Source organism: Monodelphis domestica, chromosome 2 (genome assembly GCF_027887165.1).
Source record: "Monodelphis domestica isolate mMonDom1 chromosome 2, mMonDom1.pri, whole genome shotgun sequence".
Taxonomy (NCBI): domain Eukaryota; kingdom Metazoa; phylum Chordata; class Mammalia; order Didelphimorphia; family Didelphidae; genus Monodelphis; species Monodelphis domestica.
Window position 1 is genome coordinate 54718182 of NC_077228.1, and position 72089 is coordinate 54790270.

The 72089-nt window shown below is 39.6% G+C and overlaps 3 protein-coding genes across 3 annotated transcripts in view; all 3 read left to right on the forward strand.

Annotated features, from left to right (window-relative positions):
* Positions 1 to 9942: 9942 nt before the first annotated feature.
* On the forward strand, positions 9943 to 24829 carry LOC100619042 (low affinity immunoglobulin gamma Fc region receptor II-b). The gene is made up of 7 exons (XM_007480654.2): positions 9943 to 10169; positions 13101 to 13121; positions 15018 to 15272; positions 16545 to 16799; positions 18293 to 18403; positions 22767 to 22798; positions 22957 to 24829. Exons 1-7 carry the CDS (start codon positions 10094 to 10096, stop codon positions 23047 to 23049), a joined length of 843 nt encoding a protein of 280 aa, XP_007480716.1. The 5' UTR covers positions 9943 to 10093; the 3' UTR covers positions 23050 to 24829.
* Positions 24830 to 27540: 2711 nt separating this feature from the next.
* On the forward strand, positions 27541 to 41562 carry FCRLA (Fc receptor like A). Its single transcript, XM_056814607.1, has 6 exons — positions 27541 to 27627; positions 34597 to 34617; positions 34819 to 35074; positions 35834 to 36097; positions 38024 to 38308; positions 39934 to 41562. Exons 1-6 carry the CDS (start codon positions 27541 to 27543, stop codon positions 40290 to 40292), a joined length of 1272 nt encoding a protein of 423 aa, XP_056670585.1. The 3' UTR covers positions 40293 to 41562.
* A 26957-nt stretch (positions 41563 to 68519) lies between these two features.
* FCRLB (Fc receptor like B) overlaps positions 68520 to 72089 on the forward strand; it is a 5065-nt gene continuing 1495 nt past the window's right edge. The window contains exons 1-3 of the mRNA XM_001369362.4: positions 68520 to 68769; positions 70765 to 71031; positions 71769 to 72053. Coding sequence (XP_001369399.2) covers positions 68520 to 68769; positions 70765 to 71031; positions 71769 to 72053 — 802 coding nt within the window. The remainder of the gene's footprint in view (positions 68770 to 70764; positions 71032 to 71768; positions 72054 to 72089) is intronic.

The window sequence follows — 72089 nt, forward strand, 5'->3', positions numbered from 1 at the left end:
TCCAGGCAGTTTCCCACAATGATTAAAAGTAAAGACCAGAGAGTAAAAGCTGGGAAGGCCAAGACCAAAGGCTTCACTTCTTTGGAAGACCATTATTGAATCCATTTTCTTCTCCTGCAGTAATCTAGAAACCAGTCTTCCCTTGCTGCCCTGCCTTTTTCTTTCTGCTCACATATTTGTGTATCCCCTTAGCCCTCAAGCTTTCCCTTGTGCCAATAAAAAGACTTCTAACTTTTGGCATTACTGTTTGACCTTACTGTAATTGTGCAATTCTCAGTCCCTAAAGAAGCTCCAGTGGACTGGGGAGCACTTCTCACTCAGGGTCAGAGAAGTAAAAAAAGAAAATCAAACTTAATTCCTTTCCACATGATGACCTTTCAGACACTTAAGTCAGATACTAAGTCCCCCCAAACTCCCAAACCTCTTTTAAAAGCTTTAAAAAAAATCCAATTGATCCTTTGGGGCACAGTTTTTGAGTTTCCTTATTACACTGATTGTTCTCCTCTGCATATGTTCTAGCTTGTCAATCTTGCCTAAAATGTAGCACACAGAATTGAACATAATACTTCAAATGTGATCTAATTAGAGCAGAATTTAGAATATCTTCCAAAATTTGGATATTATTCAATTACTTTTCTCCTTTCCTTTCCTCCATTCAAGGGTGTGGTGGCAAATGTTTAACAACCAGCACTCTATAAAAAAAAAATCACACTTCAAATTTTAAATTTTACTGTTGTTTTGACGAGTCCAACTTTTTGTGTGACCCCACTAGGAGTTTTCTTGGGAAAGATACTGGAGTGTTTTCCCATTTCCTTCTTTAAGTCATTTGACATATGAGGAAACTGAGGCAAACAAGGTTCAGTTAATTGCCTGGGTCACCCAGCTAGTAAATATCTGAAGCCAGATTTGGACTCAAGATAAGCCTGAGTCCAGGTCAAACATTCTATTCACTTTATTCTATGACTTTATTGCCCTATCATTTTATCCATCACTTTCTTAAATCTAGACAATCAATAAAACAATAAGGCAAGCCTTTTTTTATAGTATTTGTCAATTTCTGAGGTGTAAATACTTATGCTGAAAATTTAACAATCGACTCTCCTGAGACAGTATGAGCTGGTTCCAGCATACTCCCATCCCTGTCACAGAACATTGCTGGTTTACATAGAAATTGAAGTCCACTGAACTCCAGGCCTTTTTCATATGAATTGCTGTTTATACATGTCTCTCCTATCTTGCAGTTGTACAGTCGATCTTTCAAGTACAAAGTGTTTTTATTTACTTTCATCCTTATTAAAGGCATGAGGTTGTTAATCCCTTATCTCAAGTCTCATCCTCTTTAATCTCTGTGCAAGATTTACCCAAATTCCCCATTCCCATTACAGTTTTACAATACTTGTTTTCCTGTTGTTTTCCTTGACATTAATTATTTCATCTTCATTTAAAATTTTTCATTTATGTGGTCCCTGGATCACACTTGGAGAATCACTGTCCTAACCTAAGGCATGTTTAGCTTTTGTTCCTCTTCTTGCCATCACTCCTCCCAAGGGAGTGTGTCCTGATGGAAAGATGACTTCTTTATCATGACCCTTAAGGGAAGAGGCATTAAGGGGAGAAGGAAAGAAGTGTGGCTGAATTGCTTACATGGTGAAATTTCAGTGACATAAGGGAGATTCTCCCTGCCTAGAAACATCTGTCCAGAGAATGTAAGCCTAGGTGAGGCTTGCTACCCTAGGGAGCCTGGGATAACTGGAGAACTCCAAGAGCCCATTGGGAAATACATCAATAGGTGACACTCTGGTTCTTCAAAGGCTGTGTCTATGAAGTATAATTTCTGACCTACCACTTGGCATGGTCAGTTCTTTCTCTGTAAGCAGCTGGTGTTTTTCATTATGAATCCTTTGGGGTTGTGTATAGCTCAGAATAAATTATTCACAGTTGTTCATAATACAAAATTATTATTACTATGTAATTGTCCTGGTTCTACTTACTTTGCTATGTATCACTTCATATGGGTCTTTCCAGGATTTTAAAAAAAAATCCTCCTGCTCATCATTTCTTATAGCACAATAGTATTCCATTATAACCATATGCTACAACTTACTCGGCCATTCCCCAATTGATAGGCATCCCCTCACTTTTCACTTCTTTGTCACCATAAAAAGAGTTGCTATAAATATTTTTTGTACATGTAGATCTTTTTTTGGGGGGGTCTCTTTGGGATACAGACCTAGTAATGCTATTGCTAGATCAGAGTATATACTGTTTTACCATTCTTTGGGCATTGATTTAAATTGCTCTTTAGAATGGTTGAATTTTCCCATATCCCTTCTAACTTCTGTCATTTTTTTTCTATCATAATAACCAATCTGATAGGTATGGGATGATACCTCAGAGTTGTTTTAATTTGTATTTCTCTAATTAATAGAGTTAGACCTTGTGGGTTTTTAAATTAATATTCAATAACTAATTATTATATTTAAAAAGTTTTATTAATAATAACTAAAGTAAAAGGAAATACCTGAACTCAGCCGGTGGCAAGTAAGAGAGAGAGTGGGAGGAGTTACAGCCTACTTAAATAACATCATGCAAAATGATAGGATGCAGGAAAAGGGAAAAGGATTCTAGGTAATACAGAAAGGAACTTTGGGTAATGTAGTTTTAGGGGTTCAAGAATTTCTAACTATACAACCTTTTTTTTTCACATAATTACAGATAACTTTAATTACTTTGAGAACAGCCTGTTCATATCCTTCAAACCTTTTATCAGTTTGGGAATGACTTCTATTCTTATATGTTTGACTCATTTATCTATGCATTTGAGAAATGAGGGCTTCATTAGAGACATTTGCAAAACTAATTTTCCATTTAATTGCTGTGTTTTATGTTCCATCCTATTTTCTCTCTCTCTCTCTCTCTCTCTCTCTCTCTCTCTCACTCTCTCTCTCTCTCTCTCTCTCTCTCCTTTCATCCTGTCCATCCTCAAAAGTGTTTTGCTTCTGGCAACCACTTCCCCATTTTACCATCCCTTATATTCCATCCCCTTCCCTTTCTATTTTCCTATAAGGTAAGATAGATTTCTATACCCAATTGTGTATATTTCTGAGTAAGGTTCAAGCACCTTCTTTCCTCTCTTTACTCATTTTTCCATCCATAAAAGCTCTTTTATGTGAGATAGTTTACCCCATTCTACCTCTCCCTTCCCCTTTCTCACAATGTATTCCTCTTTCTCATCCCCTCATTTTGTTTTTTTCAGATATCATTTCATCTTATTCAACTCGCACCCTTACCTTCTGTTTGTATATATTCCTTCTAACTGTCCTAATAATGACAAAGTTCTTAGGAGTTACAAGTATCATCTTCTTATGTATGGATATAAACACTTTAATTTTATTGAATTTCTTAGGATTTCTCTTCCCTGTTTACCTTTTTATGCTTTTCTTGAGTTTTGTATTTGAGATTCAAAGTTTCTATTCAGCTCTAGTCTTTTCATCAAGTATGCTTGAAATCAGGGGCAACTGGGTGGCTCAGTGAATTGAGATCCAGGTCTAGGGATGGGATATACTGGGTTCAAATCTAGCTCCAGACACTCCTAGCTGTGTGACCCTGGGCAAGTCACTTTACCCCCATTGCCTAGCCCTTACCACTCTTTGGCCTTGGAACCAATACCCAATACTGATTCCAAGATGGAAGGTAAGAGTTTAAAAAAATGCTTGAAAATCCCTCTCTTTAATTGAATGCCCATCCCTGCCACACCCAACAGATTATACTCAGTTTTGTTGGGTAAGTGTTTCTTAGTTGTTGTCTTAGCATCTTGTCCTCTGAAATATATTCTAGGCCTTCTGATCCTTTAATGTAGAAGCTGCTAAATTTTATATTATCCTGACTCCATGATATTTGAATAATTTCTTTTTGGCTGCTTACAATATTTTCCCCTTGATCTGGGAGTTTTGAAATTTGCTTATGATAGTCCCAAGAGTTTTCATTTTGGGATTTATTTTAGGTGATCAGTGAATTCTTTCAATTTCTATTTTATCCTCTGGTTTTAAATTATCAGGACAGTTTTTCTTGATAATTTCTTGAAAGATGATGTTTAGACTCCTTTTTTCAATCATGGTTTTCAGGTAGTCCAATAATTCTTAGATTATCTCTCCTGTATCTATTTTCCATATCAATGATTTTCCCAATGAGATATTTGACATTTTCTTCAATTTTTTTCCCATTCTTCTGACCTTATTTGATTGTTTCTTGATGTCTTATGGAGGCATTAACTTTCACTTGTCCAATTCTAATTTTTAAAAAATATTTTCTTTAGTGAACTTTTGTACCTCTTTTCCCATTTGGCCATTTCTATTTTTTAAAGAGTTCTTTTCCTCGGTGAATATTTGTACAACTTTTACCATTTGGCAAATTCTGCTTTTTAATAAATTTCTTCTCTTCCATAAATTTTTGTGCTTCTTTTATCAATTGTCCTATTTTAATTTTTAAGAAATTATTTTATTTAGTATTCTTTATTCCTCCTTTACTAAGCTATTTTTAAAAGATTTTCTTGTATCATTGTCATTTCTTTTCCCCAATTTTTCTTCTACTTCTTTTATATGATTTAAAAGTCCTTTTTGAACTCTTCCAGTAATTCTTTTGCAGCTGCTTGATTTCAGGTCAGACTTAATTTCCAGTGTCAACAGACCACTATGTCTCCCTATGATAATTCATATTTTTCTTTGAAATTTTGGATACAGCAGTATTGATTTTGTTGTCTCTACTGAATTTATGTTTTTGTCTTTGCTGTCACCAAAATAACTTTCTATTTTGAGTTTCTTTTTTTGTTGTTTACTTATTTTACAGACTTTTTCTTGTCTTCTAATTTAAAAAAAAAAAAACTTTTATAGGTCAGCTCCATTCCTGTGGTAAATGGGGTACTATCCCAAGCATCAGTTACTTTATACAGCTCTCTTCAGAGTTAGCTCTGGGAATCTTTGAATTTTCCATTCTTTCAAGATGGTATGATCTAAGAAGAGGTGTGTTTAATACTCCCTTGGCTTGTGCTCTAGTCTGTGAGTAACCATGAGTACTCTTTATCCTCTTTGGAACTATGAACAAGGTCACTTGTTCCCCTGTGGCCACAAGCACTATTGTGTGCTAGTGCTCCTTCTCTCCTTGGGATTTCAATCTGGATCAGAGTAGGGGCAATGCAATGGAGTCCTGCACCCAGAGCCAGCAATATGATCCCTGGACTCTCCTTCTGACCAGTTAGCCACCCCCTTATGGTCTGTGGCTGAGAACTACAGACACCATCACTGCTATTTCAGCCACCCCAAGGCCTGCCTCATTTGCTATGGTGGTGCTTGCTTTGGAGTGTTGCTTGATTCACCCTGCCTTTTTGTGGGTTCTGTCACTCTAGTTCTTTTTTGAGGCATTATAACAAAGTTATTTGGAAGGTAATTTGGTAGAAAACAAATGAGTTTGGATACCTTCTCTACCATCTTAGCTCTGCCACTTAACTCTTCATTTAAAATAAGGAAAGGTGTGTTTAATACTCTCCCACAGCCTGCACTCTGGTCTTTGAATGACCACAAGTACTCTTTTCCACCCTGTAACTATGACCAGGGTATCCTGCTTGCCTGCAGTCATAAGCACTGATGTGTGCTAGTATTCTTCCTCACCCTGGAACTGGGACTCAAGGCTGTAGCCTGATTCTGTGTAGCAATACAATATAGTCCTGCACCCAGAGCCAGCAAAGACCCCTGTATTCTCCTTCTGACTAGTTGTCCAACCCCCTTATAGTCTATGACTTGAGAAGCCACTATTGATGTTTCAGCTGCCTTCTATAGGCTTGCTGAGGTGGGGCCTGCCTTGGCAAGTTGATCTGTGCTTACGTTATCTAGGGCTGAAAAATTATTTCATATTATCTTTTTGTGGGTTCTGCTGCTCTAGAATTCATTTGGAGGCATTATATCAGGGTTGTTTGGAGGGTAATTTGGTAGAGATCAGATGGGCTTGTGTTATCTTCTCTACCATCTTAGCTCTACCACGTAACTTCATTTAAAATAAGAACATTTATATAAATATATATAAGTACATATATTTATATATATACATATACATACATATATACACACATGTTTATATATATAAAACTTACTAGATGGCACATTACTGTTCAGTCCTATCTGACTCTTCATGGCTCCATTTGGGATTTTCTTAGCACGGACAAAGGAGTGGTTTGCCATTTCCTTCTCCAGCTCAATTTACAGAAGAGGAAATGAGGCAATTAAGTTATTTGCTTGGGGTCACACAGCTAGTATCTAAGAGCAGATTTGAACTCAGGAACATGAGTCTTCCCAACTTTTGAACCTCTTGGCAGCTCATTCTCCCAAGCTTTCAAAGCTCACAAGTCATAGCTCTCTCTAATATTTTTTTTTACCAGAAAAACCAAACCAAACCAAACAAAAACAAAAAAGATAGATACAATTGAGAGAGAAGCAACAGCAGGGACATGTGTTTATGACCTTTATGGTGGATGGCTGGGTAAGGAAAGACCCAAAGCTTTTCTCTCCATTCTGAGGCTTAAAATATTGTATATTTCTTACTCAAATACAATCAAGGAGAGATAATTTTGGTCCCTTGGTTTTTGGTATGTACCCTCAGTTCTGATTTAGAACTTAATCAGGTTTTTCTTCACTATGAAGTAAACCAACAAAAACCAGGCAGTGAACATTTTAACATGCTCTGAAGTGGAGAGCCAGACTCCTATTCCACATTATCAAGCACTTCCAGAAGCAGACTCAACACTTAGCCTCTACATGGAAGATTGAATCCTGTTATTCATGTTCCTAAGGACTCAATTCTCACTGGTCAATTCCCCATTATCTATAGAATCACAGTATGTTGGGCTTAGAAGGTATCTCAGTGGACTTGGTCAAACACAGAGCTAAAAAATATTCTCTTTCACAATACCTCTGACAGGTACTTCTCCAGCCTTTGACTGAAGACCATCAATGAAGATGAACTCAACACATTCTAAGGCATTTCATTTTACTGGTGGATAGCACAAATTTTTAGGAAATGTTTCTGGACTTCAAGCTTACATCTGCCTCTTTGTAATCTCTACCCATAGTCAATAAATTTTTAAAGGTCTACTATGTGCCAGGCACTGTGCTAAGCACTGGGGATACAGAAAAGGCAAAAGATAGGCTCTGCCCTCAAGAAGCTCAGTCTACTGGGGGAGGGAACAAATAAACAAATATATACAAACAAGCTGTTTGTATATATATATATACAGGACATCATATACAGGACAAGGGGTGTATGTGTATCCAAGGAAGATTAACACTTCTGATGTAAAAGCCTGCCAAGTCCTTTTCAGGGCTGTTCATTCACCTCTGGTGTCCATCTGGTACCCATTTCTCACCTGTGAATCCAAGAAGTTGTAGCATTCATAGTAGCCACATCCTGGATTGTCACACTTAGGAATAGGTTCCTTTTTCTCTCTGTCCTGGGTCTGTGACCCAAAACTGGGTAATAAATAATAAAGTTTCAGTTGACATTTGTTTCAGGATGGGTCTAGGTCCTCATCTTGCCTTTGGGCATAGTCCCTGGACCCTGGACTGCTTGATTCCAGGCCAGACTCCATCCTCAGCATCGACAAACTACTCTGGCTGTCTCCCTGGACAAATGACTAGCTGGCTTTTCTTGAATTTCCTGAGCAGGATTCAGTCTGATCTATCTTCTAGAACTGAAGGGATTTGAGTTGGGGTTAGGAAGGGGGCATTCTCTCTATTCTCTTGCTACTCCACCAACTTGGCTCCATTCTTATTCTTCCTCTCTTCCATAGGAACAGGGAATAAACTGGCCAGCACATTGTAATAGGGAAGTCTAAGATGAGGAAACTTACTAATACCGGTCAGTACCTTCTCTGCAATTTTCAGCCTGAGAAAGTTGTCTAGAGCACTGGGAGTTTACCTAACTTTCCCTGGGTCATAGCCATTCTACATCAGAAGCAAGACCTGAACCCAGGTTCTGAGGCCCCCTTTCCAGGGACTACACCAGAGGTTTCCAACAGAAGAGCTATGAACCACATGCATTTCACAACACTCCTGAGTGTAACTGAAAACAAATGCAATTGGGAAACTTTATAAAATAAAGATACAATAAAACAAAGATAATGTTATATTCTAAAACTGTCAATATGGGGCCAGCAGGAGTCCTTATCTATGGTAGTGGCCCCCTGTTTCTAGATGATTTTGACAGCACCACTACAATAAACCACACCACACACTCTGCCCAATATAGATAAAAAACCCAAGACTCTCAAACACTCCTTTTTTGTTTTCCCTAACTTTCTTTTCTCTTTTTAAACCCTTACCTTCTGTCTTGGAATATGGAATACACATATTATGTAGATTACAAGGCAGAAGAATGGTAAGGGCTAGGCAATGGTGGTTCAGTGACTTGCCCAGGGTCACACAGCTAGGAAGTGTCTGAGGCCATATTTGAACCCAAGTCCTCCTGCCTCTAAACATGGTTCTCAATCCACTGAGCCACCCAGCTGCCCCTTCCCTGACTCTCAATGCCAGCTTCAGCTTTTTCTGAGCATTAGTAGTCCTCATACTGTTTTTAGGACCATGCCCATCTCTCTACCCACCTATCTGTCCATTGTGCCCATTTCCTTTTGTATCCCCATCTCCTCTACAATGCCTGTTACAAGTGCCTATTGACTGACAGATTGATGGATCCTTGCCTCCAACTTCTGTATGTAGCTTTGAAGAGTCTAACATGTTGGTGAGTTGCCTAAATATCTACATTTCCTTTCCTTCAGACAATTCATATTTTTCCTCCTTGGTATTATTCCCCTTCTGTCTGCAGAGTTCCACTCCCTTTTTTAAAAATCCTATTTCCTTCAGATGGAAGTACAAAGGCCACTAACAGGCCCAAGAGCAATAATGATAAGCCTAGACTCTTCAGCTTTCTCTATTTTTTTCTTTTCTCTGACCTGTGCTGGGTTCAGCCCTCCTTAGCCATCCTGTTGGCTCCGACTCCCAGGAGACAATGCAGACCTACAATTGCCTTTGAAGCTATTAGAACTCAGATCCCAAAGCGCATCATCCTTCTCAGCCTCCCCAGGAGGGAGGACTGCCAGCATGCCCCACACCAGTCATCCCTTCTGAAGAATTTCCCCTCTCCCCCTGGCCTGACTTACCCTGTAGTATTTTGTGCTATTATCATGGATGCCCTATAATTATGGGCAACCTCAAGTGTCTATTTCAGATTCCACGACGTAAGGCAGAGAGAGAACCAGACAACTTCAGCTCTGATACTTCATAGTTCTGTGACCGTGAACAAGTCACTCAGCTTATCAGAGTCCCTGTTTCTTTACCTGCTAAATGGAATACTACAAGAACCGCACGTCACAGGGGGTAGCCTGAAAATTGCCTTGTAAATGTGACTTGATGGCATTGTGGAGCATTAGGGGACTCTGGGGAAGAATGCTTTTCATTCCAGTCCATTCTCCCTCCAAATTAGGGCTGGACACTGGAGTAAGCTCCTCTGAATTACCTCCAGTTGATATTTTACACAGAGCTTGGAGGATGACAAATAACTTAAAACATGCCATGACGCTGAATCCTCACAACACTCGATGGAATTAGGGAGAAGATTCGGATCCCAAATAATTCACACACATGTATGTGTATGCATGTATACATACAAGCTTCTACTCCCAGTTCAGCTTATGACCTGGATTCCACCAAGGCCAGGGTGGGGAGTTTGTTGGCCTTCCAGTAGATTACTCTGAATTTGGAGTTGTGTAAAGAGTTCGCTCCAGCTGTGTAGGCGCTTGGCCAGGAAAATGCATTCCACTGGCAAAGAGGGAGGGGGCAGAGAGAAAGGGGAATTTAGTGGGAGGAGGGTCAGGGAAAGGGGCAGGAGGGGAGGAGATTCTGAGGTAGAAGGCCAGTGCACACTTCCTCTTTTAGAAGGAGTGTTTACATGTCCTCTCGAGTGGACTCTGCTGGGGTTGGTGGGACTGGTGCGTGCTGCTCTTTTCTGAATCTCTGTGCTGCTTGGAGTTTACTCCTGGCATCCCCTGGCTGCCATGGGGGAATCATGGGCGCCCCAGCCTGTCACCACCTCCAGCTCTGTGCTGCTGTGGGCAGCACTGTTGTGTCTAGGTGAGTCTGAGTTTATTGGGGAAGAAAATAGGGGTGCAAAGGCAAAGGGCCCATTTCTAACTCGGACATCATTTGGGGGCCTGACTTGGGAGGAAAGTGTGAGTGGGGGAGTTGAACAGAAGAGATGGTGGCAGAGGGAAGGAGCTCAGCATAACTAGTTCCTTAAAATCAGGACATGGGGTGGTTGTTAAAGTTGCTGGACAATCAATTCCGTGCCAGTAGTGCTGTTTCTTACAGCTGCCCTAGGCAAAGGGGAGGGTAATTCTTCTTTCAGTGTCCTCTCCCCACCAGGCACCCAAATAGTTTTCTTTCTCTCTAATAGTTTGGTTTGTTCTTGAGAACCTGACCTTTTCTGTGGCATAAATACTAATAACAACTCAGGGTTAGACAGACATCTCCAGGATGTTTCTATTTTAATAGTCATGGTGGAATCAAATTGCTTCAGTCGAGAAATGGTCGAGTTTCCTCCCTCTGCTGCTCAAATCACACAAAGTTTGCTGTTGTTTTCTCCTTCCCTTATGTCTAAAAATGGCTTTCCCTGTGGAGGAAAGGAAAGTGCTTATCTAGAAAAGTGAGGAACAGGCAAAACCCTAATTTTAGTCATTCAGGATTAGCAGATTGTGAGTTTTGAATAATTAAGATTGTTTTTATTTCCTTAAGGTATATAGACACTTGAGATATAGACTGGAATTGAGGTGGTGAGTTTTATCAGCATGTCCCAAAAAATATTAGCAAAGTTTTAAGCTCTAAGCTGTAGCCCTGGATCAAATATTTAGAGCCTGAAGAAACATTAGTAGTTATTAAAATGCCTTCCTTTCTTCATTATTTTTTAGATTAAAAAAAAAAACCCAAACAACTAAATCTGGTGAAGCTAAATTGTTAGAACCATCGTATGAACCCAGGTCCTCTGACTCCAAAGTCAGTGCTGTGCCCACTAAACCACACCATGCTTCTGGTTTTGATGCAGATTTCTCCTTTCCTCTTTTCTCGGAGAGTCATCTCCAGATCAAATTTTAAGTTTAGATGAAATATACTGACTGAATGTGGATCTCCCACTCCACCAAGGCCAAAATGTATTCTAGAGGCTCCAAGATTCCCCAGAGTGGGCATGGCAGGCTCTCTTCTCCACTTCCCCAAAATGCCATGCAGCTCATGCTGGATTTTCTTGGGTTTTTCATAGCTCTAACAAGTCATCACCTTTTGATTCACCTTAATGACCTTGGGGCTGCACTATCCCTAGACACACTTCAATAACAGGAGCCAAGAAGAGAAATCTCTAGACTGGATATTAGGCAATGCTTGGTTGTGAAAATAGGGGAGAGAGAAGGGTAGAATAGAATTTTAGAGCCAAAAAAGACCCTGAGATACCATCTAGTCCATTTCATTATTTTATACAAGACACTTAGGCATAGGAAGGGTTCAATGATTAGCTCAAGGTCACATAGTTAAAAAACTGCAAGCCTGTGTTAATTAATAAAGGGACTTTCCTCATATACTCTTGCCATGTTTCTTGACTTTCTGAGCAATGCCTCTGTCCAAGACACTTGAATATCTGCAGTTCTGCAGTTTCTGGGGAGATGCTTTTTTCATAGCATCCTACTCTATCTTTTGTTCTGATTTTCCCACACCTTGTCTCTGTACAAAGGCTCTGAACATCTAAACATTGCTAGCCTCATTCCCCTGTTCAGTCATGGATCCAATTCTGATTTTCATGATAATAATTTTCATAATAATAATAGCTAGCATTTGAATAGCACTTTAAAACTTGTAAAATGCTCTACAAATATTATATCATTTGATCACCACAACAACTCTTACATTGTAGGTGCTATTGTTATCCCCATCTTATAGTTGGGGAAACTAAGTAGGCAGCAGTTATGAGATTTGCTGTTTAATTTGAAAAACAAACAAACATGGAAAGACCTACATGAAATTATGATGAAGAAAACAAGCAGAATCAAGAAAATATTATATACAACAGAAATATTATTTAAAGAATGACTTATGTATGTTCACCTCCAGAGAAAGAACTGATAAGTAAAAACAAGCAAGACAGTTTTACGTATACATATATCCTTTTATCAAATGATGTCTTCTCTAATACAGGGAAAGAAAAGAGGGAGATACCAGGGAAATTTAATGTAACAAACTAACAAATTAATTAATTTTAAAAGACAGAAACTTGACTAAGGTCACACAAGACAGCTAGTAAGAAGTCTAGTTCAGAACTCAGGTCTTTCTGCCTTCCTCGTCTATGCATCCTATTAGGTAGCTAATACTGACTACACCCAAATCTCAAGCAAGATATCCAGCCCCAGTGTTCCTTCATAGTTCCTAAGAAACATAGCCAAGTAGTATGGAAATATGTTTTCCTTGATTTCACATGTATGGCTGATATCATATTTTTTACCTTCGTCAATAAGTAGAAGGGCAGTAGAGGAGGAAAAAAATTGGAACTCAAACTTCAGAAAAATATTGTTAAATAAATTTTTAAAAGAAGTATAGCCAGAGACTCTCCTTTGTTTATCTTTCTCCCTGTGCATGGGCATTCTTACAATAAAATCTATTCTTGAGAAAGGATTTAATTCAATAAAGTCATTCACACTGTGTGGAAAGATGTTGACATTTTAAAAGGGAACAAATATTAAGCAACAAGAATATCTCTAATAGTGAAATTTCAGGTGCCACTGAGCAGACAATAGGCTATTTTCTTTATTTGTGGAAGAGATGGGACTTCTAGAGCCCCTGCAATGACTATTAGTCTAACCAGCTTTGAGGAACACTGGGTAAGGACTGCAAAACAGAATATCTGTTCTTGGGTCACTGGGCATCTATGTATCCCTAGTCTGGGTAGTAGTAGTTCTATGATGTGACTGCCCTGCCCCTAGATTCACTGTCCTGATCTGATGCCTGTTTTCTGGTTTCTTGCAGCTCCAGTCGTGAAAAGTAATGGTAAGTTTTCTATTCAGTTGTTTCCTGCCTCCTCTTTTTTTTTAAACCACCTTCTATCCCTCCCTCTAACCCCTAACATCCTTGACCCAGCATGTCCTAGAATATAGTAGCTAGTATCCTGACTAAAGCTGGAAGTTTGTACCTCACTTAAGACTTTGTTTTCATTTCCAGCTAGAGACTCAACCCTGTTCCTCTCCTTCTGCTCTCAATCCCTCCCCTGTTGTTTTGGTTGTGTGTGACTTTTTGGTCCAAGGGGTCTTCTTGGCAAAGATACCGAGGTGGTTTGCCATTTCCTTCTACAGTGTAAACCCATTTTACAGATGAGGAACTGGAGCAAATAGGGGATAAATGACTTGCCCAGGGTCACACTCTGGATTTGAACTCAGGTCTTCCTGTCTCCAAGCTTAGTGCACTATCCACTATACTACCTCGCTCCCCCAAGAGCCTGAACCCAGGAAATTTGGTTTTCTGACTCATGCAAAATCACAGAAGCATTTACCCTCCAAAAAGGATTAGTTTGCTCAGGTACGTCCCTTTGTTTCTCTGTGTTTTAGCAGTTCTTGTGTCTATCTCTGTTTCTTCCATATCCCTGAAGCCAGTGTATTTCACTACCAACTCCTTGGAAAGAAGGGTTTGCTCTACTACCCATTTGATCTTGTGATTTAATTTCAAGTCTCAGTTTTTTTTATTTGTCAAATAAGGAAGTAGAACTACAAAAAAAAAAAACCTCTAAGGTTTCTTTCAGCTCTACATCTTATGATTTAGGATCAGATGAGAGATTGTGTGTAAAATGCTTAGCACAGTACCTGGCACATAATAGGCACTTAATAAATGTTTGTTTTTCATTTCCACTCTCCATGGCATGTCTGTGTTTTGTGTGTGTGGTTGCTATGAGATTGCTACATATTTTAAGTGTTCTAGATCAGAGCTGGAAGGGGATTTAGATGTCATCTAGTCCAATTCCCTCATTTTACACGTGAGGAAACTGAGTTGCCCAAGGTTTTACAACTTATAAGTGGCTAAACCAGAATTTGAACCCAAGATTTTTGAAATCAAAGTCTGCATTCTTTCTCCTTCCCCAAGTGATATCTAAATGTGTGTGTGTGTGTGTGTGTGTGTGTGTGTGTGTGTGTGTGCATGCGCACTGTGTGGGCCAAGTCACATCAAATTGACAAATATTTATTAAATGTCTATGATGTCTCAAAAACTGAAAGGTAAAAAAATCCCTCCTCTCAAGGAGTTCACAGTCTGTGGGTTCTGTGTTCTATACAGTGTATGTTTATTATTGTGTTTATATACATTATCGGTGTATATATTAACCTCATATCTTGGGTCTCTGTATGAATGTCAGCTTTGACAAGGCTAGTAGCTTGTAGGTGCTAGGATGCCAGACCTTGGAATGGAGGCAATTGTGACCCCTCCTTCTTCCTGTAGGAAGTTATTTCCTCAGTAAATGGGTCCCTCTTCTTCCTACAGACAATACTGACTCTGGATATTTTTAAGGTTTCCCCTAGATTTTAGAGATTGAAGTTACAAATAATTCACAGATTTTTCCTTGATAAAGGTTCTCTTGGGGAAGAAGGTAGCTCTTGCTTTCTTGTTTTAATCAAGCAGATGGAGTTAGGGAATCCTTAGGGAGCTGTCCACCCTTCTGGAAAGGGTCCTGTGGCCTCATGACTCCATATAGCATAAATGTGTGAGAAAACTTCCACCAGCAGTTAATCCAGCTCTGACAAAAACGTCTTCACATCCCTTTAAACATGTACTGCTTGTGCTTCATTCCATTCTCTGTGCCTTTCACTGATATTGTCTTCCCCTCACACCTGGGATTTTGTACCTCTTCTTGGACTCTGGATACTTTTTTTTTCATTCCCCTCTCCTCTCTCCTCTCATCAGGTCCTCCAAAGGCATTATTGACACTGGAACCCCCATGGGTCAATGTGCTCCGAGAGGACAATGTGACTTTGAAATGTGAAGGGTTCCAGACCCCTGGACATGACTCCATTGAATGGTTCCACAATGGATCAGCTATCTCTTTCCATCAGGAATCCTATACCATTCCTGCTGTCAACTTGAAGGACAGTGGTGAATACCAATGCCGGACAGAACAAACTTCCCTCAGCAACCCTGTGCAACTACAAGTCACTAGTGGTGAGTGAAGAATTAGGAGACTGAGGAAAGGTGGAGTGGGAGGGAAAGAGTTGCAATTTTCTTGCAATATAGCCTATCCTATTTATGAGCAGAACTAATGTTAAGGGTACTGGGTGGAAGAGGTCCTGAGAAATCTCCTAGTTATTTTAATTTCCCTTTTCACTATTACCCTTGCTGAGGCATAAGTATAACAAATCTTGTTCTAAGTTTCCCTCACTAGCTCTGTCTATTTTCACCACTCATTCCTGTCAGGAAGTTTCCAGAACTCCCTCCCCAGGGACCAGGAGACTAAGGACCTATATTTAATCATTCAAGGAGTATTTATTAAAGGTTTACCATGTAATAAGCACTGAAAATATAAGTAGAGAGAATAAAGCAATCCTGAGACACAAATCTCTCACATTCTAAAGGGGGGGGGTTACAAGTACAGGTAAAAATATATGTGTACAGAATAAATACAAAGTTAATAAATACAAATCTATACAAAATATTTTGAGAAGAAGACTGCTAGTAGTTGAGAAGGCCAGAAAAGGTCTTATGCAGAAGATATTTCTGAGATCAGGAAGAGAGGGACTTTATGAGGGAGAAGTAAGGAGGGAGTACATTCTAGGCAAAGGGAGTTGGGGGAGTATAGAGATGCCCAGTAGAAAAGCATAGAATTAGGATCTAAAGGTAGTAGCCTTGGAGGAACAGAACAGGCTAGTTTGTCTGATGGTCCAATTCAAGGAAAGGGAGAGTGGTGTCTAGTGAGGCTGGATAGGTTTTAAAGGACTTTAAAAAACTAAATAAAGGAATTTGTGATTTATTCTAGAGGTAATGGTGGGGCATTGGAGTTGGTTGAGCAAAGGAAGTCCATGGTCAATTCCCTGTGTTGAATTAGCATCTCTGAAGGCTGAGAGTTATGGCTCCAGATTATAAATAATCTCCCATTATCTAGAATGTTTTAGTTTTTATGCCCCTGCCTAGTTCTTTAATCCTCTCAAGTTGTCTCCATGTTTGCCTTACATGCGTGTCCCCTCCATTTCTTCCCCCTTTTGACTAGAATCCATTTATTAGGGTCTGATACTTAGTGAACCCTTTGGATTTTATGTGGGTAGATTCTAGCAAGTGGCATTCTGCATGTCCTCACACCACGTCAGTAATCAAAATCACTGTTCAGAGTCAGTGCCTTCTTTTCTTTGTCCTAGGAGCTGGCAGCAAGTCTTTCATGGCCCATGGCTCTGGGAGAAACTGAAATGTTCTGAGCCAATGCTCTTTGTGTGTGTCTTTCAGATTGGTTGCTGCTCCAAGTGGAGAGCTTGGTATTCATGGAAGGTGATTCTACAATGCTGAGGTGCCACAGTTGGAAGAACAAACTTCTGCATAAAGTCACATACTATCATAATGACAAAGCCTTAAAGTATGCTTATGAATGTTTTGACTATATTGTCCCTCAAGTGAACTATACTCACAGTGGATCCTACTATTGTGCAGGGCAAATGGGACATGTTATCCATATATCTAAAAGTGTCATGATCACTGTCCAAGGTAAGAGAACTTGGTCAAAGCATTGAGGTGAAGAGATAGATATGTGGGACTGAAATTATGTGGTTTTATTAGGAGGACAAGGAAATTCTAGACAGAGATAACAGAAATAAGTGACACTGATATAGCATTTTTAAAATTTACAAAGAACTTTGCATGCAATGCTCATTTTAGCTCTGCAAAAAAAAAAAACAAACCCCTAGACAGTATTACCATTATTATTATTGTCATTTTAGAGGTTAGCAAATTGAGGCTCAGAGAGAAATGCCTTCTCCATGGTTACTCAGTGAGTAAGGGTTAAAGGCAGGACCTGAATGCAAGCCTTCTTTATTCCAAGCCCAGCACTCTATCTACTATGTTATGCCCCTTTCCCAATGTGACAGTTGAGCCAAAGAGCCAGGGAGAATCATGGCAGTCCCACTAATCAGGCCAAGTAAGTGTCTGTTTTAGAAGTCATAGCAGGAGATCCAGTTTCTCTGGGCTCACCTTGTTTGGAGACCACAGGTCCTAGGTGATCAGCTTTAAGAAGATATCTTGGATAACTCTTTTTTTTTTTTTAAACCCTTACCTTCTGTCTTGGAGTCAATACTGTGTATTGGCTCCAAGGCAGAAGAGTGGTAAGGGCTAGGCAATGGGGGTCAAGTGACTTGCCCAGGGTCACACAGCTGGGAAGTGTCTGAGGCCAGATTTGAACCTAGGACCTCCCATCTCTAGGCCTGGCTCTCAATCCACTGAGCCACCCAGCTGCCCCCTTGGATAACTCTTGAAGAGCTTACCCCAAAACATCAATGGGATCCCCTAACTAAGAGGAGAAAGTCCTACAGATACATAGCTTATAAAATACCCCTAGAACTTCCCAATTTGTCCTTGATCATCTCCTAGACCTTTTCCTTCAGGATACTTCCATATCCAGGTAGAAATTGTAAGTCTGTGCAATTGGCCTCTCCATATAAGAGAACACATTAGGAGTGTTCCTTTCTTTTGGTTCTTTGGGTTCAGGGAAACCTCTGCCTGGCAATGAGTTAAGGCCTCTGTCAATATGGGGAAAGGACTGGATCAAATCAACACTAAATACACAAACATCTATTTTCATGTCCTATACTATGCTAAACTCTGTGGATAGAAAGAAAGAAAAAATAATCCCTGCCCTTTAGGAGAATACAATCTAATGAGAGAGACAATATCCGAACAAGATATATGCAGAATCAATTGGAGATTTGTAATCTTAGAAGGAAGGCAATAGAATTGAGGGTGATTGAGAAAGGCTTCTTGCAGAAGGTGGGATTTGAACTGAGACATGAAGGAAATCAGGAAAGCCAGGAGGCTGAGACCAGGAGGGGTGCTTGGCAACTAAAGATAAGGGAGGAGTACAGGAGAAGAGGGGCCTGCCCTAGGGCAAGGCTGATTGGGCCAGGTAGCAATGGTGGAGGGTAAGGAGAGGGTAGAGGTAGAAAAGAAGTACTGTGTCTCCTGAGATCTGTTTCTCCCAAGATCAGGAGGAAAATCAAGTGTCATGAAAGGGCTTATAATAGCACTCATCCTGGTGGTTGTGATTGCTGTGATTGTTGCTGCTGCCCTGTATTACTACAAGCGACACAAGAGAACAGGTATGTGGTTCCCTTTGGTTTCTTATGTAATAGGCTCTTTTCTTAGCAAGATACTGACCCTGTCTTTCCCTAAGTGCTGTATCAATATCATCTTTTTCCTGAACTAGATAATACCCAGCTACACACACATACCTATAACTATGAGAGTCTTTGACACAACAGGAGTTTTGTCCACAGATATTATATTAGAGAACTTAGAGATGGTGTTTTATAAATCTAATAAATAAAAAATATCACAGTTTAATACTTGAAAAACCCAACTTGATGGAGAAAGAAATATTTGGTGAGAAAAATAGTAAAAACCTGAGAGGCAGGGATAAATATAGTCACTGAGAGACACAAAATCTTAAAATGAGGGACCTCTGAAACATACCTCCTTGCAATTCCACTTAGTTGTCAGAATTCTTGTCTCTTTAGAGAATTCATTTTATTTACTAATAACCACTTCCTTTTCCTTGGGCTGGACCTATTCCAACTGGATTCTTCAATGATATCCTTAGTAAGTTACAGAATGTGTAAGGGGTAGTAGAAATGATAAAGCAATGCTTGAAGTTTCCTAGAATTGTAGATTTAGGGCACAAAGGGATTTTCAAAGTCATCTAGAAGAGCCACCTAATTTTATAGCTGAAGAAATGGAGACCTAAAAAGGTTAAGTGACTTGTCTGATGGCACAAAAATAGAAAATGGCAGAGGCAGTATTAATCCTCCAACTCTTAATCTGGCCTCTTTTCACCACATTTGGCTGCCTTTCTCTTTCTCTCCATGCTTCCAACTAGGTTTCCCTGAATAATCTCAGTGCTAGATGGAGAGGCCTCAGTGATTTGGAGCCAAACTCTCAGAGAGGATGGAAGCACTGGTCTCTCCTTGCAGTAGGATGAGGAAAGTGGGGTGAGGGGGGATGGCTTAACTATTACTAGGTCTATGACAGAGAGATTTCCCCACTTGAGATGAGACTAGGTTCTTTCTCATTTCTATCACCTCACCTGAACCAAGGTCTGGAATACAGAAATCCCAGAGTCTTTCTGCCTGTTGACTACCTATAATATCAGAAAGTGTCTCATTTAGTATTGAGTGATGGTTTTAAGAAGGTCTGTTTCTTCTTTAATCACTCTTTTCCTCCTGTCCGTGGTCCTGAGGTCCATGACTCTCTCTCCTATTGTCCCACTAACTTTATATGTGCCCTAATTTTCCTAGACAATTCTCAAGCCATGAAACAGGGAGAGAATTTCCTGCAGGAACCAACTTAGGCACCAGAGCAGAACTACAAGGAAAGCAGAAGCTCAAATCTCTTGGTCAACTCTAGCTAATTCAAGAGCATAGGTAGGACAGCATTGGAGATGGGCATAAATAGTGATAATATATGGTAAAGTCTAAACAACCAAGAGTTCAGGACTATTTTTCTCACAAATGGGAATAAGGAATTTGTTGGGCTACTTTGGGACTCTCAGGAATACTATGAAATCAGTGAAGAGGTGGGGAAGGAAATAATAATATAATTTAATCTTCATAGTAGTCGTATAAACATTATTATCTTCATTTTACAGATGAAGTAATTGAGATTCAAAAGGTTCATATGATTTTCCCAAGATCATAATGTAGATGCCCAAGAATCATAGATGTAGAGATGGAAATGATTCAGAAATCATTTAGTTCAACCTTCTCATTTTACCTACATGAGGAAACTGAGGCCCATAGATGCTAAAGTGACTTGTTCAATGTCAGGCAAATGTCAGAGGTTGGCTTTTGCTCCAGATCCAGTCTTCTTTCTAACACACTGTACATGGATTCTAAGTGTTAGAGACTGGATTTAAATCCAGACCCTCTGGGGTCAAATCCAATGCTACTAGTAGAAGATGAATATGTTCAGCTAAGAAGGGTGACTAAAAGGAAAACAATCAGGGTCCAAGACTCAGAATGTACCATGCAAAAGTGAATCAAATCTATCTATAGAATAACATGTTGGAGTAAGATTGAGACACCAACCCTGCAGAGAGATTGTTGTAGTTAAGATAGAAGACAGAATGTAACAGAGAATGTGTGTGGGTGGGGGAGGGGAGGGGCTGAAGTAACATTGCTTCAAGATCTCCAGAAATAGGGATTATACTCATCCTCTTTGCCCCAGAGGATGGAACCTAGGAGCAATGAATTAGACTTGAGACATAGATTTAGACTTAATATGAGTAAAAAACTTCAATAATTACCATTATCCAAAAGTGGAATAGAAATCTTCAAGTCGAGGCTAGATATATTAAAGATGGAATCTTGTTCAGGTATATATATGCTGGAGTACATGGTTTTTATCATTCCTTACAACTTAGAAATTCTGACTCTTTGACCTATGATTTCATTAGAGTGATGAAGATTTCAACTCTTTCAGGTTACCTCTGTAAATAGCCTTCATAAGCTCATCTTAAGAATTGTTTAATCTTACTCGACCTCAAAAATTCTACTCTGTCAAATAAGAAAGTTGGACTATAACAATGATAGAGAACCTATGGCAACATGCCAAAAAGGGCATGCAGAGCCTTCTGTATGGGTAAGCCTGCAGTCTCCCACCGGAATTTGTTACTAGAAAGCCAGAGGGACTGTGGGGGAGCTCTTCCCCTCTCCCTCTCCATGAGGCTGAGAACATTCCTCACTTCACCCACCCCTCTGCCCAGCAACCCAATGGGAATACTTCCTCCTCTGTCTGGGGTAAATAGGGGCAAGGGGAGGGGGCCTCACATACTGCCTGAGGGTGCAGCACAGATAGCATTGTGCTAAATCTGTAGTGAAGGCAGTTCCCATAGTAGGGTGGAGAGGAGCTAGGTTTGAGGTGAGCAAGCATAACTCACAGTGGCACATAGCTGGAGGGGAGCAGAGGGCTCAGATTACTCTCCTCCCCCTCTCCACACAGGCCTTTCATCACTCATCCCTCTTTCCATCAACCCACTGGGAGCTCTTCTTTTCTCCCCTGTCTGGGGTAAGGCTGGTGGTGGTGAGGTAGGGGAGCAGGGGCAGGGGGAAGCACTTGGTCTGGGGGTGGGTAGGATGGGGGTGGGACCCAGAACTCTCTCTCTAAAGGATTCTCCATCATTGGACTATATGGTTCTTTCCAGCTCTGATATTTCAAGGTCACAGAATCCCATTCCTTAGAGGAATTTGGTAGAACTAGGGTTATTCATATTATTTTCCTGTAGTCATGGCTTAAAGAAGAATTCCTGGGCCCTCCAGTCCCACTTTACCCTAGACAAGACTTACTTCTTTAGCAATACTGTGACCACAGAGCCACTCAGGGTGACATAAATGCCTTGACAGGGTCTTGGAATATGATTTGGAAAAGTGTCAAGAGATTGGAGTGCTGGATTAAATGTTTTGTATTTAGCCTATGCTTTGAAGGACTCTCCTCTGCCCACTGGACTACATTGTCTGGGGACTAAGGTTGAGTCTGCGTCATGGCTGACACAACTATGAGTTGAAAAAACCTTGATCTTTTTGTCTTGCCTATGCTAGCCCAATGGGTTTCACATGACCACTGGCATTTATGAAAGAACATCTCATAGATGAATTGTTTTTCAGACAGATGCTTAGCTCAGTTGCATGGGATGATAAAGGGGCACATCATCAGCAAATTCCATGACCTTTGAGCTATGGATTTGTGTATGAGAGTTGGGAACATGGAGAAATGTGTCTGTAGGATGAAGGCACAGAACTGGAGTTCACTTTTGTCTCTTTCCAATCAACCTGATGAATGCCAGTTGTAGTTACAGAATATATATATATATATATATATATATTTACATCAGCAATGGGAAAGTTTACTGCCAAAAGCATAAAAGAGAAGAGTATGAGAGAATGTATTATGATCCATCCCTCAATCTATGAATATCAGAGCTTTAGCAAATGTCAAACTTCCTTAGCCAGCAAAGAAAAAGACCCCCGTCTCTGTTCCACAAGGGTTATTCCCTCCAGATGTTGGGATTTCAGCCTATCAGGTCTGGCATCACTCCTGAAGTAGTCTGATTTTCTCTCAGGATTGCTTTGTTGCTTCTCTCACTTGCATCAAACTCTAAGATAAATGGTTCCCCTTTTCAATGACAGTCTAACACAATCCTGGTTCTAATTCTGGGGCAGGGATTGGGGTGCTACAGACTCAGCCACCACTGTAGACGAGAGGTAGGGAGTCTGGTCACCTTGCTTTTGGCTTTCAGAAATGGCCTGAGAATGGGGCAAACTCTGATCCCCCTCCTTTTTTTTTAGATCTGGTTACTTTTTAGCTGTCTTAGCTATACAAGTAGCAGCAACAATAACAGTATCTCTAGCACTTGATAAATCCTTTAATATAGCAATGCTTGGACCTGACTACTTTTCTTTTCATCCACAGCCAGTGTTCCTGATGAGATAGGAAGTACTGTGGTGAGTGTGATGCCTCAGATCCCTCCTCATTTATCCTACCCAATCCTCCCTTTTCTTTACTAGAATATATTATGTATCTCATGTTCTATCCATTCTGCTCTACAACATCACCTACCCACCACCAACCCAATTCTTCCACATCTCTCTGTTTTTTCTAGGTGGAGAGTTCTGTCTCCTATTCACTTCTAAAGCACACAGATGCTCCTGAAGAGGAAGAATCAGGACGCGGAGGTTACCAAAACTACCAATAGTCACAACCACCTCTACCCTTCTCATAGTGGCCCTAACCTGCTTGCTCCCTTCAGCACCAAATTGAAGGACCTGGTGGACCAAAGGCTGGGGACCAGCTGCCTCCTGAGCCAACTTTGTCATTTGAGGAAAATGGTTTTGGAAATCTCTTTTGCAGATGTCTGCATGAGTCCTACACTGCTTTAAAAGAATCAAAGGCAATTTATTGTCAGTGGTTACACTGCCTGTCTATGCTGCCCAATCTGGATGATTTCATACCCAGAATGACTTTTGCACAATACCTTGGACAATCCAAAACATTTGTTTCCCTTTAGAGGAATTTCCAACTCCTCTTGAGACTGCTCCCTCACTAGGGCAGGCCTTAGTTCTGGTGGCAGTTTTCTCTTGTCCATAAGTGTTGGAGTTGGGGCAGGAGGTGCTTGAGCATGGCTCCCCTCAGGTGAGGATGATCTTAAAGTGATGAAATAGGGTGTTTCTCTACCACCTATCTCCTCAACAGTCCTCACTGCTTCGGGTTGAAATGGAATATCCTAGGACAGAAAACAGGAGATCCCAGGCAGCTCTCTTGTCACCTCTTCTTTTTTAAAAAATCTCATGTTTTATTGATCTCTCTTTGGTTTTTATGTCAATCATCTTCAGCTGTGTTTCCCCTTAAAGCACACCCTCCATCTAGGCAATGATTTTGGAAGCCTGAAGAGAAGGAAATGCCCCTAAAATTGCCAGTATAGAATCCTTGGTGCTAAAGGTTTGGGAGTTCAATGTGGATCTGGCCTATCTCTGAACAGGGGGCAAGCAAAGCATGCAGGACATGGAAGAAGTACCAGGGAAAGGAGGCAGGGAATGTCCCTTTTAATTACTTCTTTCTAGACAGGTATCATTTCCCTGGAATTTAGGCAACTCAGTGCTGCTGTTCTGGTTGAGGCCTACTTTCTTTGCCCAGGGTAGGGGGAGTGGGTAAGGGGAAAGAGATCAAAGGCCTCTTGGGATGAGAGGTGGCATGGTGCTATAGAAAAAGCATTGGTGCTTAAGTAGAAGAAATGAATATGAACAATGCCTCTTCTACTTACTAGTAATCTGACAGTGATCAAGTCAGTTCAGCTGACTGGACCTCAGGTTCCCCATATGCCAAATGAGAGGGTTACAAGAAGATTTCAATTAAATTCAATAATCCTTATTCAGTACTAATTTTGCATCAGAAAGCTATTGTCTCTGGCTTCCTAATCCAGGGACAGCGCTTCTTTTCCTCTTCAGCTCCTTTTCGCCAATCTCTCCAAGAAGTAAGTTTAAAGATATACATTCTGTATCATCAGGATGTATGTTTAATGAAAGTGATTTTTAGGAAGTCTTCTTGACCTCGTGTTCTTAATTAACTTGTTTTAGTGCCTTTACAGTCAAACTCTGAAATCATACTGTGATTTATTCCTTGGGTGAGTCACTTAACTGACATTTATAAAGTGCCTTAAGATTGGCAAAGAGTTTTGTATCCACAGTCTCATTTGATCCTACCTTTAATTATAATTCTCATTTTACAAATGAGAAAACAGGTATAGATTGCCAATTGACTTGCCCATGCTCATAATAAACTAACAAATGTCAGTGTCAGGATTCAAACCTAAGTCTTTCCTGACACCAAATCTTCCAGCAATTTCCAGTGCTGCCCCTCAGGACTTACTTCAGTTTACTCCTCTCTAAAAGGAGGGGAGTCAACTATATGATCTCTAACATCCCTTCCAGCTATAACATTCTGTGATCTATATATAATAAAGCATTGTTATCAATTTATTTGCCAGCTCAAGTCTCTTCTTTTCTATTCAGTCTTTCAACCCCAGTGAGGGTCTCAAGGGACTTCTTTCCTCAAGTACAGGAAAGAGATAGGCCTCCTGATACAAGAGGATATAGAGCAAGGCTTCTTAATATGGGGTCTGTGAATCTGGATCAAGGAAAAAAGTTACATCTTATTTTCAGTAAACTCTAATTGAAATTTAGCAAGTCCGTTAATTAATTTTTAAAAACCATGATGTTGAGAAGGGCCCTTTGGCTTAACCAGACTGCTGAAGGCATCCATCACACACAGAAGAGTAAAGAACACGTTGGAAGGAACAGAGAGACAACAACCAACTTTCTGCATTGAACTGCTCCCTGTTCTCTTACTCAGTGGAGGGCATCCTGGAGGATAAGACTTGAGGTTAGCTCAAGCTGTGTCTTGATTTTTGTATAAAGTGAACTATGATGAGAAAAGAAAAGGAGAGCCCACAGGACCAAATCCTTGGGTTTCTGTTCCTCACATGCTCAATCCCTCAGCATTCCCTGGGACTGAGGGGAAGAGAGAGAGCTTCTTCTGACTCCTTCCTCATCTTTCACACTATCACATACCCATCTTTCCTCTGAGAGATGTTGCAGAGAGCAAAATTTAAAGTGAGCTTTAAACGTTTAGTAGTGTATGCTGCTGCCTAGAGGGAGCAGGAAGTATTGCTGCCAGTGGCAGTGGGGAGCCATCTACCTGGATGGAATTTCAGAAAAGTTGAAAGGTGAGTAGGATTGATATCTCCAGCTAGGACATGAAAAGATCTATCTACCCACAGCACTGATTTGAGGGGTCTCAGATAGTACATGAAGATCATCTTGTTTTACCCTCTGTCTGGGCTTCCTTGCCTCATCCTACATCATATCTCTTCACCTGCCCCTCATACTCTGATCTGACAGATCTGAGGACTTGAGATGTCTAAATTGAGTTCAAGTAAGGTTAGGGATTCTAAGATGCAGTAAAAGGAAAGGAAGGCTACCAACAGGTAACAGAACTCAGTATAAGGGCAGTCAGCAGTGAAAAAGTGAAGCAAGCCAGCTTTACTGAGAGGAAATACTTATTCACAATTAGAGTCAGTTTGGACATATAGAAATAGGTCAAATTTTCTTGAAGTTCTGGGTGGAAGAAAAATGTAGTTTCCAGAAAGTCTGTTAGGTTTTTATAGGGTTCTTAGCTGGGTATGCAGGACCAGGCATTAGGTAAATGAATGAGAAGCCTGGACTTGGAGACTGATGAAGATCCAAGCTATAGGGGAATGACTCCGAGGAACTAACTCACAGCTGATTTTCAAATTCTAGGGAAAGGAGCTTTCAGGCAATACTGCAGTTTTTACTTTAGCTGTGATTTAGTGGGAAAGGGAGGCTATGGGATATCTTACATAAGACCTGGGTTTGGATTTCCACTTTCCTACTCATTAGAATACTGACTTTGGGCCAAACATTTAACTTCACTGGCCCTCAATTCCTATTCTGTAAAGTAGGAGGGAGAGGGATTGAACTAGATGGACTTGAAGGCTCTGTTTAGATCTATGAAGCACATTTCTGATCCAGACACTATCTCCTGTCTCCAGGCTGCAGCTTTCCTTCTCAGCATTCTGGCCCCTCTCCTAATAAGGATCTTTCATCCTTGACTTTTCCACATTCTTTAGTTTGAGAAGTTCTAGCAGACATTATGAGGGACCCTGCAGTCCCAATTCATGTCAGGCATGGGAGGAGCAGCACCTATTTTATGTAAACTAGACTGGTTTCCCTTTAAGATGTGGGGATTGTCTGGTGCTCTTATTGACTGAGTATAAAAGTTTTACCCTTTGGGCCTTGGTTCTATAGGTTTTAGGGGAATTCTCACTGTTCTGTAGGCTCTCACAGAACAGCGAGAATTCCCCGAAAACTATTTCAGAGTCAGAGAGTAGCACATTATCCAAATTGTATCCTTTTAAATATTCTCCTAAATTGTGGTTGGCTGGTTTTTATTGCACTTTATGATCCACAAGTGCCCCTAAACCAGAATTATTAGATTAGCCTGGGCCAGCTCTGACTCAGAAGGGCAGTTCCTATCTCCATCCCTCATCAGATCGAGGCCTGAAGCAGTATCACTAGTTGAAATTTGAAAGGCAAAAGGTAATAAAGGGCATTCTAGATCTAAATAGTAGCATGAATCCATTTGATAAGAAATGAGTCATGTCCCCCAACCAATTCTATTCAATAACTATTTAGTAAATATCTACTATGTGCAAGGCTAATTGAGAATACTAATATGAAATAAGAAACAGAATCTGCCCCTAAAGGAGCTGACAATTAAACCATGCCAGTTATGTACTCAAATATGTATGGGGAAAGGAGGAAGGCACTGTGCTAAGCATTTTATAAATATTATCTCATTTGAGCCTCATGACTCTGTGAAATAGATTCTGTTATTATTCCCATTTTATAGTTTAAGAATCTGAAGCAAACAGAAGCTAAGTGACTTCCCCAGGGTCACATAGCTAATAAACATCTGGGCCAGATTTGAAGTGCAGGCTTTCTGATTTCTATCTTTTTTATCACTTAGTAGTACAAGGCATATACCAGGGGAGTGCAAAGGAAATAGTCAGCATTATACTATGAGAGTTCAAAGAAGGGAAAGGTCCCTACTAGCTTCATGGAAGAGGTATCCCTTGAAATGGAGCTGGAAGGAAGATAAATTTCAACAGATGGAAATATTAGTGGTGGTGGTGGTTGTGGTAGAGGGTGGAGAATTTCATTTTATCCATGCAGGATATAAGAGAAAAGCTGTGAAGGTGGGATAGGGCAAAAAATGAATGGGGGATTCTAAGAAGTCCAATTTGGCTCAAACAACTAGAGTCCTAAGGAAAACACAATAAGATAAATCTGGAAAGTTAGGTTGGAAGGAGACTGTGGAGACCCTTTAATCCAAGACAAAGATTTTGCACTTTCTTTGGTAGATAACAGAGGGCAATAGAGACAATAGAAAAAATGTTTCTGAGCAGAAACAGACAATTTGAATTGCTGCACTGGTAAACTGTGGGAAGGATAGACTGGATTTATAAGCAGTGGAAGATTGTGAAGTGTAGTTAAGAATGATGAAGGCTGAAGAGAAGAACTGTATAAGATTTAAGAAGGGTCTTGACTGAGACAGTGTTGCTAGGGAAAGGAATGTCTTCAGAAACAAACTTCAAAGAACAAAAATAGTCATCTTCATATACAGAGGGAATATGGTAAAATGTAAACCACACTGGACTTGAGGTTAAAATACCTGGATCTGAGTTCTAGCTCTGGTTCTTACTAGGTATATGAACATGGTCAAGTCATTTAACTTCCATGACCCTTTTTTATGTTGTTTATAAAAGGGATTAATAATGACTACTCTACCTACCTCACTATGCTATGAAGATACAATACCAACAATCCACATCATATGGTGCTTTGTGGTTTATAAATCACAAAATAATAATTGACATTTATATATCACTTTATGGTTTACTAAGACCTTTGTATACCTAATCTCATTTGATCTTCTATAATGCTGTGAAGTAGGTAACCTGCTACTTGGATGAATTTGTGATTTCAGCTCTGAAAATTAGCAACCACTTCGGTGCCTAAGGAACTAAAGCACTGGGTACTCTTCCTCTCCACTAAGGGACTCATCTGCTCATCCATGTAGTACAGACTAGTTTTTAGTTGAAATGAAGAGCCTGGCTTCTAAAGAGATAGGGTAGACTGTTTTTCTCTTACTCTTCCACTCATTACACCCAGCATTCCTACCCCAGTGCTCTATGGACAATTATTTAAAGCTTTAGGTTTTTATTGTTTCTAGAGTCTGAAGTGGTGAGTGGATAGGCACTGAATAGAGAAAGGTGTGTTATGTAAATCAGGCACTGAACTTCCCCACACAAAAGCAGTGCTCATCATTAAAGGTCCCCCTCAAACGTGCATTACTTAAAAAAAAAAAACACCTTAAAACAGGATATAGTGAGTAAAACATCTGAACATGAAACAATTTCCAGAACTTCTGGCTAGGCATTTTTACATTTTCCCTCACTCTTCTCTATCTCCTTCAAGGTGGTTATCTTCTTGGCAAGTCATGCCAGGGACAGGGTCAACCTAGCACTTACCTATCACTTCCAACAGCACAAACCCATGTTGAAACCAGCCAGAGCCATTGATGGATCTAGTATTTCTAACCTTTAAACTCATGAGATTGTCTCTGAGATTGGGCATATCCAGCTTGGAGACAATGATCAGGCAGAGAAATACAAAGCAGAAAATGCCACCAGAAGGGCAATTTGGAACTATGCCCAAAGGGCGCTAAGAGACTGTCTGCCCTTTGGTCCAGACATAGCATTGCTGGGTTTGCACCCAAAGAGATAATAAGGAAAAAGACTTGTACAAGAATATTCATAGCTGTGCTCTTTGTGGTGGCCAAAAATTGGAAAACGAGGTGATGCCCTTTGATTGGGGAATGGCTGAACACATTGTGGTATCTGTTGGTGATGGAATACTATTGTGCCAAAAGGAATAATGAACTGGAGGAATTCCATGTGAAGTGGAGCAACCTCCAGGAATTGATGCAGAGTGAAAGGAGCAGAACCAGGAGAACATTGTACACACAGACTGATACACTGTGGTACAATCGAATGTAATGGACTTCTCCACTAGTGGCAATGCAGTGATTCTGAACAACTCGGAGGGATTTACAAGAAGGAAACTATCCACATCCAGAGGAAAAGAAAAACTGTGGGAGTAAAAACACCAAAGAAAAACAACTGCTTGGTTACATGGGTCGAGGGGGATAAGACTGGGGATGTAGACTCTAAATGAACATCCTTGTGCAAACATCAACAACATGGAAATAGGTTCTGATCAAGGACACATGTAAAACCCAGTGATTCTGCCGAGGAAGTCTACTCAAGAACCTTCTTCTAGATTTCTTGACATTGCATAGATACCAGTGAATCACGTCCATTGGTTGCTCCTCCCTCTTGACATGTGATTAGTGAGGGAGGGAGGGAGGGCAAGTATTTTCTCAATTTTATAGCTGAGGAAATTCAAACCTGAAGCTATGCAACTATTAACTATTAGGATTAGAACTCTTAAATTCTGTCTTGGGTTCCCTTTCCCAACAATGCTTGTTCTCCCTCTAATTTTTGCTGAAGCATTTTGTACATTGAAATGTGTCATGAGGTTTTCTTATTACTTACTTAACTTTGTTTCTGGCAAGCCTGAGTTGTTCTTCCTTTTCTGGACCTACTTTGAGTGTCTTAAACTTCATCTGCTACAAGGTCCATTGTCTCAAATGTTTCCTTTTATTGCTGTATTCTCTCCACGATAGCCAAATTCAGTTCCTCTTTTTCTTTAAAAAATTTTAGATTCACAGATGTTCAAGTTTCAAAGAAAGTGATGTAATTGATGCCTGTGATGGGCCTAATTTGGCTAGAGCAGAGTAATCACACACTATGATCACATACCAACTTCAGATAAGTGGGAGAATTCCAGAGGAGGGCAACTAGGATAGTAAAGAGTCTTGAGTCTATGCTGTATTTTAGAGAAGGTTTGGAGAAGGAGGCTCTTGAAAGCTATCTTCAAGTATCTGAAGGGTCATCATGCAAAAGATGGATTAGGAGGCATCTAGGTGACTCAGTGGATAGACAGCCATGTCTAGAAATAAATGGGAGATTGTGGGTTCAAATGTGGCTCTAGACACTTCCTACTTATGTGGCCCTGGGCAAGTCACTTAACTAGATTTGCCTATACCTTCCCATTCTTCTGCTTTGGGACCAGTTCTAAACTGGAAGGTAAGAATTTTAATAGATAGATAGATAGATGAATAAGTAAATTTAAAATGTATTACATTTGTACTATTTAGCCCCAGAATATAGAATAAGGAGCAATTGGTAGGAATTGCAAAGAGAAAATTTTAGGCATGATGTTGAGAAAAAAAAAAAAAACCTTTCTAATAATTAGAGCCATACAAAAGTAGAATGCATTTCCTTGAAAAGTGATGGGTTCCTCTTTCTTGGAGATCTTCAAGTAAAGGCTATATGGAGGACCAATTGTCAGTTAAGTTGCAATGAGGTATATGGTTTGGACAAGTTGTCTGTTGAGTTTCTCACAAATTCTTAAGTGCTATGATTTTATGACTATAATTAACCTCTTTACAATACAGTACTCACCTCAGAATTTCAGATTCCTTTTGGCATCATCTGCCCCCTCTTTAGGGCAAAATAGACTTCCCTTTACCCTGACAGAGAGTATTTCTAGCATTCTTCTTTAAAACCATTAAGGCAAAAGAGCATTAAGGACTAGGCAACTGGTATTAAGTGACTTGTCCAGGGTCACACTGCTAGGAAGTGTTTATGGTCAGATTTGAAACCCAGTCCTCTCAATTTCAGTCCTGGAGCTCTATCAATTGATTCACCTAGATGCCTTGATCTCTCTCATTTTTCATTGACCCCCAGTGGTAAATATAGACTTTCTGGGAGTGTAGTCTGGAGTATAAGGGGAGGAAATAGATACCACAGAGAGTCTTCTAATGGAAAGGATGATGGAGGTAGAGAGGCAGCTCAGATGTTAAAAGAGATGCCATAACTATCTATCTCCTTTGTCCTAGATTCTCCTCCTTGAGTTTCTGAAGATATCTGATCCTTTTTATCTCTAGTTTCTTCAGGATCACTGGATACCTCTGGCAGAAGACTGGCACTGTGTCCTCTGGACAAAAATTCTTTCAACTGCTTCTGTCAGGGAAGTGGATTTTGACTACCATGAACTATTTTTTTTCATATACTGTAAATCTCATGAGACAAATACACCTAGTAAAGTCTATCAGTGACCTCTTATAGATCAGTGGAGCTAACCAGGGCAGACTTCAAATTTATTTCTCCATTGTTTCATGCTACTTGGGAATTTTGCCACTGGTTGATAACAAATGAGGCAGGGTCTAGAACATCTGGGTCTTTGGTCTGGCTTTGCCAGTGGTATTCAGTGTGTGCCCTTGTACAAATAATTTTCCTTCTCTTGGTCTCACTTTCTCCATCTGCAAAAATAGAACAATTGTTTCACATCCTTTCTCTAAAAGCTTGAGGTTATCAGTTGGATAAGAGATAATCACAGCTGTGAATGGTCTCTTAGCAAAGTGGGCAGGGAAGAGAGGTGCTCTAGAGATTATGAATTATTTTTTAAAATCAAAAGTCTGGAGATGATCTGCCAAAATGGCTGACTGCAAACATGCAAACAAGTTAGAAATAACCCTGAGGCAAAGTGAAGAGGCAGTTATGTTGAGTTCCTCTTTTCTAATTTAAGAGGTTTCAAGTTGAACTCTATCAGTAAGTTGGAAGTAGCAAGAGATCCAAAGACACCTATCAGGATGCTATTGTGGGACTCTGTTACCTGGGCTCTTGTCATACCTTCCATGAGACTATGTGCAGCTCTGTTGCTCCTAGGTGAGGAATGTGTTTGAGGATTTATGTGTGCTTACTGTCTTGGTGCTGGGTATAGGCATGCTTTTAAATTTCTAAATGTATATCTGCCTATGATAAAGAAGGAGGCTGGGTATGGTAATGTACCCCTATAATCTCTGCTACTGGGGGGAGGCTGAGATTTGGTGGATCTCTTGGGTGTGGGAGCTCTGAAATGTAGTAGGGATAAAGTTAACTGGTTTTCTTGCTAAATCTGGAATTAACATGGAAAACTTGGTAAAGAGACGGGAGAGAGTTATCAAGCTGCCTGAGGAGGGGCCAAGTGGCCCATTTTAGAAATAGAATAAGTCAAAATTTTTACTCTTATTAGTATTGGGTTCAAGCCTATGAGGGATCATTTCACTTCCAGCCTAGGTAATATAGGAAGGAGAAATAGAAAGAAAGAAAGAAAGAAAGAAAGAAAGAAAGAAAGAAAGAAAGAAAGAAAGAAAGAAAGAAAGAAAGAAAGAAAGAAAGAAAGAAAGAAAGAAAGAAGGAAGGAAGGAAGGAAGGAAGGAAGGAAGGAAGGAAGGAAGGAAGGAAGGAAGGAAGGAAGGAAGGAAGGAAGGAAGGAAGGAAGGAAGGAAGGAAGGAAGGAAGGAAGGAAGGAAGGAAAGAAAGAAAGAAAGAAAGAAAGAAAGAAAGAAAGAAAGAAAGAAAGAAAGAAAGAAAGAAAGAAAGAAAGAAAGAAAGAAAGAAAGAAAGAAAGAAAGAAAGAAAGAAAGAAAGAAAGAAAGAAAGAAAGAAAGAAAGAAGTTGTCAGGAAAGTTAATGGACAAGGTGTGAAAAGCTACCCAGGATGTCCTGTGAGGGATACAGATAAAGGGCTTGGGGAAACAGATGACCATAAAGGACCTAGAATAAATTGAAATTATAGATGTTACTGAGGGAGGAGATAGAGGTAAGGTCCTTAAGGGTGAAGAAGAGTTTTGGTTATATGAGGCACTCTAAAGAAGCAGAGAAGAGAAATAATTAGGGACTCAAGCAATCAATCAATTAAGAAGCATTTATTAGGTCTGGGTAATGGATATACAAATAAAACAATGAAATAGTACTACCTTTAGGGAATTAATATTAAATTGAGAGAGACAACATATATCTAAGTAAGTATACACTGAATATATAAAAATAGGTTCAAGGTGATTTTATGAGGGAGGATACTAAGGCCTCAGAGGATTCAGAAAGTAACCAAAGTGGTGCTTCTAAGTGGAGTTTGAACTGACTCTTAGAGGAAACTAGGGATACTGAGAGGTGAGGATCAAGTGAATTTCAGACATGGAGGACAGACAGGGCAAAAGCACAAAGATAGGAGACAGAGTGTCATGTTTTTGAAGAATAGTAAGCAGGACACTTTGGCTGGACTACAGTATGTGTGAAAAGGCATAAAATGTTAAAAATGGAAAGAGAAGTTGAGACCAAGTTGTTGAGGGATTTAAATAACAAGTAGAAGTATGTGCTTTTCATTTTAGAAGTAAATAGGGAAGTCACCAGATCAGAGATAGATATGTAATTATTGGATTTGAGATAGATTGAAAATGAGCTGAGGAAGATGGGAATAAGATATGGGCTTCTGAATGGGCCATAGAAAGAGAGAATTGGCCAAAGAAAAAGGGTCTCTCTCAGAAAGAGTTCATGGAGTAAGAGTAGGGTATGGAGTAAGACAGTGGTCTTAAATTTTGAGACAAGGGTGAAAAGCGACTTTTGCGATGACCTGTAACGATGGATGACAGAGGGGTTAGGCTGAGGACAAGGGCTGTCATTGCCTTAGAAATTTTGATGTAGCAAAGGTCACCTAGGAAGAGATGCCTGTTAGATACTGGGCTGGAGAGAAGACAATGAGAGGTGGGGGACAGTACCAAATGGTGGTAGTCTTCTGTGAGGAAAGGTATTCAAGGATGTGGAGGCAAATAAAGTCTTTCTGGGAAATCACAGAGAAGGGAGAAAAATCACCAACAGAGTATATAGGAAACCTCATTCTGGCCACCAACTTGGGCCCTCATAGAATCAGAAACCCATAGTTTAATCTAACCTTAACTTAAAATGAACAAAATTTCCTTTTGCAACAACCCTGATGCAATGAAGAGGTTTGGAGTCAGAAGATCTGGGTTGGAATCTGCTTCTGCCTCTTCTAGCTTTGTGACCTTCAGCATGTTACAGCTTTTGTGGGCTTCAGTTTCCTCATTCATGTATGAGGGAGTTGGATTAGATGCCTTCTAAGGTAAAGCTCTAAATCTGATCCATCCAATTACTTCCCACCACTTTAGTGCCTGAACACCAATCTCTGCTTTTTTATAGGAACAACCTGCAGTGGAGCTGGTGAGTTCAACATTCTCTTCTACAACTTTCACCTTTTTCCACCTCACAGTATTTTCGAGAAACAGAGTTAGTGACTCAAATGAATAAACAAATGATTGAAGGAAAGTCTTGGGGTCTCCTAGCTCTGCCCTGGAATTAGCCAGTTCCTAAATGAGGGGTGAGGATATCAGTGAGGGCTAAGAGAGGAGCATTCCCCTAGAGACTCTATTGTCCCAAGATTCAAGCTATCTCCTAAGGCTACCCTGTGCTCCAGTGTTCCAGAGCCAGCCAAAGATCCTGCAGTATGAGGAGGGATCACCACCTGGGAGTGGCAGCAACCATGACAAAGAGACCTTCTGGACACCAAGCATCAGCTCTCATGTAAGCCAGGCCCCTGGGACAGAATCAGAGGGATACTCCTATGAGAACTTCAAGGGCTATGCTTTCAGCAACCCCTTACACCTGATTGTATCATATGGTAAGTGAGAGTCCCCGATTCAGTTTAGAGTTCCATCTCTACCTGTCCTCATGCCTTCAGCCAAGGCCCCAGCCCAACCCTTAGACCTCAGTTCCCACCCCAACCTTGTTCCAAGCCCCACCTGGGGACCCTCTCGTCCAGTTTCTCCTCATCTGCCTCTCCCATGTCCCACATCAAAGCTCACTAGGCTGGCTTTCTTTCTATCCCTCAGATTTCTAAGGTATCCTGTCCTGGCCATATATTATCCAACACCAATCTAAGGCTCTGGTTCTGGAAATGTTTTAGAGGATTCATGGAAAGGGGAAAACTTGACTATTAGGAAGGGAAATTGGATATTTCATATCAGTGGAGTATGATCCATGTAATGAAGATGAACTGGTAGAAGAGTGAGCTGAGTGCTAAACTGGGGAGAAATATGGTATGGGAGGGGGAACTTTGGGATGAGGGTTGCCAGGATCCTTTCTGTCACTGGGTAAGAGGGCTCTCTGTGCTGCCCATTCCTGTTAACCCCCGACTATAGCCCACTTAGTGAATATTCTCAGGAAAGTGTCTCTAACAAGAGGATGGGCCTCTCCATCTTCCTCTTCTCCAACTTCCTCTGTATCTCAGGAGGTTTTAGCATGGCAGGGAGTCAGTGCATCATCCGCCTCCCTAGGGGCTTGAGCTTCCAGAAATCTCAGAGAGAAAGTGAGGAGATCCAGAGTGTAGGAAGATGGGGTTGTGAAGCAATGGAGTGACTCCAGCTCTCTTGGACTGCAGACTGGCTGATACTGCAGGGCCCCACCCAGCCTGTGTTCGAGGGTGACTCTGTGATCCTTCACTGCCGGGCATGGGGGGATTGGCCTCTGCACCAGGTCACCTTCTATCGAGATGGCTCAGCCTTAGGTCCCCCAGGGCCTGACATGGTGTTCTTGATCGGTTCGGTTCACACAGTCGACAGTGGACACTATCACTGCACTGGCATCTTCAAGAGTCCTGGCCCTGGAGCCAAGAAGGCAGCTGCGGTGGTCCTTAGAGTACAAGGTATGAACTGGGCTGATGTTCAACGGAGGGGGTGGTGCCATAAATAAAAGTCTTGGTCGGGGGAGGGGGGGGGGCAATGCTCCAGGCTGAAGGTGGCTGGAGGATGGAGGGGTGAATGAAGCTACTTCAACGTCCAAGGGTAAGTCACTAGGATAAAGTAAGGTCAGACGAACTCGCTAGAATCTGAGACTGCTGTCCCTGGGCTGGAGGTGGGCAGGTCATTTAAACGTGAATTTATATTTTGTAATAAATAGGTACTGGTGTTTCTATTTATTACAACTGGCACCCTTAAGACTGACTGAATCCCACAATCCTTAGAAAGGTAGAGAAGTAGAAAAGATGTTCAAACAAGTTATTTGTGGTACTGTGGTGATGGCTGTCATTGCTTGTTTCTGGGTCTACAATCTTACACAATTTGTAGAGTAATTTGAGATAAACTCATGACTTTCTCATACATTTCTTTTGAATTCTCTTCTAAATATGTCTATCCTCATTTAAATAAGCAAATTTTACATCACGAATTACCCCATTCTAAATCATAGTGACTGCAGCTAGGCTGCAAAACTTTTTTTTTTTTTAAAGCTCTTACTTTCTATCTTCTTAAGATTGGTAAGAAAGAAAAGCAAGGCTTGGCAGAGAGGGTTACGTGGGGATCACACAGGTAGGAAGTGTGTGTGAGGCCAGGTCTGAACCTCTTGATTCCAGGCCAGGTCTGAATCCTCCTGATTCCAGGCCTGGTCCTCTTTCTACTCTGCCACCTAGCTGTACCAAGCAACAAACTCTTCAAAGAGATTTATTGAAGAAGCATGAATCAAGGACTCTTCTCCTTTTCTGGTCCTTCAGATTTCTTTATTTCCATTATATTCCTCTTTTCCATAGTTTAATAGATTTCAACTCAACTCACTCCAGCAAACACTGATGAAAAATGCCTACTATGCTCCAAAAAGTAAGCAGTAATGGCTAGAAAGCTGTCTTCAGAACCAGGAAGCTCTGGGCTCATCTGGCCTCTGAAATATATGAGCTATAAGATTTCACTTAAATTCTCAGTGTTCTAGTTTAATGTACACCTGCCAGCCACATGTTGATTTAGAAGGCTCCAAATGAATATTATCTATGTTGTATTATATTTTCATTTATTTTGTTAAACATTTCCCAATTACATTTTAATCTAGTGAGGGTCCATTGCTGAGTTTGACACCTCTGCTCTAGGCAATTCTCTGAAACAATCTCTGTCCTCAAGGAACTTGCATTTTACTGGGGAAATATAACATAGATACAAGAAGGCAAATACAAAGTATATTTAGTCATTTCAGGCAGGAAGAGAATGGTAATATTCTGTGGAGTTGTGCAACCAGTAGTAAACCAGTAAGTTTTTAACAAACACCTCTCCCAGAAAAATAACCAGTAAGTTTTTAACAAACACCTCTCCCAGAAAAATAATGCATACATGACACACTTTGAAGTTTAATTTGCACTATTAACATTTTTCTCCAACATTTTCTTAGGTCTGAATAATCAACAAAATAATGAAGCAAGTTCTGATTTGTAGCAATTTCTGAGGTGTAAAAGCTCACACTGAAAATTTAGAAGTTGGCTCTTATTAACCCCATTGAGCTGGCTCCAACACACCCTTGTTAAATCCAACCATGTACAAATAAACATACCAAGAACCATATCTACTTGTAAATGAGAGCTCTAGCTCTCAGAGAGTCAAGCTGAAGAAAGACATCACAACCTTTCTGGGAGAAGGAAAGGGAGGGAAAAGAGAGAGAGAATGGGAAGAAGTTCTCAAAGCTGGGGAGAGAAGCATGATAAGAATTCTACTTGCCTTGTGGAGATCAGGACATAGGCTGTGTTTACCATTACTAACCCATCCTCACACCTCTCTTTTTTCACTTCCTCCTATACCACCTGCCTTCTCTTCAGAGCTGTTTCCCCCTCCAACAATTATAGCAACCCCCTCTACAAAGCCTCAAGAGGGGAGCCAGATGACCTTGAGCTGTGAAACAAAGCTGAGCCCCCAGAGATCAAACTCCTTGCTTCACTTCTCCTTCTACAAAGATGGCAGCATGGTTCAAAGCAAAGACAGATCTCCAATATATACACTCTTAAAAGTGCAGCTGGGAGACTCTGGCTCATACTGGTGTGAGGCAGTCATGGAAGATGGCCAGATCCGGAAACAGAGTCTCAGGCTTGAAGTTCAGGTGCAGAGTAAGTATGTTGGGCTCAGAGAGTGGGAGGGCAGGGAATGGGGCTGATGGGCTGGGTGCACCACCAGTGAATTGACTATACAAAATAGAAGGAAATGTTTAAATTGATCCAGATTTAGAGTCTTGTGAATGGATAAAAGTTCAAGAAGACATTTTAATGTATCTTTCTTAGCACTCTGGTGCCTCACCACCCCAAAAAAGAAAAACTAGAGTCAACTTGGTTGAGGGCCTTCTGTAATTGCTATGGTTATGGCCATATCTGCAGAGACCACAAAGGCAAGGAATATCCAAGGAACCCACCATGGCAATTAGAGTAATAAGTCAGGGACCTTAAAAGCCCAGTCTGTGAGAACATCTTAATAAAAACAAAAATTTTTTAACAGACTTTTTTATTGATATAGTTCATATAGTTTAAACCCAGAAAGACTAAATCTCTGGAATGATTAGAGTATAATTCAACTCAAATTGCTAGATTTCCCTAGGAGCCTTCTATTTTGATTCTTTGAAAATACTAAGAATTGATTAAAACATCCTATGAAATAGGGGAGAAAGGTAGACAGTGGATAGAATGTCAGGCCTGGAGTCAAGAAGATTAACCCTTCCTGGGTTCAGATTAGGCCTCAGATACTAGCTGTGTGTCTCAACTTCTTTGCCATCTGCAAAATGAGCTAGAGAAGGAAATGGTAAACTACTCTAGTATCTTTGCCAAGAAAACTGCAAATGGGGCACAAAGAGTTGGACACTACTGAACAATAAAGTTGGGGACTTCTCCATCTTCCATCTTTCCCCAATATAAAATGGTGGTGAAGGGGTGGAGTCATTGTTTATAGATATCTGAACAAGGAGAAAAAAACCTATTCCTTTTCTCATCCAAAACTCTTTCTTCTAGCTATTTTCCCCCACTTTCAAAGAGAGATGAAGATGCTTCCTGTCCTTGCTTTTATAATTGTTTCCAAAGTGCATGGCAGCTTGGTCAGGAAATGGAGTTAGAAGGAATATCTTTGACTATTGATCGTGTGTGTGTGTGTGTGTGTGTGTGTGTGTGTGTGTGTGTGTGTGTGTGTGTGTGTGTATTAGGTGAGGGGAAAAAAGCATGTATGAATAACAGTTCCACTGGGTTACTTCTCCTACCACGTCTCAAAGTCCCATAATGTCTAGCATAGACAGACCTGAGAGAATGAGTTTCCCTCTTCTCAAAGATAGACTGTTCCCAATCTTGCAACATAGTGTGAACCCTACCCAGCTTTTGGTATTTTTTGTTCCTTTAAACCTTCCTCATCTTTAGTACAGTACACTTCAGGACACTCCCATAGTTACACCCAATTTAGGGAGGCACAGACCCATAGAGAAATCTCTTCTTTGCAGAGGTCTCGACCAGCCACTTTTCTTTTCCTCCTGAATCAGCTCTGCAGTAGGAGGATCAGTTTAGAAACACTCATCCAGAAACCTGGGCTAGCTTTGTTTTTATAGATTAGTTATGGGTAACTTCTTTGGAGATAGAGGATAGTGCCTTCATCAGGGTGATTAGTAACAGTTATCACACTTTTGCTCCAAAGATAAACTGCACAGACTTTCTGCCAGCTTATAACAACATGATGCTGACTTCTTTTTTGTATCTTTTAACAGATTTTTCCTCAAAAAGTCCTCCCAGAGCATCAGCTTCAACTACTTCAGATCCATCTCCTAAAAAAACAGCAACTCCAAAACCAGCTCCTTCTGATCCCTTGAGGCCTTCTCAGTCCAGTCACCCTTCTTCTGGGAGTCCATGTTCAGACCCTCCTCTAAAGATGCAAGATCCCTTCCTGAGCTACCAGATGCACACCCTGCTCCATCACATACAAAATGTGAGAACCCTGCTAGGCCACCTAGTTCTAGAACTTAGGGACCTCTCTGGTCGCCTTGAATCCAAGGCTTCAGGAGTTAAAGGGTCAGCCCCCAAAGCCCATAAAGCTTCAGAAACCTCTAGGGGTCCTCAGAGGAAATAAGTCTAAGACTGAACTCTCATCTTGATAACAGGATCTGGGTCTTTAGCTTTCTTTCATTTCTATGGTTTTTTGCAACCCCATTGAAGCATGTTTTTCTGTACTAGGTGGGGAACATTTAGTTGATTTTGTCTGTGCTTGAGTATCATGAAATGCATTCTTCCAAACCTTGGACAGGAATTGGGACTATATGGCAAGAGAGTCCTGGGGAAGGGTCTTACTGAGCACCTCCCAATACCCCCAAACACACGAACACATAAGTCACAGGAAAGCTATGAGGACAACTAGGCTTCCTAGGTGACACTGGCTCTCATGTCAGTGGTTAAAGGCTGAATAGAAGAGTTTTAGATAATTGTGTCAGACCCCTCACCCCCAGGTTGCTTCAACCTCTGATACAGGTGTACCTAACAGAGGATAGCTTCAGGAAGAATGGTTGAGAACTCAGATGACACTGATAATGATGCAACTTGGTCATTGCCATCAAACATTTAGAGTGCTCTGTGCTCAAGACCTCAGGTAGCTCACAGTATAACCTATTTATTACTCAAGACTTCCCTAAGGATTTATTTTCAAGGAACACAGAAAAAGCCATCCAGAATATTAGGCACTTTCAGGGCTACTTGATTCTATTTATCACAAGGTAGTCTCACTTGACTCATTAATAATTCCTCCCTCCATGACAGCTTTGTAACAGTAGTGGAATGGGTCAGTCTTGCAGACATTAACCCAGAAGTTTCTCTTGGCTTTTATTAGGTCCTCTCAGGTAGCCTCACAGAAGATTGTACATTATGGGATAGAAAGAACCTTAGAAAGAATTGAATCCTATTTTCTCATGGAAAAGTGTGGTCTAGAGCAGTTAAATAACTTTTTCAAGATTGTAAACCATTAAATGGAAGAGGAAGAATTTAATTCCAAATCCTATTCTGAGATCAATTTTCTTTTCCATATGCTACAGAGAGAGAATTTGATCTTCACTCAAAAAGCATTGGAGGAAGGTGCTATTATTATTCCCATTTTATAGTTGAGGAAACTGAGACAGATAGAGTTTGAGTATCTTGCTTGGTACCTGTCTAAGGGCAGATGCAAACTTGGGTCTTCCTGACTCCAAGACCAGTGTGCTCTATCCACTATACTACCTAGCTGGTTTTAGTGACCAGAATTTTACCAGAAGCTTGCTATCTTTCATAAACTAATGGATAACAAATCCCTGAGCTACAAATATGTAACCCAAAATGGCTTTGAAAATTCAACAAATAAACTACACATCATCACAGATGAAACTGTTGCCTGTAATTACTTGTCCCTAACACTGAACCATAAAAATGTAAGAATATTGCAATAGATATCATCCCAAATTATATATTCTTAATCTCCAAATTATATGGAATAAAAACTTTATATTTATACATGTGTATGTACATAACACATTTCACACATACACATACATGTGTGTATAAAAGATATACATATGTGTATTGTGTACATATATGCATGTAGGCATATGCATATATGTGTGTGGCTACATACTATACATGCAAATCTATATCTATCTAAATATTCCTATATCTCTGTCTCTATTCATCTTTCTTTCTACCTATCTAGACTGACACTTATGCAAAACTCCACTAATGAAGTCCCCACATAGATAGACTGGAGAGCCTGTTTCTGAGAATGTTGTGAATATATATGTATATTGGAAGTGCCTTGGAGAAGCATTGGATAGACATTCTGAAGTTGGTCCTAATCACTTAATCACAGGATGAATAGGAGAAGGCTCTTTTGATTGGTTGTAGAGGCACTCAAAAAGCTCTAGCTGACCAGATCCTTGGCCATTCTCTATAGCTCTCTTTAGTGGATCTCTTTTCTTGTTTTGACACCTCTGCTGATGGCATGTGGTGAGAGCTAAGGCCATAAGGCATGAATGAGGTCATGAATCTTCTCTATCTGAAGCCAAAATGTAGCTCCATGAAAATGAGTCTCAATGCTATGCTTTCTTCAGCAATTTTTCTTTCATTTTAAGTGAAGATTAATTGGGAGGCTCTGACCTTGTAAGTTTCAAAAGGTCAGAAAAATCAGCTATCCCAACATTAATTCCCTGAGGAACAAATACTATGTTGACCTTCTAGACCCCATCCAGTAGTAGTTGAAAGAAGAACTTAACAATGGGAATTTGGTGGGACTGTAGAAGCTATGTTAAATTTAAACCCATTCTTCTCTTTAAAGAAAAAAGTAGACATAAGAGAGAATGTGTCACTGAAGAGATGGGGGAAATATTTGTATACTTATTCTTGTTATATCTTAGAAGCAAATATTCTTTGGTAAAAGCTACTTTAAAAAAAAAAGTCATGTTTTCAGTTTCTTTTCAAATTACTTTTGACTGTGACTCAGTAGTCATACCTGCCAATTCTTTCAGTACCTAATGACATAGTTCTTCTGTATAAGATGGTTTAAATTTATCAAGGGTAACTAGAGTTGCTCTCTTAATTATCTTCTCACACATGTTGATATCAACTTTCAGTCATTTTTATTCTGTCATTTCTAGTGCAAAGATCATCATCATTGGTGAAGAAAATAGAAATCAAAATAAAATTGAATAACTCTATTTTCTTTCTGTTGTCAATTATCACTCTCCTACCAAATCTCAAAAGGGCCCTTATCTTTTCTTTGATCATCTTTTCCTCTCAATTTTGCTAAAAGGAATATCCATCCTTCTTGTCTTTAATTTCCCTAGTCAGCCTCAGTTCATTTTGAGCTCAGTATTTTTGACTTTTTTTTAAAACCTTTTCCTTCCATCTTGGAGTCAATACTGAGTGGTAAGGGTTAGGCAATTACTTGCCCAGGGTCACACAGCTGGGAAGTGTCTGAGGTCAGATTTGAACCTAGGACCTCCCATCTCTTGGCCTGGCTCTCAATCCACTGATCTACCCAGCTGCCCCCTCTGACATTTTTATAGGACTATGCCATCCTCTTAAATTCAGCCTCCAAGTAAAAACATTAATTTTAGTGTCGTTGCTCAAAATGTGAATTTTTGTCCCACTTATCTGCTCCCAGAGGAACCTTACCAATACTGACTTTATTGCAAAAAATTAAGCAGAAGACATAAAAAAACTGCACCTAAATGGAAGAATGGTTTCCAAGTTTTTTTCAAAGAGACAAATAGAAAAGTTGGTATGATTGCTCTCTTTGTTTACCCCAAATCAATAAGAAACAAGGATCACAATGAACATATGTGAAAAAAACCACCTTGGATTTCAACTTATGCGTCAACATCTGTTACAGAAGAGGAAGAAAAGAAATTCCATGAAGAACTTGACAAAATACTCTAAACAAGTTTAACATATATCTTGATGCTTAATGACTTCCATGGGATATTAGGGAACAGGGAAAAATATGCTGAAAATCATGGTTTAAGATTAAGAAAGAGGCCAAAGTGTGACAGATTACCTCACATTTGCGTATCAGCAGTACTTCAAAAAGAGAGTTGGAACATGCTGGACACAGTGAACAGGAACAATCTCATCAAAAAATGAAATTGAGTACCTCTTAACAGACAAGTAACAACTGATTATAAATGTGGAAGTCATATGAGAATCAGCTGCCTGTAGGTAGTTAAATGACCAAAGGGTTAGAACAAAAGGTCAACATCAACCCCAAATTAGAAGGTAATATAAATATAAGAAGAAATTATATGTAATTATAGCAGTTCCAACACCATCTTTTTAAATAAGCTCTTTACTCTTAAAAATTGGAAGTGGATACAATTTGAGACTGATTCTGATTACCCTAATTTCTCAAAAAAGTTTAACTAATGCAAAAATCACTACAGTGAAGAGTCTAAAAGGACCAAGAAACCACTTGAATAAGCAAACATTTTTCTCTCCTTGCCACACAGAAAGAAATGGAAGTCAAGTACAATACTAATTTGAAGTCCAAGCTAATATCCAAACAATTACAGAGGAGAATAATGGATGATGAACAGTGTCACCTCACAAAATAGTAAAAACACTAGAGGAAGAAAAATAGTTTTTGGAAAGTTTTGTTGAGACCTAGAGATGTTAGGTCCTTCCTTCAAATCTAGGCTCACACACTTACTAGCTGTGTGATCCTGGGCGAAGTCACTTAACCCCCATTGCCTTGCTGTTACTGCTCTTCTGCCTTAGAAACAATACCCCAACTTGGTTCCAAGATGGAAGGTAAGGAGGGAGGGAGGGAGGGAGGGAGGAAGGGAGAGAGAGAGAGAGAGAGAGAGAGAGAGAGAGAGAGAGAGAGAGAGAGAGAGAGAGAGAGAGAGAGAGAGAGAGAGAGAGAGAGAGCTTGGCTAGTATCAGCTAATCTGAATCATTTTTTTAAAATGATGGCTCTGTGGCCACTTCTCCAGCTTGGGGACCCCAGACTATTACTATTCTCAGGGCTCTAGGAAAAACAATGAGGGGCTAGGTTTCTAGTATCCCACTGAAGTGTTCCCACTGAGCAGTTAGCCAGCAAGCTGTAATGAGTCTTTTTAGACAAAATATCTACAGAGAGGTGTATGGGGTGCTCAGGGAGGGGTAGCATCTCTGGTATGGAGGGCTTGTCGTGCCCTCCTAGGGCAGCTCTCCAGCCTCTGACCCTCACCTGACACCCAGCTCTCACTTGTGGCTCCTAGTAGCTGCTAGCATGCGGCAGCAGCCACACCCCAGGCAACAACTTCGACAGGCCGGCTAAACCTTGTGAGGGTAGCCATCATCGTTGACCCCTGGTGAACCAGGGCTTTGCTCACCCAGCATGTGAAGACTGCTTTGGCGGAACAGACAGAAGAAACCAACAAGAAGGTTCAACGGCTGAGATGGCGACGCAGCAAAGCACTGTGGAGTGCTTAGGGCGTGTTGGAGCACAAAGGACAACACGGCCATCCAATGCAGCTGAGGAAGTCTCCAGATGTAATGACTTTTCGTACCACTGGACCCAGGCTTCCAACGCCGAGAGAGTGGGACTGTCTCTGTGCATCAACTTTTCCTCTTAAATCTCCTTCACACACAAGTGTCTTTGTGCACACTCATCTATACACCATAGATGAAAATGCACAAAGACAATCATCATCTTCGGTTACCGAGAGACTACTACTACTACTACTATCTACAGAGAAGGGATAGCCAGAGCAGTTGGTGCAAAACAGTGACCATAAAACTTGGAGGCATCATACGAACATACACAGTAATAAGAGTGGTCCTAAATGAAAAGTACAGTAGTAGTGTAATGTGTGGCAAAGGGGTCACATAATTTCTGGACTAAATGAGAAAGTGGAAATTGCTAATTCCGACTAACCCTTATTCTTATACTTATGGCCTCCCAGGGACATAAAGGAACTTGGACATATCGTGAAGTAAGCATTTTGATGTAGCTTAATTCCTTACTTGGCACCCTAACCATTAAGGGAGAAAGTCAAAGCAAACCTAATTCAGCTCTATTCTTCTCTGCAAGGACTCACATGTCCTTGAACATGTTCCCCAACTACACCCCAGATGTTTTGTCATGGTTTCTCTTGCCCCTCCCTCCCAACTAAGCCCCCACCTTTTTTGTCTCAGCCCATGTTATATCCAATCTCCTCATAAGGTCAAATTCCTTTACAAAAAGGTAGTTTCCAGTTAATCTGTGAATACTTCCTATCTATATGACTTTTAAGATTAAACTTTCCCATAAACAGGCATAGGAAGAGAAAAAAATATGTACTCCTTGCTTATCTCTATTGCACTTGCTTCACATGGAGGACCCTTCCCCCTTTTCAATTGATCAGAATTTATGATTCTATTCATTTTAAATACTAAGAAGTATTCTACTCCTTTTTGTGAGGGGGAAGGAGGAAGAGGAAGCAGGGACAGCCAAAGTGTTTAGGCATTCAATTTCATCAGTTTAGAGAATTCCCAGTTGGAAAATGCCTTCAACATACCTCGATTAAGCAGCTCATTCCTATAATCTAAGAGAGTTGCCTGAGTCAGTAAGAAGTGAAGTGACTTACTCAGGGTTAAGAGTCAGTATGTATAAGATACAAGGGTTGAACTTAGGTATTCACAATTCCACAGCCCTCCCACTCCCTCCACTTTGTCATGTGGCTTCTCTACAAGTCATTGTCCAGTCTCAAGTTTTGATAGTGGAGAAATGAAAGCCCATTAGGATAGTTAATAGTATACATTGGAGATGTTAAACCCTGGTTCAACAACACTCCTCAGTGCAAGCTGACCCAGATTAAAATTTTAGTGGGAAACATTTAGGGAAATAAATTAAAATACAATAGAACATAGATAATGTTACCATGTGGTTTTCTAAGTAAATATGAGGCTACAGGAATCTGTGTGCATAGTTCAGTGGCCAGTTTCTATTTGAGTTAAATGCCACTGGTATACATTGTCCAGTGAAGTTTTTATGCTTAGTCATTTTTTTTGCTTAATTGATTTCCTTGGTCACAAGGAAGGGCATAATCTAAAGGGCAGGTAGACAATAACTAAATATAAAGAAAAAATATATTAATAAAATACATATGATAACCATCCTAATTCTAAAATTTTTCATCATTTTTTCCAATTAGTTTAGTTAAAATACATCTTCATCTTTTCCTGAATCTGCTATCATCTCTAACTTCTTTCTTTTGTCCTCCCTTTGCTGGTCAGTCTCAATCACAGGGTATCTTTAGAATGTTACCAGATGCCCAACCAAACAAGGACTGGGAAGGGAATTGGAGAAAAGTCCTCCTAACTTTTTTTAAGTTACTGAGTGCATTATTATCCTTTATGATAACACACTTGAACTAATTCTTCTCTGAACATACCCTAGCTCTCCCTCCAACCTGTTATATTTTTTGAACCTGTGTCTATTGCATTCCATATCACAAATGAAAACATAGAAAGACAATATTTAACTTGTTTTTCTTTTCACAGATCTTTTATAGGCAATTTATAGGCAGTCCCAAACATTCTGGTCTTGTACTTTACTGTCCTCTAGTCATTTAAAAAAAGTTCTTATGAAGCAAAGGATAAACTATGGGAGTGGAAACACCGAGAAAAAGCAACTGCCTGAATACAGAGGTTGAGGGGACATGACAGAGGACAGACTCTAAATGAACACTCTAATGCAAATACTATCAACAAAGCAATGGGTTCAAATCAAGAAAACATCTAATGCCCAGTGGACTTACGCGTCGGCTATTGGGGGTGGGGGGGAGGAAAAGAAAATGATCTATGTCTTTAACGAATAATGCTTGGAAATGATCAAATAAAATATATTTAAAAAAAAAAGTTCTTATGAGATTATAGACCATCTTTCTTTTTTAAAATAAATTTTTATTGATGTCATATATTTCTTATATCATAGTTATTCCAAGTTTCATCTCCCCCTCCTACAGAGCCATCTTAAATAACAAATTATATTTTTAAATAACTATATTTTCCTCAATTACACATTAAAACAACTTTTAATCTTTTAAAAACTTTTTGAGCCAAATTCTTCCCATCCCTTCCTAAGATGGCAATCAATCTATCTCCCAAATAGTATTTTTAAGAAGAAAAAAATAATCAGCATAACAGTGATATATTAAAAAGGTCTGAAAATATGTATAATATGTAATACCTATCTACCTCTCACTTCCAGGAAGAGACAGGTTGGGGGTTGTCTTTTTATATCTTTTTATTCGAGTCCTGCTGGATCTTTGTAATTTTGTTATATTTATTTTTGAATTTTTGGTGTGTCCTTGTTTCCATTTACATTGATGTAATCATTATGTATACTGTTTTCTTGGCTCTGTATCAGTTTATGTAACTTTCTCTGTGCTTCTCAGTATTCACTATACACATCATTTAAAAAAATATATCCTTACCTTCTGTCTTATAATTGATACTAAGTTTTGGCTCCCAGGGAGAAGAATAGTAAAGACTGGGCAAATGGGATTAAATGATTTGCCCAGCATCACATTGCTAGGAGGTGTATGAGGCTACATTTGGACCCAGTGTCCCATCTTAAGTCATGGCTCTCTACCCACTGAGCCACCTAGCTACCCTACACAACATTTCTTATGATGATATTTCATACTATCATGTAGTACAATTTGTTCATCCATTCCCCAACTGAGGTGCATCTACTTTGTTTACAATTCTTTTTTATTGCAAAAAGTGCTGCTACAAATATTTTAGTGTATGTGGCTACTTTTTTTTTCTGATCAAAGGCTTCTTTTGGGTCCAAGTACAGTAATGTATTCAAGAGTCTATTATTTTGCAACCCCTTCCAATTTTTGCCAATTTGGAGGCTATTAGGTGAAACCTCAGGTTTGTTTTGATTTTCATTTCTCTTGTTGCCCTCCAACCAATTTAAACCCTTGGTCATTGTAACATTTCTACACCCAAATTTATTTGGATGGGTGCATTTGTCTGTGAAACTATAACTAATAGTTGGATAGCCTGTATATATCTTCCTAATGTTTCACTTATTCTCAGCAATCTGCCAAGGCTATATCCATGACACCATGTTCTAATCATCCTGTCTCATTTATGCAAAAACCTCAGGATTTCAATTGCTCTGACCGCCACATAAACAAAACCCAAAGGAGGAAGTAGTGGCACCTTCCTTCAGTTAGACAATGTTTGTCTCAATTGCCCTTTGTCCAAATTCTAAAACTTCCAACCACTGAATCTGTTCTAGCTCAGGGATAGGATAAATTTCAACATCTGGCTTTGTCACATGAGGCAGAAAGAAATATCCCTTTCTATTGTGACACAAGTGTAAATTCCACTAAAAGATCCTTTTTAGATTCATTATCCAGTTGACACAGGACCTCATATGGGCCCTCTTAATTGAGCCTAAGAAAGGGTACCAGTCTAGAACTTGGACATATCACCTCTTTTCCTTTAGATACTTTCTTAGCATCTTGGGTTGTTCATGCCCATTTCTTTCACAGTTGTTATTGGGTTTTTTTTTCAGATTTTTTTTTCAGTTACTGAATGCATTGATTTTCAGTTCTCTTATTATGCTCTAACCAACTTAAACCTTAACACCTCTATAACTAATCTTATTTGGATAGGTCCATTTGTCTGTGAAGTCATTATAGCTAATAGCTGAATAGCCTGTATGTCTCCCTAACTCTACTTCATTCCCAGTTATCTGTCAAGACTGTCTCAATGGCACAGTGTTAGAAGTTTAAGATAGGTGGAGAGATAGTCCACTTTGAGCAGAGACTAGCTGAAGAGAGAGATTGGGGAAGGAGCAAGAAGAAGAAACTGAAAATTCCAAGAGAGAATCAGAAACTGAGAGGTCCAACCAGCCACTCACTTCCAGCTAGGAGCCCTAGGGAAGAAGCAGATCTCCTAGGCTAGGAAAAAGCTGTCTCTCTGGAGATCAACTATTTCTTTCTGAACTCCTGGATACCTCTCACCCAACTCTCAATAACAGCAATCAAAAGCCATCAGTGGATTTTGTGGCCTGGGACTTTGAAGACAGCCATCCACAGAGATCCCTTTCAAGGATCTCCCCCCTCTCTCTCTCTCTTACTTGTCCCTGGACTCCTGTATTCAAGTAGTTAGTTTAGGAGTAGGGACCAACAGGCAGCTGGCAGGAAGAGGAATCAAGGCTGAGAAGCCTTGAACTCCTAGACTTTGGAGGGCCAATTTGCCAGAGGAGACAAGTTGTAGGGCTTCCTGTTCACCCATTTCCCTGCTTGATACTCTTACCATACCTTTCCAGTTTGGACCCAAATAAATCATTTGTTACTCTAGATTTAGGTCTGGGCCGGTTTCTAACAATAGTGAAGGGGATTAGAGATTTGGGGAGGGGCATACCTCTCCCCCAAAAAGGGAGGTTAACCTTTGGATCCCAGTGATCTAAAACTGCCAGACCCAAGGAACAGATATCTTTGGCAGTGGAGTAGCCTCAAGATCCTGAAAGGGACCAACAGTTGGTGTCCCTGAGGAAAACAGAGGCATAAGAATTCATCTAGCCTCTCAAGAATATATTGAACCTCAAGGGGGACATAGTGTCATCTTACAAAGGCTTCTCCCTCTAGTCTCTTGTCCTCCATCTCCCAGAAATATTCTCTGAGGAGACATACTCCCTCTTTCAAGGAAACAGGACTTGGCTATCTCCCCCAAAGGGAAGAGAGAAGGGAAGAACAATCTCGTCATCCTTTCAACCCCTTTCCCTCTCTCTCTCCATCATCCTTATTCGCCTTTTAATCCCTATATTACAGAAGTAAGGAAATCTCTGGGCCATCATTCTGAGCTGAAATTCCAAACTTAAATTGTGGTAAATTAAAGCTGGACATCTCACTGTGAAGATTAAGTTTAACTCTTTGCTGATTATAACAATGACATTAATTAACTCTCCCCTGATTGTGAAGATTAAATTGTAACCTCTGACTATTTTTAGAACACCCTACTTAAAAGTTGAGTATGGAGATCTGCCCATTTTTAGATCTAATCACCAAAAGTGTAAACATCCCACTTAATCATTGACTGGGAAGTCTGTGACCCACGTGTGTGATAGTGGTAATGAATCAGAATTGACGGACTGCCTTCTGGACAGTCCTAGAGCAGAGCATAAACTGTGATTGGTAGACATAAAATTAAGGGAAGACACAGGAAGTAACTCAAGAGAAATTGTCTTTAAAAGGGAGTGACAACTTCCTGAAGCAGTTCAATTCTTCATGCTTTCAAGTTGATGCTAATGAAGACGGGCAGAAGGATCTGCTGACTGGACCTGAGACCCTGTTCCTTTAGACTGACATGTGGTGAGTGAAAACCTATCTCTTAACTGCTGGATATTCAGAAGAAACTAACCTCAAGAGAGACCTATCCTCTTGAGAGAGAGTCCCTGTATCCCCAGGGCCTTAGCTACAAGGGCCAAGGCCCCTCCAGTTAAGAACTAACTCTCCCTGCCCAGGGGCAAGGAGTAAATTACTTAGTGTTTAGGCTAGATATCTTATCTTATCCTCTCTCTGATTTCTTACTTCACTCTTTCTACATTTTGTAAATAAATTGTAAATAAAATATCTTTGGAATTAATTAAATGCCTGGCAACCACACTCTTAATCAAGTCCAACCCTTTTAAAATTAATCCCATTTCCCCCTTGCATCACTATGCCCAGCCTATGGCAAAAATCCCCTTCAGATGTTCAATAGTGTGTTTTTTAGGTTTTTGACAGTTAATTATCATGTCATTAACAAAACAGAAGGTACATAGTAAATTAAGAAACATGCTTGTTTCATAATAAGGGTTTGGAACATTGATATGAAGTCATAAATTCCAGGACAAAGTTAAGATGAGAAGATTTAATTAATCTTCCAGAACTATCATACTACTTCTGTCAAAGTAGCCTTTTTTGGCCCCAATATTCTGGGAAGCTTGTAGCTGGCATAAATCTTCAAAGAATCAAACAATAGCTGGACATACCAAGATTGTTTTCATATGATCTCATCAGGCCAGCTGTCCATTCACCATTCCCAATGAACACAGTTCCTTCTGTATGAGTTTCAGCTTTGTTAGATAACTACACAGACCTACAGTTTTAATTCCTCCAATTGAAGTTTTTAATATTGATAATTGCTATAATATTCTAATGTACCAAACTATATCCTTTCTAATACTGTGGTTAATATTCTGTTATAATCAATATCTTATACATAGTATAATAACTGGGTCTAACTCTAAAAATTATAATTGCAGTTATTATCTAAAGGATTATATGCGATCACTTGGTTCATAATCAAGAATATAAAGACAATAAAACAATTTTTCTTTAAATAGCATCCTAATCATCCTCTTTCCCATTAATATAAAAACCCCAGGATTACAATTTCTCTGACCACTGTAATATAACTGCAATATGAGGGCAGGGAGAGAATGGAGTCTTTCCTCCCTGCTGGGTCAGGACCAGAGAGGGTAAAGATGGAGTAGAGTCAAGTAGAGAGAGGATGGATTGTCTTTCCTCTCAGCTCTCTTTGATGAACCCCACTCTGGTTGCCTTTCAAGTCCTTAAATCCTGATCCCTCAGAGACCTTGGCTAAACAGGCTTGATACTTTTAGCTTCTTTCTCCTGGGGAATGTCACTTCCCTCCCCCCAATCTCAAGTCTCTCTCTAGATATGGAATCAGTCACTTGTTCTTATTAAATCTGTTTTATTCTAAGGGAACAAGGCAAGGTATAGGGCAGGTGAGTTTAGGAATGAAGCAGAAAGGAAGAGGGAGCAGGGGGTCCCTAGAATAACTGAAACCCCTTCTCCCCAAAAGTCTGGCAGATCAGGCTTTGTTGATCTGATCCCCTGGGGTCAGTTAGTGAAGAAGCCCTGGCTCTCCAACTGACCTAGAAACTGTAACCAAGGACTTTAGGGGATCTGGAGGAAATCTTTCTTTTAGTGAACAGCTTCCAATTGAAGTCCTATTCCCTAAGTTGTCTTCTTGGGGTATTGGGTCAAGCTTTCACAGGAGATGAGTGCTGGTTCAGAGATCCACCCAGTCCACCTTCCTGCTAGCTTCTCAGAGAGAAGAATCTTTCCAGCTGTACAGACCAGCTCACTTCCTCTCCTTTTCCCAGAATTCTCTCTCCTTCCTGTCCTTCCCCCGTTCCTGCAGAATTCTCCAGTTTGCCAGATCTGCGTCTCTCTGTTCTGCTGGCAGATTAAGTCCAGTTCCTTTCTTACACCACCACGAAAACAAAACACAAAGGAGGAAGCAGTGACACCTTCCTTCACTTAGGCAATGTCCATCTCATTTGTCCCTAATCCAAGTACTAAAATGCATTCTTCTCATGAAATTTGTCTTTTAGGATCTGATCACCAATTTAGCCAGATGACTGCAGGCAAGGGTATGCTGTTAAATGTTTAACAACCAGAACTAGGAGATTAGGGGGAAGGTACACATGACACACTTTTAAATTTAATCTTCATTATTAACATTTTTTATCTATCACTTCCTTAAGTCTAAAAAATCAACAAAAAAAATATCAAGCCCAGATTTGTAACATTTGTTAATTTTTGATGTCTGAATGCTCACAATGAAAATTTAACAATCAGCCTTGAACTGGTTCAAGTATACTCCTGACTGTCGATCACATGAAGCTGACTGCTGATTTTTAGGATTTATGAACACTATTCTACTGCCTTCATAGTCAAAGTTATAACTGTATTCAATTTGACCTAAGGAACTTCCTTGACTGGAGTGACTAAATTTTGAGCAATAATAGAGTAAGATCAGAGAATGATAGGTGAGAAGATTTAGTCTTAATACTGGATTATTTGATTTCTAATAGAGCTCTGTAACATTGGATTTTTCAAGTTTTTTTCTTCATTTCTTTATTCTGACAATCTTGAGAATACCTTCAAATTCCCTGCCTCAGAGTAGATTCTAAATTGGGGATAATTAAGAATGAGAATAAAAACTCCATCCTATCTAGTAAACAAAAACCAAATATGCCCAGAGAGGGGCATTACTATGTCCTTGATTCTCCTGTTGAGATGAATGAGAGAAAGTTGATCTTGGCCAGGCCCAACTTGATTCCTTCAGCTAGAACAGCATTGGAATTCTTGGAGAGGAAGTTTTCAACTTTTAATTCTGAATCATGGGGATTAGGGGAGAGGAAGCGGAAGTTTGTTAACTACATGTAATGCTAGAATGGCACTGTTGAAATGGTACCTCTAAGCCCCAACATTCTCTTTCTGGGCTGACTTACCTGCCCAACACTCATTCACAAAGGCAGGTTTTGTGGCCTAATTCCTACAATTCATTCCCAGGTCCCTGAGGTAATCATGATATTAGGGAGCAATACTTCTAAAAACAACTATAGCTCCTGAGTCCTCTCCAATGTGCTTTCCAGTTAAACAAATCAGCCAAAGTGTCACCATAAAGTCTTAGATTTTTTAATATTTTTATTTTTCTATTAGTATTTATTTCTCTCTTTCCTTCCTTTCTCTTCTATTGGAAAAAGTAAATATGAAACCTTATAATATATATGTATAATCTAGCAAGACAAATTCCCAAATTAGATGTGTCCATTGGGTCTTATTTTATATACTGAGTCCATTATTTCTTTTTTTTTCCCCCCAAACCCTTATCTTCTTAGAATCAATACTAAATATTGGTTTCAAGACAGAAAAGTGGTAAGGACCAGGCAATTGGGGTTAAGTGATTTGCCCAGGATCACACAATTAAGAAGTATCTGAGCCAAATTTGAATGAGTTCATTATTTCTTTGTCAGTGGGATAGTATCCTTAATCATCAGTTCTTAGAAATTATGGTTATCATTGAGTTGATCATAATTCATAAGTCTTTCAAAGTTGCTAATCTTAACAATGTAGATATTAAGTAAAATATTTTCCTGGTCTTGTTCAATTTACTCTGCATCAGTTCATAAAAAGTCCTTTAAGTTTCTCTGAAATGCTTTCATCATTTTTTAAAGCACAATAATATTCTATTATCTTTATATACCACATTTTTTTCAGTTATTCCTTAATTGATAGGTACAGATTTAGTTTCCAATACTTTGCCTCTGCAAAAAGAACTGTTATAAATGTTTTCATACATTTTGGTGTTTTTCTTTTGTCTTTGATTTCTTTGGGGCACAGGTCTAATGATGGTATCTCTATATCAAAGGATATATGCATAACTTAGTAACTTGGGTGTAGGGACATATTCACAGCTCCACCAAAAGTGTATTAATCTGCATATCTTCCTACAACTTCACCAACATTTATCATTTTTTCTTTTAACCAAACTTTGCCAATCTGATGCATGAGAAGTAGACCCTCAGAGTTATTTTAATTTGAATTTTTGTTATGATTAGTTGTTTTGATAGCTTATACTCTTTCCTTTAAAAATTACATCTATCTATTTATATATTTGAATCAATTCTTTATTTATCTTAAATGTAGGATCTTTATCAAAGAAACTGGTCACAAAAATTGTCCATTCCAAGTTAACTCATTTTCTTCTAATTTTGGCTGCTTACTTTTGTTTGTGCAAAACCTCTTAAATTTTATATAACCAAAATTGTCCAATTTACCTTCTATTATACTTTCTATCCCTTGTTTGCTCATAAAATCTTACCCTGTGCACAAATTTGAAAGAAAATTTTTTCCTAGTGTCTCTAATTTGTTTATTATGTGAATGAACTCTTCTATCCAAGCTGTGTATCCATTTGGAGATTATTGTGGTATATAGCACTAATGGCAAACCTTTTAGAGATGGCGAGCCAGGTCCCACTCACACCTCTACCCCAGACTGAGTGCTGTGTCCATCACTCCCAGAGTGTCACACCATGCCTCCCCTGCTGTCCCTTATCTCCCCAGCCCCACCCCTTACCCCAGATAGAGGAGGGAGGAAGTCCTCCCATTGGGCTGCTGGGCAGAAGGGTGGGTGAAGTGAGGTATGTTGTCAGGCACATTAGGGAGGGGAAGAGCTCCCCCACAGTCCCTCTGGCTTTCTAGTAATGAATTCTGATGGGCAATTGCAGGCATGCCCACAGAGAGGGTTTTGCGTGCCCTTTATGACACAAAAACCATAGGTTTGCCATCACAGGAATATAGTGTAAGGTGTTGTTATAAACTTAATTTTTCTACCAGACTGCCATCTCTTAGATTGATATCATATTAAGGAAAGGTTGATTTATTCCAAATTTTTAGTGATTTTAATATAAAAGGGCATTATATTTCATGAAAAGTTTTTTCTGCATCTATTGGTATAATCACATTATTATTAGTAGTAATATATTCTATTACATTAATAGCATTCCTAAAATTGGACCATCCATGAATTTCTGGTATAAATCTAACCAGATCAGAATATACAATATTTCTGATAATTTCCTATCAGTTTAATGTTTATATCAAAATTCGTTAGAAATATTAGTTTATACATTTCCTCTCTGCTTTTCCCCCCTGGATTAGATAACACGACTCTCTCTCTCTCTCTCTCTCTTTATATATATATATATGTAATCACAAAATGAACTTGGAGGAAAGATTATATTTTGTTCATTTTGATCCAGGAGACCAACCCAGGAACAGTAGTTGGAAGTTGCAATGAGAGAACATTTAGGCTCCACATCAATAAAAATTTTCTAAAAGTTAGAGATGACTGATAGCAGAACGAGTTACCTAGAGAAGTCATAGATTCCCCCTCTTTGAGGATCTTCAAGCAGAGAGATTGGATGACTTGGATATGTTATAGAAAGGATTCTTTTTTTTTTTTAATATATTTTATTTGATCATTTCCAAGCATTATTCGTTAAAGACATAGATCATTTTCTTTTCCTCCCCCCCACCCCCCATAGCCGATGCGTAAGTCCACTGGGCATTAGATGTTTTCTTGATTTGAACCCATTGCTTTGTTGATAGTATTTTCACTAGAGTGTCTCTCATTACATATCACCTTGATTATTTATTACTAATTGGTCTTTTTGTATCAAATCCCTCCCCTCTCCAATTTCTCCTTTATACTAACTGTTAATAAAATAATCCCAAAACACCAGTCTGACTTTATCACCCCTCCACCCCTGACCATGGCTTTTCAAAAAGCTCTAGAGGATCCCTATTGTTTTATTTAAAAAATTCATTCTTTTATTTTAAAATTTTGAGTTCCAGATTCTCCCACTTCCTCCCATCTCTCCCTCACCCACTGAAAAGGTAAACAATATGATATCAATTATACATGTGAATTCATGCAAAATGTATTTCCACATTAGCCATATCAAAAAAGAAAAGAAAGAAAGGAAGAAAATTATACTTGAATTTGTACTTGAGAGTTTATCAGTCCTCTCTCTGGAGATGGATAGTATTTTTTCCATCACTGTCCATTTACTTCAGTTTGCATCAGTTCGTAAAGATCCTCCCTTGTTTCCTGACACCATCCCCTTCATCATTGCTTATATCACAAAAGTGCATCACCACAATCATATACCACAACTTGTTCAGACATTCCCCAATTGATGGGCATCTTTTCAGTTTCCAGTTCTTTGTCAGCACAAAAATATATAGAAATATTTTTGTATATATAATTCCTTTTCCTTTTCCTTTGACTTCTTTGGAGTATAGAATTAGTAGTGATATTGCTGGTTCAAATGCTGTTTGGTTATAGATTGTTCTATGGAATGATTGGACCAGATCACTATGGTTCTAACAGTTCATTAGCATACATATTTTCCCCTCATCCTCTCCAGCATTTGTCATTTCTTATATTTGTGAATAATTTAGAGTTGTTTTAATTTATCTTTCTCTAATCAATAGTGCGTTAGAGCATTTTTCTATATGACTATAGATAGCTTTGATTTCTTCTTCTGAAAACTGCATGCTCATATACTTTGACTATCACTTGAAGATTGACTCTTATTTATATAAATTGGACTTACCCAATATTTTGAAATGAGGCCTTCATTAGAGAAACTTGCTATAAATGTTTTGATATTTCTTCATTGTCTATGACACTTCTTAGTAAAATGTAGTTTCCCTTATTATCTCTTAGAATTAGGTCTATCTTTGCTTTTGCTTTGTTGATTGCCACCTCTGCCAGCTTCACTTTACCTGATTCATAAAAAGATTCTGTTCCAGTTCTTCATTTCAACTCTGTGGGTGTCTTTTTATCCCAAATATATCTCTTGTACACAACATATCATTGGATTTTGATTTCCAATTCATTCTATCTGCTTTCATTCTATGGGTTTGCTTATCCTATTTATATTTACAGTTATGATTGCAACTATGAATTTCCCTCCATCCCATTTTACTCTGTTGTTTTCTTTCCTTTTATCCTGTCACTCCTCAAAGATCTGTCTTGCCTCTGACCACTGCCTCCCCTAACCTATCCTCACCTTATCATTCACATGTATATCTCTTATCCTCTTCACCTCCCATCTCTCTATTGGGCAATATAGATTTTTATACCTAGCTAAGAGTGTGTGCATATGTGTGTGTGCATGTTTGTGTATAATATATATGCATATATATGTGTATACACACACACACACACACACACACACACACACATATATATATATATATATATATATATAATTGAAACAATTCTGTTGAGAATGAGGTTCAAGCCCTAACTCTCATAAGAATTAGCTCAAAGCAAGAATAACATCCATTTTCAGGTGATAGTGACAGATAAACAAGAAGGTGAATTGGAGGAAGTGGTGGTCAGGAGAATGAGGTCAAGCATTGTCTGCCACCCACCCCTATTTTCCCTTCCACTATAAACATTCTTCCTTGTGTGCCTCCTTTTTGTGAGAATATTTGTCCTATTCTCTCCTTTTCTCCTTCTCTGAGTGCATCTCTCTTTCTCACCCTTTCATCTTCTGAGATCATTTCAATATAATTGACTAACACCTGTGCCCTCTATCTATGTATACTCCTTCTAATTGCCTTAATAAATGATAAAAGTTTTAAAAGTTACATATATCATCTTCCCCTATAGGAATGTAAACAGTTTAAATTTATTGAATCCATTGTGATTACTTTTTCATATTTAATTTTTTATGGTTCTCTTGAGTCTTGTATTTGAAAGTCAATTTTTTTTTATTCTGCTCTGGTCTTTTCATTAGGAATGCTTAGAAGTCATTTATTTAATTAAATATCCATTACCCCAACCCCCAAGGATTATATTTAGTTTTGCTGGGTAGGTTATTCTTGGTTGTAATTATAGTTCCTTTGCCTTCCAGAGTATCATATTCCAAGCCCTCTGTTCTTTTAATATGGAAGTTGCTAAGTCTTATGTGATGCTGACTGTACCTCCCTAATATTTTAATGGCTTCTTTCTCACTGCTTACAATATTTTCTCCTTAATCTGGGAGCCCTGGAATTTGGCTCTAATATTCCTGAGAGTTTTGATTTTGGAATCTCTTCTAGGAGACAATTGGTAGATTCTTTCAATTTATATTTTACCCTCTGAATCTAAGATATTGAGGAATTTTGCTTATAATTCCTTGAAATATAATGCCTATGATGTTTTTTAAAAAATCATAGCTTTCAAGTAGTTAAATAATTCTTAAATGGTCTTTCTTCTATATGTTTTCCAGGTCAGTTGTTTTCCCAATGACATTTCACATTTTGTCTATTTTCCCTATTCTTTTGACTGTTTTATTGTTCCTTGAAGTACCATAAAGTCATTAGTTTTCATTTGCCAAATTCTAGTTCTAATTTTCTTTTTTTTTTTAATATATTTTATTTGATCATTTCCAAGCATTATTCGTTAAGGACATAGATCATTTTCTTTTCCTCCCCCCACCCCCCATAGCCGACGCGTAAGTCCACTGGGCATTAGATGTTTTCTTGATTTGAACCCATTGCCTTGTTGATAGTATTTGCATTAGGGTGTTCATTTAGAGTCTATCCTCTGTCATGTCCCCTCAACCTCTGTATTCAGGCAGTTGCTTTTTCTCGGTGTTTCCACTCCCATAGTTTATCCTTTGCTTATGAATGGTGTTTTTTTCTCCTGGATCCCTGCAAGTTGTTCAGGGACATTCCACCGCCACTAATGGAGAAGTCCATTACGTTTGATTATACCACAGTGTGTTAGTCTCTGTGTACAATGTTCTCCTGGTTCTGCTCCTCTCGCTCTGCATCACTTCCTGGAGGTTGTTCCAGTCTCCATGGAACTTCTCCACTTTATTATTCCTTTGAGCACAATAGTATTCCATCACCAACATATACCACAGTTTGTTCAGCCATTCCCCAATTGATGGGCATCCCCTCATTTTCCAGTTTTGGGCCACCACAAAGAGCGCAGCTATGAATATTTTTGTACAAGTCTTTGTGTCCATTATCTCTTTGGGGTACAGACCCAGCAGTGCTATGGCTGGATCAAAGGGTAGATATTCTTTTGTCGCCCTTTGGGCATAGTTCCAAATTGCCCTCCAGAATGGTTGGATCAGTTCACAGCTCCACCAGCAATGAATTAATGTCCCTATTTTGCCACATCCCCTCCAGCATTCATTACTTTCCTTTGCTGTTATGTTAGCCAATCTGCTAGGTGTGAGGTGATACCTCAGAGTTGTTTTGATTTGCATCTCTCTGATTATAAGAGATGTAGAACACTTCTTCATGTGCTTGTTAATAGTTTTGATTTCTTTATCTGAGAACTGCCTATCCATTTCCCTTGCCCATTTATCAATTGGAGAATGGCTTGATTTTTTGTACAATTGATTTAGTTCATTATAAATATGAGTAATTAAACCTTTGTCAGAGGTTTCTATGAAGATTTTTTCCCAATTTGTTGTTTCCCTTCTGATTTTAGTTATATTGGTTTTGTTTGTACAAAAGCTTTTTAGTTTGATGTAGTCAAAATTATTTATTTTACATTTTGTGATTCTTTCTATATCTTGCTTGGTTTTAAAGCCTTTCCCCTCCCAAAGGTCTGACATGTATACTATTCTGTGTTTACCCAATTTACTTATGGTTTCCTTCTTTATGTTTAAGTCACTCACCCATTTTGAATTTATCTTGGTGTAGGGTGTGAGGTGTTGATCTATTCCTAGTCTCTCCCACACTGTCTTCCAATTTTCCCAGCAGTTTTTATCGAATAGTGGATTTTTGTCCCAAAAGCTGGGATCTTTGGGTTTATCGTATACTGTCTTGCTGAGGTCGCTTTCCCCCAGTCTATTCCACTGATCTTCCTTTCTGTTTCTTAGCCAGTACCAAATTGTTTTGATGACTGCTGCTTTGTAATATAGTTTTAGGTCAGGGACTGCAAGGCCCCCATCATATGTGTTTTTTTTTCATTATTTCCCTGGATATCCTTGATCTTTTGTTCTTCCAAATGAACTTTGTTATGGTTTAGAAAGGATTCTTTTGACTTATGGGTCAGACTCAATGGCCTAAAGGAACAGTCTTATAACAGTGTTATTGTTCCACTGGATGCTTCATTTGAACTGCACTTTGACTTGGATCTAAGGTAGTATTATGCTCTTTTGGGCAAAAAAATTGTTCCCTCAGTCAGAGATTTGCAGTTATTCAATTCAACTTACTTGGCTCAGTTCCCACTTTTAAGCCAAAAGTGGCAGTAAAGATGAAAGCAAATACATATCTACTAAGTTTCCCCTCTCTTTAAGACATCGGTGGGAGTAAAAAGCAAAGTAAATTAAATTAGCCTGTCCTTTTCCCCAACCAGCTCTATTCAGTAATGAGGGAATCTTCTTCCTCCAATCAACTCTCCCAGCTGCAACATACCTTCACGTCAGTCTTCTACAACATGTTCCCTCCAATTAGCTCCAAGCCACATAACTTTTTCTCTAATAACTTTAGTTTGGGTTTGGGGTTGATAACGTGGATAAGCAGATAGAATTCAAGCTGTAAGCACTTCTAACAGATCTTCATTTTTTTTTTTAATGACCACTGATCTAGTTAAACTCCATTCAGCAGTTCATTTCAAGCAGCAAGGGACAAATTCAGTTCCTAGTCTCTCCCTCCCTCCTCCCCCTCTCCCTCTCCTTCTCCTTTCTCTTTTCTTCTTCCTTTCTATCTCTTTCTTTCTTTTCTTGCTTTCCTCCTCTCTCTGCTTTTGGCAGCCTCTGTCTCTGCTGGTTTCTGCCTACTATATTTTTTGGGTTTTCCTGCTTCAAGGCTCTTTGTGTGAAATGACTCACTTCTACCTTAGTTTGAAAAATCAAAAATTCTCAGAACCACCACAAGCAAGCAACATATGATTAAACCATAATCATCAAAAGGTCTAGATATCGGGGGTCCATACTTATCAGCCTATTCTCATAGTAGTCATATGGAAAACTAGTTGCTTAGAAACAAGATGCTTTGGCTATCTTTGCCTTCAATGCTTACTTATCTCTAAAGACTGTCTTCTCTGAAATTCTTTCAAAATTGTGTGTTTTTGTCTCCTACATATGATAGCTGAAGAATCAAATTTGATTGAAGTTCTAACAGTCCAGGATCCTGGTAAAAGATCAGTGTTCAGAGGCAACTGCATTCACTATTTAAACTTTAGGTTTAAGGCAACCCTCTATGCACCTCTAGAGGGAATGTTTTGGCCTTTGTTTGGTTCTGATTTGAATTCTTTGGGATCCTGAAAAATATGTCATTTGACATACAAAACTTAGGTTACAGTCCTCCACCAATGCACACAAGTGACCATGGAGAAGAGTGGGTAGAAATCTGTTCTGTTTCAAAACAATGGGATCTGAGGGCAGAGGCAGCAGGGAGACTGGTTTAAGCATCTACATCAATAAATATTTGTGATCAGTTCCCCAAGGCTCGGTCAGAATTTCTGCTCCACACCAGTGCCTTTCTCAAATCCAAGGACAGTGGGGGATGGCACCTACCCAGAAAATGTCCCACATATAAATGTGTACTTGGCCTCCCATCAGACCTGGTATCTATAGCCCTATTGCTAATTGGAGGTTCAAGGTCTCATGTACTGGTGCTCAGTAGTTAAGAGTAGCTGAGATAATTGTTTTGTTTTGTTTTTTTCTTCAGATGGCTTTATTGCCACAAATCGAAATTGATAGTGCTTCCATTTGTAGGTCAAGAAGTCACTAAACTTAGTCTTAGCTGTCCATTCCCAAATCCACTAATGGTTAAAGATGGAAATGTTAAGGGAATGACTTGGTAATTGAGGACTAAGAAATTGCCGTTTCTTAAATGGCTCAATGATAAAGAGCAGAATAGTTCCTGCCTCCACACATGAAAAGTGTATTTGAATTCAGAGGCTCAGGGGGAAGAGGACTCCAAATCCACTTAAGTGTCCTTGGTCAGGTGTGGATCTACATTCAGCTGCTACTGAACTAGTTCCTGAAGGAGTATAACTGAAAACCGAGACTGCCCAGTTTTCCAGCAAGAGTAGGAATAGTTCTAGTTTTGTACTGTTATCCATGAAATATTAAAACACTTAGAGGAAGGGCTCTAACATATTGAAGAGATCAACTGTGGAGGAGTTTTTTTAGAGGATATGGACAAGAATAAGCAGAAGGGAGTAAAGAGAATATTCTAGATCAGAATAACAATATGATCAAAGGCATGGAGACAGGAACTTACATGGCCTGTTTCAATATAGTGAGTAGAACAATTTTGCTATGTTTGAAGGTTTGTGTAGGGGAACTCTAGGAGAATGGTTTAAGGAGGAAAAACTGTGAGGCCTTTGAATGCCAGACTGAAGAATGTAGACAAAGGGACACTACTGAATATTAGTAAGCACAGGGTAACACCGGCAAATCAGTGTTTTATGATGATTAATTTGTTACTGGTAAAGGCAAATGGAAAATCTTAATAGCGCAATAATTAAACAAAACAGGTAGAAATGGTAGTTCTATCTAAGGTTTTCTTCACTTTCAATAATTTTCTGATCCTTTTATTTGCTGGCATCCCCAAATTTTGGGGGTGTTGGTTCCTTCTGTGTGTTTTTTCTGTTTCCACCAGTTCATGCCCAGCCTTGGCAGACATGCTCCCTCTATTTCCCTTTGTCCACCTGAGACATCTTGTTTTGTTTTGTTTTTTGACAGATTCTCCCTATCTCTCATCCAGGCTAGGAATAGATCTGGATACAGACTCACAAAAAAGCTTTATCCAGATCTATTCCCATCCACATCTGCTTCTGAGGACTCACAAGGATAAGGACAAATGTAGGGCATTCATCTAAAAGACTTTAGCCCTTTTGAAGCCCAGAATTCCTGCATCCCGCAATCCATCAACTTCAGCTTATCTAGCAACAGCAACTAAAAGTGTGGGTCATGCTTGATTCATTTTTTAAACTTGGGTTTTAAGAACCATTTTACTGGTGACCAATGTAAAATAAAACCCATAAATAGGGCATGGAATTGTCCATTTATATTGCATGGGAAGCTTAGCCTAAGATATCTCTTATCAAGCTGTGTTTGGTTAACATAGTGTCTGAGACTAACCTAATAGGCAAGGATAATTTTACATAGTAACAAATAAGAATTTTAGTTATTCGTTATAAATCCTTAAAAAGCCATACCATCTACTAAGATAAAATCAAAATGGATGCATTTCTTGAACTAAGGATGATATATCATAAACAAATTAGGGAAACAATATAGTTTATCTGTCACACCTATGGAAAAGGGAAGACTGTATGAGCAAACAAGACATAGAAAACATTATTAGAAATGAAATGGATAATTTTGATTACACTAAATTAGAGGGGTTTTGAAAAAAGCAAAACGAATAGAACCAAGATTAGAAAGGGAAATAAATACCTAGGAAAAAAATTTTAAAGCAGGTATCCTTGCCAAAGTCCTCATTTCTCAAATATGTAGAGAATCGAGTCAAATTTATAAGAATACAAGTCATTTTCCAATTGATAGAGGATATAAACAAACAGTTCTCAGATGAAGAAATAAAAAACATCTATAGTCATATGAAAAAATACTCCAAATCACTATTGATTAAAGAAATGCAAATTAAAACAATTCTGAGATACCACCTCATACCTATCTGACTTGCTAATAAGACAAAAAAGGAAAATGATAAATTATCAAGGGAACGTAGGAAAATTATAACACTAATACACTGTTGATGGAGCTGTAAACTGATATAACCATTCTGGAGAGCAATTTGAAACCACTCCCAAAGGGACACAGAACCATGCATACATTTTGCATCCTATGTGTGCACAAATATTTATAGCAGTTCTCTTTGTGATACCAAAAAGTTGGGAACAGAATGGATGTCCATCGATTGGGGAATGACTGAACAAGTGATAGCATACAGTTGTAAAAGAATACAATTGTGCCATAAGGAACAACAAATGGTATGAATTTAGAAAAATTAAGAAAGACTCATATGAACTGATGTAGAACTGGAAGAATATCATATACAGCAGCAGTAATATTATAAGATGATCAAGGACTAAGGGATGTGAAGGACTGAACTATTATCAGCAATGCAAGACCTGATGCAGCTCATGATGAAAAATGCATCCCCCTACCAGGGATATATTCACCTTAAACTTCATCCAGGTTCACAATACTCTGAGAGCAGTCAGGGAAGGGCCATTTTATCATACCTAGGAATGTAATGACATGGGCTTTGGCAGGGAAATTAACAGTAGACCACAAACAAGAGAATGTCTTCCAGAAATATTATAAGGAAGAGTAAACAAAACTTGATGACAGCAAATGAAGCAATAATGTTCCTTCTCCCCAGTCACAACACAAGCCAGCTTCACCCCTGCTGAAAATGTTCTCTGCATTCCCACTCTCTTTTCTAACCTGGACTTAAAATCTGAAATACATTCACACTAAAGTACTAATTACTGAATAATGTTCTAAATTGACTAAATAAATTAATTTTTTTTAAAAAGTACTAATTACTGATATTTGCTCAAAGTGTTACCTATCCATGAAAATATGCATTTACAATCGAGATCTGCCTTAAATAGAATGAAAGGACTTCACAGTACTATTGGTCTCTTGGTTTTTGTTCAAACAAGGCACTCCATCTCAACTTGGGAGTATTTTCTTTGTCTGTCTTTCAGGCCTGGAATCCTCTTTTCTCAGCTCTACCTACTGCCTTCTTTGGCTTCCTTTAAATCTCAACTAAAATCTGATTTTACAAGCAGCTTTTCCCAATCCATCTAAATTCTAGTGCCTTTCTTCTATTCATTATTTCCTAAATAGTCCATATAGATAGGTTTTTCTGTATTTATATTCTTTCCTCATTAGATTGTGAGCTCCTTATGGGTAGGGCTGTCTTTTGCCTCCTTTTGTATCCTCATATTTTGTTGTTACTTAGTCAGTCATATCCAGCTCTCTGTGACCCCACGTGGAGTTTCCTGGACTAAGATAAAGGGGTAATTTGTCATTTCCTTCTCCAACTCATTTTCCTGATGAGGAAATTGAGGCAGACGAGGTTAGGTGACTTGCCATGGGTTACAAAGGCAGTAAGTATCTGAGCCCAGATTTGAAATCAGATCCACTGCATCACCTAGCTGTCCCTGCCTGGCACACAGTAAGGGTTTAATAAAATGCTATTAATTAACTTGTTCATTGGAATTGTAGACACAAGTCAGTAGAGAAGGACAATGTTATTTTGCTTCTAGTAAACTATGAATATGGAGGCAAGCATCTTTCTCTTGCCAGGGCTCCAAGGGAAAGCAATGTTCTATTTCTTCTATGGTCACAAAAGAAGGATGAAACAATGTTCAAGGAAACATATCACTAGAGTGGAAAATTCATTAAATATTTACATTAAAATTCAATGTCTTTCCTTGTCCAGAGAACATGTGCGGCAGATCTGTGGGTTTAATTTTGAGAAGCTCCTAGAATCCTCTCTAGTGACGTCTTGTCCAGACCAGGTAGGAGACCCCCGTGTCAAAGGGTTGGGCTAGGGGATGGTAATGTTTAGGTGGGACTAGCAGAGCTGGTTCATTGAAAGTATAATGTTTTAGAAAGGAGCCTGAATTTGGTGTCAGGAGAGACTAGGGTTTTAATCCCATCTCTGACACTTAACTGTATGAGCATGGGCAAATCATTTAACCTCAGTTCCTTCATTGAGAAAGTGTTGCTAATAATACCTACGGTTCCAATCTCGCCTACAGTCCCTACCTCTGTTCTGAGCAAATGAGATATCATATGAAAAGTGTTTTTGAAACATCAGAGAGCTCTTTAAATGTTATCTAGAATTATTTAGAAGAATGATGAAGGGTATAGGGGTCCTATGCCTGGTCGCAGAAGCAGACCCCAATCTGGCTTCATTCTACCTATCCTCACACTATTCCCCACCCCCCCTCTCCTCTTCCATCCTCCCAAATTTTAGGTCCATCTAAAGTGGTTTATTCAATTAGTGTTAACCACATGCAACTTTCCACCTCTTATCTCCATGCTTTTGTATAGGCTAGAATATAGCCTAGAGGCTTTGCATAGCCAGGATTAGAATGTTCCCTGATTTCTAGTTAGGTGTTTTTTCTCACAACACAATCTTGGTTCCACCTCTTTTCCAGTAGTCCAATCTTCTTCAAGTGCTTGGGACACATTTGGCCAGAGCCACCATGTGGGCACTGATAGTCCTGCTGTTCCTAGGTGAGTCTTTCTGTGTCTAGGGTACCATTATCTTGTTGGGTGGGAGGCAAAAGGAGGAGGGAAAGGAGGGAGATTTTTATTGCCAAAAACCTTGAGTGATTACTCTTGGTGTTCCAATATATGGACATGCTAGCTGCCTTTTACAGGTCACTGTCAGGAATGTCTGCTACTATTACTTTAATGTTTAATACTATAAGAGGCTCAGCAACCATCAAAACTCAGGCATATTTGGAAGGAAAAACTCTAAATATAAGCAGACAACCTGGAGATCTTAGGGCAATTTTCTTTTCTCATATACCATGAGGCTGCCTTGTCTTAGCTTCTCTTTTACTGATTGCTAACCTCTGATTTTTTACAGGTTCAAGGATTGGAAGAACTGGTGAGTCCTCTGCACACTTTCCTTCCAGTCCATTTTCCCTTTCCTGCCCACCTTATCCTATGCATATATCAGTTTTTTCCAGACCCTAAACTACATGCTCTGAGGGGTCGGACCAATAGTAGGAGGACTGCAGGGCTAAGTGGACAGAATCCTTGGGCAGAAGCTACTCTGGGATATTGTCCACCCTTGCTACTCCCAACCCTGTGTTGGCAAACCTATAGCACATATGCTGGAGGGGGCTTCTCCTTTTCCCCTCTCCACAGGCACCTGAGGTCATTTCTCACATCACCCATTCCTCTGCTCAGCAGCCCAATAGGAGTGCTTCTTCTCTCCCCTATCTGGGGGTAAGGAGGCAGTTTACATATGACATGAGGTTTCAGTTTGGGCACTTGGTCTTTAAAAGGTTTGCCATCACTGCCCTAGCCTATTGATCCATACTCTGATTCTTTTAAGAAGATTGGGGAACAGGAAATAAATAGTTCAGTTGGTCTGGAGCATGAAAGGTGTGAAGGAAAATTGTGAAAAAATACAGAAACATTGGTCTGTTCTTTGTGTCCCCACTGTTTAGAACAGTGCTTTTTAAAATATCTCAATACATGCTAAGTTTAACTCTGCCTTGGGCTCCAGGGGATGGCTTAGTAAACTGGTTCCCTTTGTTCCTTTCATAATACTCTGCATCTAAGTAAGCATTCAGGACAGTATCCTTTACAAATTAATGAATTGAACTACTAACTAAACTGCTTCTAATCTAATGATTATGACCAGCTCTATTATTGGTAATCCAGGGTTTCTCCAATCTGGGACTAAAGTTCTTTAAGCTTCTTGATTTTGACTTTCTCCTTAAAACATCTTCTATAGCTACCATGGAAAAGCCCATTCTGTCCTTACATCCACCTTGGACCACAATCTTTAAGGGGGAGCGAGTAATCCTGAGATGTGATGGGTATCAACCCTTGCTCTTGGAGCCTCGGCCAATCAATACATTGTGGTATCTGGGGCACCAACTACTGCCTTCACACAAGAAGACCATTGAGGTGCAGACACCAGGGATATATCGATGCCAGACCCGAGGGGCTCCTGTCAGTGACCCAATTCACCTCTCTATGTCAAATGGTAAGTAGTTTTAGCCTAATGGGAGGGCATAGCACATATCCTGGGAAAATATAATGAGAAATACATATTCTGAGAACTGGTGCCAGCTTTCCTACAGGAAAAGATATAGTCCTTGTGCTAGTCTTCTTTAGATTGGAAAGCTGATCATCTTGGCAAATATAAGAAATAGCTCAAATAATGGCTTGGGATAGGGGTGGGAGGTTAAGGGCCCATACTATATATAAACTGGAACTCTACTGGAACTCTGGTTAGCTGTGCTCCAATCTTACCTCCCACCTATGCCCAACCCAACCTCTTCTACTTCCCTAAAATTATCATTCAGCCTCAGGATCACTAGGATCACTGAAGAATACTAGAACTGAAACAAGTTTTAAGAGTTCCAATGGATCTCAGAATGCATTCATTCCAACTCACAAGAATTCCTGCTACAAAAAGTGGTCATTTAGCCTTTAAAGACCACTCTTTAAACTGCACTAATCGTCAGAAATCATTCCTTATATCAAGTCTAAATCTATCTTTCTGAAACTCCATCCATTGCTTCTATTCCTTTCTTCCTTTTAGGACCAAGAAGAACAAATTTAATTCTTCTTCTATATGACAGCCCCTCAAAATGTTGAATATATCTATTATGTCTCCCTTAAAAGTTTTCTTCTCTAACCTCCACATATCCACTGCTTATAACCTTGAGTCCATCCACCATCCTAGTCATCCTCTGACCTCTCTAGTTCAATCCTAAAATGTGGTACCAAGAATTAAACACATACTCCAGGTTCAAACGGTTCAGGGCAAAATATAGCTGAATGATCACCTCCCTAAACCTGGATGCCATGTCTCTCATTGTAGCCTATGATCAAAAACACTTTTTTCCCCTGTCAAATAACACTACTCATTTCATATTGAGGTGTCCTTCATTGTTGATGTAGAATCATTAATGATTTCTTTTTAGGTTCATCCATTCAACTAGTTCTAAATCCACCTGAGACAAAATGTTACATCTTGTCCATAAGAATATATGAGTAACTGTCAAATGTTTTCCTATAATCCAATAGATCATATCTGGTATTCCCCAAATCTACCAGTTTAATAATCTGCCCAAAAAGAGGAAATTAAGTTGTCCTGACATTTCCTGTTCTCTATAAAGCAATGCAGGTTCTTTACTACTCCTCCTTTTTCTAGAAGTTCACTAATCATCCCTTTAATAGTACATTCTCGTATTCCTCCAGGAATTAAAGTGAAGCTCATTGGTTTATAGTTTGCAAAATCTACTTCTCTCTCTCTCTCTCTCTCTCTCTCTCTCTCTCTCTCTCTCTCTCTCTCTCTCTCTCTCTCTCTGTCTTTTTAAAATTGAAGGCGATATTTGTTTTCCTTCAGTCTTGGGGTATCTCTCCTATTCTCAATGCTATCTTTCAAAGATTCCTATAGTTCCTCAATCATATTTTCCAGTTCTCTTAGTACCTTTGGATATGGTTTTTCTAAGTCTGGTGACTTGAATTCACCAAAGGCAACTATCACCCTCTGTTTTCATTTTCTGCACATTTTAAAAATATTTAAATGGGATGATGAGTTACTTCTATATTTAACAATTCAACAAGCATTTATTTAGCGCTTCTTAGGGGTTCAGGATAGAAACTGGAATTATGATTTCATTGATATAAGGAACTTCCCAATGAGGATATTCTCTCTACCAACGCAGGCCAGTGTCTTATCAGCAACAAATAATACATAATAATACATTTTAAGTACATTAGCATTAAAGTTAAAGAGATGAAGTCATTATTGATCATAGCACAGGATACCTTCATGAGTCTCAGAGAAGATAGATAGTCTGGAACTTCCTTATCCCTATTGTCTGGGGAAAGACTAGCCTCAGGATGAAAAATTCAAGAGAATTAAGAAATAACAAATGAGAGAAAGAAGAAATGAGGAAGAAGTGAAAGAGGGCTTTAGAGTGATCCTGAGCTTTACTAATATCATGGACCCTTATCTATGTTGTAGATTGGCTGATCCTACAGGTTCCCTATGCCATGGTGTTCGAAGGTGAACCACTAGTGATACGCTGCCGGGGATGGTATGATAAAGTTATCTACAAGCTTCACTACTACAAGGATGGTCATGTCATGCGCTACTTTCACTCTAGTGCCAACTACACAATACCCCAAGCACGGGCCAGTGATAGTGGACAGTACCAATGCTCAGGAACCCTGCGTATTCCAGTGGAGAGCACCCCAATGTTCTCTGCCAAGGTGGTAGTTACCATCCAAGGTATGGAAACAAGACCCAGAGGTTTCATTGCTTGGGGAGGATGGGGCTGAGAAAATAGGAGAGCATATACAGGGGTGGTTAGAGAAATAGACGATGTCTGGCTCAAAAATAAGAAGAGGTTTATTCCAGTTCTAATTCACCTAATTTTTCTTCTACATGAAGAACAGAATGGCTCCACCAGGCCTTCCCTTCTCTTCTTTGACCTCCTCCACACCTATATATATCCCGTCCCTCTATGAATGAAACAGAAGCTGTCACCAGCCTGTATGGTATGCCAATTGCTCCCAAGAACTACCCAGTAGAACGAATTCCCTAGTGACATATTGAGAGACACCCCACACAGAGAACAAATCATGTCTTATGAGGGGCAGTGACTGTTATTCCCCAGTCTAAGCCCCCCACCCAAAGGCTGGAGCAATGACCAGGAGCATGGGAAACCATTCCAAGACTTCGTAATTCTTAATAATACTTTTAGCCTTCTTATAACGGTCTCATTTATGCCTTTGCGAATTATTAGAATTCGGTTGTAAACTGCCTAATCCCTCATCCTTCATTCCTTTCTGAGCCCCGATTCTGTGACTGGTCACCCCCCCCCCCTCCCGAACGTCGAGGTTGGTTTAGTTGTGGTCCTCCGGTCACTTCATCCTAGTTCCCACCCGCTCCACTCCCTGCCATTCTCCAGAGATTCCCTTGTGTAAGTCTCCTTCCACCCCAGCCTCCCCTTCCCTCCTCCCTAGAACTGTTTGCGTCCCCGGTGCTGAAAGTGGTGCCCAAGCCTGACTCTCGCAGTGGGGGCGGGGTGACCCTTCACTGTGAAACACGCCTGCACCCCCAGAAGCGGGACACGCCGCTGCAGTTCTCTTTCTACAAGTACAGCCGCCCGGTGCGCCGCTTTGACTGGGGATCTGAGTACACCGTCCCGGAGACGGAGACTGAGGACCTGGAGTCCTACTGGTGCGAATCTGCCACCGTGACCCGCAGCGTGCGCAAACGCAGCCCTTGGCTGCAACTCGCCGGGAGGGGTGAGTGACTCCTACTCCACTGTAGCATCCCACTAG

Coding starts and splice junctions, on each gene's coding strand:
- LOC100619042 (XM_007480654.2), top strand. CDS start 10,094: ATGGGGGAATCATGGGCGCCCCAGCCTGTCACCACCTCCAGCTCTGTG. Junction 18,404..22,766: donor CAAGCGACACAAGAGAACAG/GTATGTGGTTCC, acceptor TTTCATCCACAG/CCAGTGTTCCTGATGAGATA. Junction 22,799..22,956: donor ATGAGATAGGAAGTACTGTG/GTGAGTGTGATG, acceptor TGTTTTTTCTAG/GTGGAGAGTTCTGTCTCCTA.
- FCRLA (XM_056814607.1), top strand. CDS start 27,541: ATGGAAATATTAGTGGTGGTGGTGGTTGTGGTAGAGGGTGGAGAATTT. Junction 27,628..34,596: donor ATAAGAGAAAAGCTGTGAAG/GTGGGATAGGGC, acceptor GCTTTTTTATAG/GAACAACCTGCAGTGGAGCT. Junction 34,618..34,818: donor AACAACCTGCAGTGGAGCTG/GTGAGTTCAACA, acceptor ATTCCCCTAGAG/ACTCTATTGTCCCAAGATTC.